General features: G+C 46.7%; 1 protein-coding gene across 1 annotated transcript; it reads right to left on the minus strand.

Moving 5' to 3' along the window:
* Positions 1-10,962: 10,962 nt before the first annotated feature.
* UBTD2 (ubiquitin domain containing 2) lies at positions 10,963-54,320 on the minus strand. The gene is made up of 3 exons (XM_058815480.1): positions 54,251-54,320; positions 30,412-30,648; positions 10,963-11,549 (listed from the first exon to the last, which is right to left on the minus strand). Exons 1-3 carry the CDS (start codon positions 54,318-54,320, stop codon positions 11,152-11,154), a joined length of 705 nt encoding a protein of 234 aa, XP_058671463.1. The 3' UTR covers positions 10,963-11,151.
* Between the last annotated feature and the right edge of the window lie 17,570 nt (positions 54,321-71,890).

Consider the following 71,890-nt stretch of genomic DNA (forward strand, 5'->3'; position numbering starts at 1 on the left):
CGCCGTGCCCGAGCAGCAGAGCCGCGACGCTGCTCCCCCTGGCCCGGGATAACAGCCGGACCCGGCGATTCCAGCCGCCGGGAATTGCGGGAACTGCGGGGACCCCGCACCGCGGCTGCTTCGGGGATGGGACCAGGCGGTGTCCGCTGGGACATCGCATCCTCCCCATGGAGGCGGCTCAAAGCCTCTGGAGAGCCGGCTGGAATCCCGAATGGAATGGGAACATAAACCGGCTGGAATCCCGAATGGAATGGGAACATCTACCTCTGGAAAGCCGGCTGGAATCCCGTTGGAATGGGGACATAAACCGGCTGGAATCCCGTTGGAATGGGGACATAAACCGGCTGGAATCCCGAATGGAATGGGGACATGGAAAGCCAGCTGGAATCCCGAATGGAATGGAGACATAAACCGGCTGGAATCCCGAATGGAATGGAGACATAAACCGGCTGGAATCCCGAATGGAATGGAGACATAAACCGGCTGGAATCCCGTTGGAATGGAGACATAAACCGGCTGGAATCCCGAATGGAATGGAGACATAAACCGGCTGGAATCCCGTTGGAATGGGGACACCTAGGGGACCCCCCCGGCGGTGCAGCCGGAGCCATCGCTCTGCCCCGCACGGACCCGAACCACGCGGGTTTTGCCCCAAATCCAGATTCCAGAGCGCAGCCCGGGGCACAGGGACAGGGGGGGTTCCACGCTCCATCCTGAAGGATAATTCCAGCAAAACCCAGCACGGGCTGCCTCGTTCAGAACATCTGATTTTAGCGATGAGTTCCCTGACACATCATTCACTAAAACCTTGGGCTGGTTGTCATCTTTCCCCATCCTTGCTTTAAAAAAAATGTTCCAAAAACCTGGCAGAGTATTTCCAGCTCCCAGATGCTCATTGAAAGAATCATCTTCAAGAAAAGTCCAAGCTGTCCCAGAGCTTCCAGCCACAATCACACCTGGGGCCTTTTTGGGGCTCCCTGGCCCTGGCAGGCTCAGGTGTTTGTGCCTCTCTGCCCTTCAAGAAAAAATGCTCCTAAAAAACGAGATTGGCATTAAAACCATCAAATGCTCTGTGTGATGTTTTGGGAAGGGACACACAGGCCTCTGCATCACCTGGGATTTAAAACCAGGCATCAGTGACACTACAAACATTGCACTTCGGATGTCCCAACAACAGCAGCACTCTGTAATATTAATTAGCCAGCAGCTTGGTTAATTCAGGGCTTGGCAATTCCCCAGAAAGGTTTCAGACACACCTCTGTGCCCTCTGGGAGGTGACAATGGCCTGGCTGCTCCCTGGGGCTCAGGGGAGGGGGCAGAGCCACCCAGATCCACCCCAGCTCTGCCTGAAGATCCTCCTTGTCCTGTGTGTGGGACAGACAGAGCTCCAGCCCTGCCTGCACCGATGCCATCCCTGTCCCCTGTGTCCCTGCAGGGTGTGAAACCCCCAGGCCAGGCTGTCCAAACACCATAACCAGGTCCTGGCACAGGGAACACAAAATCCATGTGAGAAAACCCCAGCCAGCAGTGCAGGAATCCTTCCAGCTGTGCCAGATGTCAGGGGCACAGGGGAAGAGGGCATTTCTGAGCTCATTCCTGGGTGCAGCACATGTAATCCTTTCCCAAACCCAGCCATGCTCATGTTGAGAAGCATTTTTTTGGTTTCTTGCCAAAAGTCCTGCACATGAGACTTTTTGCAAGCCCTCACCCACTGGTTTAGCGCTTCCCCACCTGATGCTGCAGTTCTTCAATATATTTGAAGATATTTTCAAGGTGTTTTTGGTGTTCCAGCCCAAATGATCCCTCTTCCCACAGGTTTCTCCCACTGGCAGAGATTTAAGGGTGGCAGAATCAGCCCAAGCTGCAGATTTGTTTTTTTAGCATGGGCAGTTTGTCCTCTGTGTTCACATTTGGGGGAGTTTGACTGAAATTCTGGAGCTGATTTGGTTCTTCCTCTGCGCTGCCCTGAGGACTGAAAGGAGTTGTTAAAAGTGACACTTTCAAAAGAAAAATGTGGGGTTTTCTGAGTGTTTCTGGTTGGTTGGAAAAGTATTTTTTCCCCTCCAGTTGTGGGGTGGGAGAAGAAGACAGGAAGAGAGGACAGGCAGACAGCACCGAACACCTGCACATTTTCTCTGGGCAGAAATCACACTCATAAATCATCTTATTAATGCTGGCCATGAATTCTGAGCAGCATCTCGTGTCTGTTCCGGGCTGTTAATTGCCTGTGCAGCCTGGCTGGGAGCACTGGGCATTTCAAATGAAATAAATCCTGCTAATTATTATTGCTCTCAGCTTCGTGCAGGAGATGCTGAGAGCTCCCTGCTCTGCTCAGGGGAAGGTTTATTGCTTTCTCCAGGATGGGACCAACCTGAATCAGGATCAGATCCTGCTGCTCCTCCACCCACTGAGCTGGAATGGAAAAGCAGTGGGGAGGGAGAGGGGTGGTAAAGCCAGGATTACCCCTAAAGCTCAGCTTTGGTGTTGGGGATGAGCTGCAGCTCTGCTCTGGAGCAGGAGCCTGGCCCAGGATCAGCATTGGGGGTGTCTGGCCCAGGATCAACATTTGGGGTGTCCCCTGTGGGATTTGGGGAGGGGGGAAGAAGCCCACCATGGATATGGGAGGGATGGGAAAGGAACTGTCAAAGGAGAGTTCCAGGATGAGCAGAGGGCTGGAGCAGCTCTGCTGGGAGAGCTGGGGTTGTTCACCTGGACAGGAGAAACTTTGGGATGACAATTGTGACCTTCCTGAGAGAGCTGCAGGAAGGATGGAGAGAGAGGATTTACAAGGAGGATTTACAAGGGATGGAGGGACAGGATACTGGGAATGGCTTCCCACTGCCAGGAAGGAGATTTAGATGGGATATTGGGAAGGAATTCTCCCCTGTGATGGTGGGCAGGCCCTGGCACAGCTGTGGCTGCCCCTGGATCCCTGGCAGTGCCCAAGGCCAGGCTGGAGCAGCCTGGCACAGTGCAAGGTGTCCCTGCCATGGCTGGGGTGCAGTGAGAAGAGCTTTAAGGTCCTTTCCAGCCCAAACCCCTGCATGAGTCCCTGGCAGCAGCTCTGGAGCCTGGCTGGTGTCAGTGGCTCTCCAGCCCATCCCAAAGCCAGCAGCAGCAGCAGCAGCTGAGGCTCCATGGCAGGAAGCAGCAGCATTCTGGCATTTCCTGGCGCTGGGGGAAGCAGGAGGTCCCGTTTATTGTCTGGATGTGAGCAGGGCTCCGTGTTCCACGTGCTCCTCCCAGGCAGGAAATCAGGATTATGGTCTGTCCTGAACACAGCATCTCCACCTGCTCCAGGAACCGGGGGACATCACCTCACCTGCTCCTCCTTTCTGCTGCCAGGTCCCTGGGTCACTGTTTTTAATAAAAATACAATTAATAATAAGGTAATTCTCCTCTTTGCCCAGAGTCTCCTCTGCAGTTATTTGCTGGAGGTGGCTGTACCTCAGCCCCGGCAGGTACCAAACCCCTCCTCATCCTCTGGGCAGCTCTGAGCCCTCCCAGCATCTCCTGAAACGAGGAAATGCAAAAATCACCAATTCCTGTTGGTGCCGCCTGGTTCAAAGGCTGTGGAGGCTCCTCCAGCACTGCCCAATCCAGATGTTGTGCATCACCCCAACATCTGCAGCTCATCTCCAGGGCACAGCAGCAGCCAGGGAGGCGCTCGGGGAGCTGGGAGTGCTTGGGATGAGCCCCAGGCCATCAGCTGGAACTGATTCCTCCTGAATCCAAGAGGCTCTTTAAGGTGCCCTCCAACCCACAGCATCCTGTGATTTTATAGAAAGGGTGCATAATTTATAGTTATCTTTAATTTATCCATATTCCCCCCTTTTTAGGGAATATGGCTAAATTAAAGTAAATTATAAATTATTTCTATTTTATAAGTATATAGAATAATTATTATATAATAATTTATAATTATATATAATTATAATTATTTATTATTGAAAATTAAATTTATTTTTCTTTATTTTAATATATTAAATTAAATTTATATTAATTAAATTAAATATAAATTTAAATTAAATTTATATAAATTATATTAAATTAAATTTTAATTTACCCATATTCCCTTAAAAAAGGAATATGGATAAATCAAAAAAAAATATAAATTTTCTTTACAAGAAAATTGTAAAGGTGCAAAGCCTTTGCACCTTGTGTTTTATAAATATCTATTAGAAAAAGCAATGTTGATAAATTAAAGACACTATATGAACAAACTCCCATATAAAAGGAATAAAAATTATGTATTTTTACATCTGTAAAGGGAAAATTTCCAGGAAAATCTCACCCTTGTTTGTTTGAAACTCAGATCCCAAATTCTACAGTGAAATTAGCTTTATTTCTTGAATTTTACTTAAAAAATGGAAATATTTAGCTGTGCCCTACAAAGAATGATTCCTACTCCTCTGACACCTCTGGTAGTTAATCAAGACTATAAAAGTGCTGACCTGAATTAAGACAAAGTGTCAGGCAATGTAATTACAGCACAATTACCCAGATCCATTATTTTTGTTCAGCAAGGAGCAGATCCCCAGAGCCAGGCACATCTCCAGGCTCTGCATTCTCCACGGATTTCACACCTTGTCTGCGAGATAAAACATTGTCACACACCCAAATTCAGATTAAAACCTCTCCCTTAGGGCTACCAGAGATAATGGAGAAATTGGAGAATTGCAGCTCCCAGCCAAAAGCCCCACTGAGAAAATTTCAGGAGGAAAAAGAACACTGAGTGTATTTCTTAAGGTGTGGCATGGCCAGAATTATTCTTATTTTTTAAATGCAGGGGGAAAAATATTTTGTTTTGGTTTTGTTAAAAATACAGGAAATTTGCACAGTGTTTCCATTGGAAATTCAGGGTGGTTTGCTCTCAGCAGTAAAAGATCTTGCCTAGGATAAGATATAATTTATCAGCCTGGAGACAACCTGTGAGGTGTTAATAAAGTACCAGATCAAAACCCACAAAGCACTTTGGAAGTTACCTGGTGCTCAAAGCAGGATAAAATTGGAATTCTGGAATTCTTCCCTGAGCAGTGCGGAGGAAAATATTAAAAAATGTGTTTGACACCAATATTTGATTCTAAAAATGTTCCTGGAAGTTAGAGGGGAAAGGAAGAGCCCCATCCCTGGAATCCTGGTGCGTCCTGGGGCAATCCCAAGGCAGCAGCAGATCCCAGGAACAGCAACTCCAACCCCTGTCACAGACACATTTTATGAAAAATCCTTTTTTTAGGATTTTTTCTCCTGAGAGGCCTCAGGAACAAAATGCAAACATTGATTATCTGCTGCTGTGGAATGCAACAGGTGCATCTGGGATTGGTCTCATGGGGTTGTTTCTAATTAATGGCCAATCACAGTCAGCTGTCTCTGGTCAGTCACAAGATTTTATTATCATTCACTCCTTTCTATTCCTTCTGATGAAATCCTTTCTTCTATTCTTTAGTGTAGTTTTAATATATAATTTTCTTTTAATATAATATATATAATAAAACAATAAACCAGCCTTCTGAGACATGGAGTCAATTCTCATCTCTCCCCTCATCCTGAAACCCCTGTGAACAGCACCCCGAACCCCACACACAAACACACTGCAGGGCTCTTACCATAAAAATGAAGGTATTTATTCAAGAAGTACAAATTTGATGGTACCAGCCATCTTTGAAAGCCATTCCCATGAGGCAGAGAGGACACAGAGCCCAGTCCTTGCTCAGAGCACACGGGAGCAAAGTGTCACCAAGTGCCACCAGGTGTCACCAAGTGCCACCAGCGCAGTCCCGGCCGCCGTTGCTCAAATCCACCTCTTTTGAAACATTCCCTGGACTTGAGAGGCACAAATAGGGGTTTTAAGCCAAGACCAGTTTGTTGTTTTCATAAAGCCACCAGCTCCAGTTCCTTTTGTTTTCCATTGCCTTGAGTTGTCCCCAGCCTTTGGAGCGGGTTCCGATTTCCCGACGGAAACAAAAAGGGACCTGGGAGTGAGCAGGTGCAGGAATTTCTGGAGCTCAGGATGAACGAGAGGTTTTAAGGCAGGAGTCAGGATCTGAAGTTGTCTCTTTGCCCCATGGCTCTGGCTGAGTGGTCTTCATGTGGAAAATGTACAAATCCAGAGTTCCCCTGGACCCACCCCCTGCTCCGAGGGTCGGGACAAATTTTCCATGGAAAATCCAGCAGACACGTTGGGTTAAAGTCTCAAAGTCCGCTTTAAGGAGCCTTTTGGTTAAAATAATCTCATTTTCCAGCTGCCTGCCTGCTGTAGGCTCAGTGAAGGAGAGCTCCAAGTCCATCCCCACGGGTGGGAGAGGAGAGGCACCCACAGCAATCCCAAACAACTCCTGGGAAGGGAAATCCTGGAGCAGATTTGTGCATCCAAACCACCACAAGTGTTCGTGGCTGCAGAGGGAACAGCAGGACATTCATCATCTGGGGAGGAAACGCAAATGTGGATGCTGGGAATTCCATCCCCGAGGCTTCCCAGGGAATCTGCAAGGCAGCCTCACATCCAGGGGGTTTGGAGCAGGGTTTGCTGCTTTCCAAAGCTCATCGCCACAGCCAAGGCAGGGTTTGTTAAAAACACCTTTCTCAAGCACCTCTAATCCCACTCCAGAAAAGTCCAAGCTGTCCCAGAGCTTCCAGCCACAATCCAGGCGGGATTTGATTACAGGGAAGGGCAAAAAAAAAAATTAAAAATTAAAAAAAGCCCCTTTTTCTAACAGAGACTACTTTCATTTCAAAGTAACAGGATCTGAGCAGCACAGGGAAAAAGCCAAAAAAAAGAAAAATTCCTTTTTTTTTTTTTTAAATGTAAACATTCTCTGCATAAGGTGCAGGGTCTCAGATGTCTGTACAGGAACATGGAAAAGTTTGGAAAAGAGAGAGCTCCAGAGCCAGAAATGCCCCTTCCATTTCTGAAGCATCACAGACATGGAGAAACGTTCAGCATTCACTTTGTCAACACCTACACAGCAAAAATGCTTCCAGAACTCCATGGCTAAAAGCATCCCACCATTGTAACAAAGAGTATTTTTGTAGTTTTAATACTTTCCAAAAAAAAAAAAAAAAAAGATTTTACATTATTTACTAGCAATGGATATATATGCAGAAGCACATCACACTACAGCAATATTTCATCAAGTTATCATTGACCTTCACCAAACATTATGCACATTGCTCCAAAGATTCCCTCTTTCCTTCCCAAACTTTCTGTGGAAGGCAAAGAAAAGCTGGGCTTGGTTTGGTTGCTCCTGGGCTGAGGTTTTTTGGTGTTGTTACACCCCAAATTTAAGGTGTCTATTAAAAACCCAACTCACCACACCACCAATTCATTTTCCAAACTCCTCCCCAGCTCCTCCCCAGCAAAACTTTCAGAAAATGGATCCCAAGCTGTGCTTTGTGTGGGGAACCCCAAAAACACATTTGGGGGGCTCTGAAGGAGCAGCTGTCACTGGGGTGGGGAAGAAGCCCCTGAGCATCCTCCCGCAGTGCCCCAAATGGAGCTGCAGCACACCTGGGCCTTTTTGGGGCTCCCTGGCCTGGCAGGCTCAGGGGTTTGTGCCTCTCTGCCCTTCAAGCTCGTCAGGAGTGTGACTTTCACTGGGTCCTCACTTCTGGCTCGGGCAGAAGTGACAAGAAAGAGTAGAAAAATCTGAGCTGTGTCAAACAGAGCTGTCACTGACAGGGTGAAAAAGGCTCTCCTGGCATCAGCTCCCAGCCAGAGCTGAGCAGGAATGGCACAGAGGGCTGAGAGGGGGAATTTAAAAATCCCAAACTGACTCCTCCTCGCTTGTGTCGTGTGCGTTAAAATCCTGTCCCAGCATTTACACCCCAGGGCCTGAGTGGGGACAGCACCCAGGGGCCAAACCCAGCCAGGACACGCTGCCAGCACCCTCCTGCTGCAACCCAGGGGCTCTCCATCGTTTCCTGGGGCTCTCCATCCCCTCCTGGGATTTTCCATCCTCTCCTGGAGTTCTCCATCCCCTCCTGGGATTCTCCATCCCCTCCTGGAGTTCTCCATCCTCTCCTGGGGTTCTCAATCCTCTCCAGGGGCTCTCCATCCCCTCCTGGGATTCTCCATCCCCTCCTGGGGTTCTCAATCCTCCCCCGGAGTTCTCCATCCTCCCCTTGGGTTCTCCACCTTCTCCAGGGGCTCTCCATCCTCTCCAGGGGCTCTCCACCCTCTCCAGGGGCTCTCCATCCCCTCCTGGGATTCTCCATCCCCTCCTGGAGTTCTCCATCCTCTCCTGGGGTTCTCAATCCTCTCCAGGGGCTCTCCATCGTCCCCCGGGGCTCTCCACCCTCTCCAGGGGCTCTCCATCCCCTCCTGGGATTCTCCATCCCCTCCTGGGGTTCTCAATCCTCCCCCGGAGTTCTCCATCCTCCCCTTGGGTTCTCCACCTTCTCCAGGAGTTCTCCATCCTCTCCGGGGATTCTCCATCCTCTCCCCAGCAGCCCCCACAGCAGAGCCCCTGCTCAGTGCCACTTCAGCCACTCCAATAAATTTCCCCCTCTGCCCCAAAACTCACCCCACACTCTCAGCCTTCTCCCCTGTACTGGAATCCGCACCAAAGCCCAACTTTTAGGGCAAACTCAAACATTTGAGACACAAATGTTCTCTGTTGTGTCACAATTTCCAGTTCTATCGGTGGCCCTGTCAGCCATGTGCCTTTAGAGCTTGTTGCTGATATTTTTAACAAATATTTTGAGATTTTAAAGTTCTTTCCTAATAGAAATCCTGTAAAATTGTGTTTCTGCAGGGTGTGTGCTCAGTAGTGCTGCCACTTTATACAGAGAGGGTCAAACTGTTCACTGTCGCCTCTAAAAGCATTTCACCATTGAATTCTTTCAGGTTTTGATATGTGATTAAGGAGGGGGAGGCTGTTAAAGAGAATTTTCATGAACAAAATCTCTGTTCTACTCAGAACCCACTCACAACACGGCCTTCAGAGCATCACCTTTCCTCCCTGTCATAAAAGCAATGAATATAAACCATGATCCTGTGGAACAGCGACACAAACTGAGCCTTTTCCAGCTCACAGGGGGCAAGGAAGGAGCAATCCCAGCCCCAACAGCTCAAAACCAGCCCCTGGTGACAAACTGCCTGAATGAAAATAGAAAAAATAATATTAAAAAAAGGATTTTAGAAAAAATAATTAAAAAAAAAGTGGTGTTTTAGTGTTCACAGCTCCAGGTTTGCTCCTCCTTAATCCATCAGAATTTTCCCCCCTTTCCAGGAGGGACTGCAGGGAAATGACACCACAAAGCGCATTTATCCAGACATATAAATTATGCCTTATAAGACAAGTAGTGTCTTCCTGGCATGAGCCCATCCTTTGCCCAGAGAAAACCCAAGAGAGATTTTTTTTTACTTGTTTATGTAGCAAATATTTCCCCTTCCCCTGGAATGCAAAAGATTTGGCTGCAAAAAACCTCAAGTACAGTAAAGCAAATCTGCTTTAAAAAAACTCCACAATAGAAAACTTGTTCTAGGTTAGTATTGATAAGCTCACTTTCACCTTTAAAAATAAAGGAAAAAAAAAAGAAGAAAAAAGAGAAAAACAAAGCAAGTCACTTTGGTGATTATGAGAACAGAGAATTTGTTTTCCTTCCTCCAGCTCTGCATTTCAGGCATCCTGGGCCAAGTGGGGCCAGTGGAGCTGTCAGGAACCCTCAGGTTTGGTACAAAATGAGGACCAAGAAAAGCTGTAGTGGGGTGGGATGGGGTGGGAAATGCAAAGAAAATGTGGCTCTGTTTCCCAACCATCAATGAAATTCTGCTTCCATCTGCTGGGATCTCCCTGGTACAAGAACTCCCTTGGAGTTTCTGAGTGCCAGAAATTCGATTTCTATGGAATTACTGAAGGAGCAGAAGTTTAAAATTGTCAAGGGAATCCCCCAGCTTCACTCAATTCACAGAGGGAAGACAGAAACCAGGAAAAAAAATAATCTGCTATTCCCACGTTAAGAGCACATTTGACTTTGGAAGAAGTGATTTCAATGATGGCTTAAACCCCAAGCAAACAGAAAAATGATGATTAAAAGAGCAGGGCCTTGATGTCCAGCAAAGGCAGGGGTGCAGAGCAGCTCCAGTGGGCACAAACTGCACCCCATGAGCCCAGTGTGGTCTGGAGACTACAGAGGGGTTTGTCACCTGCTGCAGGGCCCCTGGTACATTCTGCAGGGCCAGCACTGCCTGGGGACACTCCCTGTGCTGCTGAGGCCACCAGGCTGTCCTGGAGAGCCCCCCAGCTCCAGGGCTGGCTCCCAGGGACACCCCAAGAGCCGGGAGCTGTGCGCTGCTGCTGCTTCCTCAGCATCTGCAAGCCTGGAGGCTTCCAGGGGAGCTGCAAGCCAGGGACAGCAGGGTCACCTGGCCCAGGTGTGCTGTGGGACACAGGGAATGGGTCACAGAGCAGCACTCACCCAGCACAGCCTCTGGCACCCGAGGACAGGAGTTCAGCAGGCACAGACTCGGGTGCCCACGAGGCAGGAGCTGGGGCTGAGCCAGTGCTGGAGCAGGTGAGTTACAGTACGGAGCAGCCAGGGTGTTATTGCCTGGGGCAGTGGCACGGGGCTGCACTGCCACCTTGGAATGTAAAATTGCTGCCTCTGAGCATCACCAGGAGCTGCCAGAGAGCAAAGCCCAGCCCAGCTGCACTGCCCAGGGCTGGCTGTGCCTCATCAGAGCCCGGGCACACCCCAGGGATCCCCGTGAGCTCCTTCCTGCAGGAACTGTGTGTGTGCTGCTGATATGAACTGGAAACATTGATTCTGTCTCAAGTTGGGTTTTTAAATAAAAGTGCTCTCTGTTGCTCCAGCCTCGTGGGTCAGGACACCACTGACAGTTCCAGGACCATGACATATCTGCATGAATGAAGAACAATCTCTTCCCTCCCTCTTCTCCCTCCCCTTTCTTTGCCCTGCCCCGTTGCTGTCGTGTTCAATACGAGATCAGGCAAACCCCAGAGGCCAGGTCAGGTCATATTTGTACATTTTTGCAGATCTCCATCACAGATGGAATTTTTTTTTTTTTTGCTGGTCATTCCTTGCAACCCATCCACGAGCAGCACAACCCCAAAAAAAAAGAAGAGAGGGCAGACAAAACCAAACCCCAGAGCAGAGACGCAGCAGAGAAAAACCAAACGAGAGCAGCGCTCAGTTCTCCACCGGGGTGGGGTTTGCTAAGGGCTGGCTCACAATGACTTGCACCACGTAATCCTTTGGGATTTTCAGCTCCTCCAGTTTCATTTTGTCTGCCAGGGGTCTCCCAGAGAAGAACCAGCGCTGGCTGCCCGGCTCCACTCCCTCCACGGCGTGCAGCCGCCGCTTCATGTGGTACACGGTGTCCATGCTGCGCACCAGCAGCCGCAGGTCCTTGCCCGTGGACAGGCGCAGGCGCAGCTGGCACTCGTGCCCCGAGTTGGGAGGGGGCTCGGGGATGTCCAGAGTCTCCAGGTCACCCTTCTCCTCGATCATGTTGATGGGAGGGGCGAGGCAGTAGACGGGCAGCTGGTAGCGGTTGCCCAGTTCATCGTAACACTCGGTAAGAGCACCTTGGGGAGAGAAAGGGGAGAGTGAGCGGGGATTGCTGGCACATGTCACTCTGCAGGGGCCAGGGACACTGCAGGGGTCACTCTGGGAGTTGCTGGCACATCTCACACTGCACTGGTCACTCTGGGAATGAGTGGGAATTCCACACTGCACATTTCACACTGCACTGGTCACTCTGGGAATGAGTGGGAATTCCACATTGCACATTTCACACTGCACTGGTCACTCTGGGAATTCCTGGCATGTTTCACACTGCACTGGTCACTCTGAGAGTTGCTGGTACATCTCACACTGCACTGGTCACTCTGGGAATGAGTGGGAATTCCACACTGCACATTTCACACTGCAGGGGTCACTCTGGGAATGAGCAGGAATTCCTGGCACATCTCACACTGCACTGGTCACTCTGGGCATTCCTGGCCCATCTCACAGTGCAGGGGTCACTCTGGGAATGAGTAGGAATTCCACACTGCACATTTCACACTGCAGTGTCACTCTGGGAATTCCTGGCATGTTTCACACTGCACTGGTCACTCTGGGAGTTGCTGGCACATCTCACACTGCACTGGTCACTCTGGGAATGAGTGGGAATTCCACACTGCACATTTCACACTGCAGGGGTCACTCTGGGAATGAGCAGGAATTCCTGGCACATCTCACACTGCACTGGTCACTCTGGGCATTCCTGGCCCATCTCACAGTGCAGGGGTCACTCTGGGAATGAGTGGGAATTCCACATTGCACATTTCACACTGCACTGGTCACTCTGGGAATTCCTGGCATGTTTCACACTGCACTGGTCACTCTGAGAGTTGCTGGTACATCTCACACTGCACTGGTCACTCTGGGAATGAGTGGGAATTCCACACTGCACATTTCACACTGCAGGGGTCACTCTGGGAATGAGCAGGAATTCCTGGCACATCTCACACTGCACTGGTCACTCTGGGCATTCCTGGCCCATCTCACAGTGCAGGGGTCACTCTGGGAATGAGTAGGAATTCCACACTGCACATTTCACACTGCAGTGTCACTCTGGGAATTCCTGGCATGTTTCACACTGCACTGGTCACTCTGGGAGTTGCTGGCACATCTCACACTGCACTGGTCACTCTGGGAATGAGTGGGAATTCCACACTGCACATTTCACACTGCAGGGGTCACTCTGGGAATGAGCAGGAATTCCTGGCACATCTCACACTGCACTGGTCACTCTGGGCATTCCTGGCCCATCTCACAGTGCAGGGGTCACTCTGTCACTCTGGGAATGAGTGGGAATTCCACACTGCACATTTCACACTGCAATGGTCACTCTGGGAATTCCTGGCATGTTTCACACTACACTGGTCACTCTGGGAGTTGCTGGTACATCTCACACTGTAATGGTCACTCTGGGAATGAGTGGGAATTCCACACTGCACATCTCACTGGCAGATCTCACTGCAGTGGGAATTCCTGCCATGTTTCACACTGCAGTGGTCACGCTGGGAATGAGTGAGAATTCCTCACTGCACATCTCACACTGCAGTGGTCACTGGGCATTCCTGGCACATCTCACACTGCAGTGGTCACTCTGTCCCTCTGGGAATGAGTGGGAATTCCACACTGCACATTTCACACTGCAGTGGTCACTCTGTCACTCTGGGTAAGAGTGAGAATTCCTCACTGCACATTTCACACTGCAGTGGTCATTCTGGGAATGAATGGGAATTGCTGGCGCATCTCACACTGCACTGGTCACTCTGGGAAGTTTTACCCTGCTCTTCAACCACCCAAGAGGTGAGGTTGGAATTCAGGCTTTAAAGGACCAGACAAAAATCATCAATGCCTGACTTTGTTTGCATGAAGACAAAAATCATCAGTGCCCCACCTTGTTTGAAACTTGGGGCATTGAGATAAAAGCAAGCACCCCCTAAAAGCCAAACACCCCAGCTAAACCAGGATAAAGTCCCCAGGCATGCAGGAGGGATGAGGATGTGCCCCCATGTCTCATTTCAGCAGCAGGGCCAAGGTTCAGGACACAAAAATCCACTTGGAGCAATTCCAGCAGGCTGAGCCCGAGCTGTGAAAATGCAGGAGGGCCCCGTGAAAGGAGCATTTTGTAACCTCTCAAACATCCCCAAATTGCTGGGATGGTTCTTGCAGGCCTGGTGTTTTAGTGAGCACTGCCAGGACAAACAAACACGGCCACCCAAGTCTGTGGCTCCATCAGCACCACAGAACAACACCCAGCACAGATTTTGGGTTTCCACAGCACCTCTGAGCCCACATTCAAACCCTGGTGTGATTTTTATTTCCCTAAACTCCCTTGGGGTCATCTGGACAACCTGGGTGCTCAGGAATTCTATCACATGCTGAATTACAAAATACAGGCTGAGTTTTTCACAGTGTAACTTCATAAAATAAAGATTTTACTTTTTAAAATAGATTTCCAGTGCCACTCTAGAAAAGCACCAGCACATTTTAACAAATCAAGGCAGAGAATGCTGAAAGCAGAGCCTGGGAAACTGAGGAAGCTGCATCCCAAAAGCAGGAATCCCTTCTCACTGTGGTTAAAGCCTGGTCTGAATTCACCTGTAGAACCAATTTCCACATTTCTGTCCATAGAGGGGCACAGTCGCTTGCCAAATTCCCCATCCTTGTGGAGCTGGGAATGCTCGAAGAGGAGCCAAGTCCTTGAGCTACAGATTATTAAAAACCTCTTTGACTCTGTTCTGCACACAAGAGCCAAGTGCTTCCTTAGAAATTAAAGGGGTTTTTATTTGGAGTTTTTTTTCATGCGGACACTGAGTTGTCTTAAACTTTGCTGTTTGATCAGCAAAATGACCCCAATATAAAATTCTAACTCAGGGATATATGTGGTGTCACCCAGCCCAGTGTAACAGCAGCATCTTCTTCTGGAAGGCTTTTGGATAGAAATCCTCTTTTTTAAAGGATAATTTGTGTTTGCAAAAACGCACAGAGGAAATCATTCAAAAGATCAATGGTTTAAGCTTTCTGTTTGTACAGGCATCTGTGCCCTGAGATTTATCAGAGAACAAAACCAAAGGAAATAAAATGATCTAATTACATCAACTCATTACAGTGTTTTACCACTAATGAATTTCAGAGCAAACCAACGTTTATCAAAGCTGTGTTGGACCCAAACCCTTTTATGGTTCTCTGCCATTTACAGACCCAAGCCTGGAGTTCCCACACCTCAGTTTTGTTTTTCAACGCTCATTTCACTCCTCATCTATTTGCTGAATATCACAGGACTAAATTCCAGACATAGAAACAAATTTGCTGCTCAAAACAAGCCAAAATCCAAACCTCAACAGCCTTTCAATGTAGCTAAAATTTCCTCAAAATCCATTTCTTTTAAAAGAATTCATCAGCTTTAGAAGAGCTCCTCAAAGAGTTAATTTTAAATAACATGGGGAGCTTGCTGAGGAATTCCTTCATCATTTATCTGGCTGCCCAGCTGAACTAACATGGGTCAAAGCTGGTGCTATAAACACTGGATTCCTTAATCATCATCAGATAAGCAATATTAAAACAAATCCTCTCAAACAGCAGCTAACTTGGAGGTCTGCAGCTATAAAAATAAATAAATAGAAAGAGACACAGCAGAGGAAAACTCTTGCCAATAAAACCCCACAGGCCCATCCCAGACTGAGAAATGGTTTTTACCAAACTGTTAATGTAAGAACAGGTTATTAATGTAAGAACAGGTTATAAACCTCACCAGTAATCCCAGTCTCCCATTCATCCTGGTGGAAATGTCCCCTGTCCCAATCCCCAAACATTCCAACATGGCTTTTTTAACTGAAAATCACAGGAAATAAAATACACCAAGTAGAGAACATGTCCTAAAATTGATGTTCTAACTGAAAATCACAAAAAAAAAATCAAATATCCCAACTAGAGAACACATCATTGCTGTTATAACTGAAAATCACAGGAAATCAAATATCCCAACTAGAAAGCACATCCTAACATTGCTATTGTAACTGAAAATCACAAGAAATCAAATACCCCAACTAGAGGACACATCCTAGCATTGCTGTTCTAACTGAAAATCATAACAAATCAAATATCCCAACCAGTGAACACATCCTAACATTGCTGTTCTAACTGAAAATCATAGGAAATCAAATATTCTAACTGGGCTTTTCTAACTGAAAATCAAATTTCTGATCCTTCCTGCAGGTTACAGCAGCTTGGGCTACGTTTAGCTGGAAGGGGCACTAAAAGACCATAAAGTTTTCATGAGAAACTGGAAAACGAGAGAGAAATAAATATTTTTTAGGTTTTTCTGTCCCTTAGGCAGCAGGGTCCTTCCAGCACAGCGATGCTCAGAGCTGCAGGGAAAAACAACCCCACATCCCAGCTGAGCCTCATTTCCCTTCCCTTCCCCAAACCAGAGAGGTTCAGATGCCAAAGCCTCGAGGATTGGAGTTTTCACTGCTGGACCATCCCAAGAAAGCTCTGGAAGGGGCAGGATCTGGGAGGAAGGCAGCAGGAAGGAAGGAAGGGTGGCAGACAATGCAAAAAAACAACAGCAGATGGGATTATTTTAATATTTCAGAGCTAACGGGGGCTTGGAGGGTGAGGGATTCTGGAAGGATCCAAGGCAGAGCTTCTTGTTGGTTGTTGTCCAGGTAGGAGACAGCTTGAGAATTTCAGAGGGGAAAAAATAAGCAGATGTGATCATCAAGCATAAGGGAACGGGAACATTTTGAAATTAATTGCTTTGCTAGCTACCAAAACTTTGTTTTATGAAGATTATGATGATATTGCACTGGATTTGGAAGGGAAAACACTAAAAAAGACTGGTTAAAATGCTGCTTCCACCCCTAGGCAGTTCAGAGTTTGGATTCACTTATCCTCCTGCAGGACCAACAATTCAAGAGCTCTCAATGACAGGAAGGGCAACTTTTGCAGGAGTTATTAAATCAAGCAAATATGGTCACACACTCACCTGAAAATATGAAAAGTTTTAATGCATTTGAAATGGCATTTTGGCAGTTCCTTAAGCTGCACACCATTCTCTTCAGAAAAAGCAGGAAAATTCTTGTTTTCTCTTCTAAAGTGCTTTCTACTTTAGGTTTTAGAGCAATTTTGAAGAGCATTGCTCAGAAACACCCAAAACTTAAGAACTGAGCAGATTTCCATTTTATTTTCCCCCTTCTCTCAGCCAGATTTGCTGCAATGAAGAGAAATTAAGACAACACAACCCAAAATGTAGCTGTAGCAGTGCAATGAGACTCAGCTAATTTAAGGAGACTGTCTGTTTATAACACATTAGCCCAAGAAACAGCTGGTTCAGTTGTTTCCGTGACTGAAAATCTCCATTCCAAAGCCAAGCTGAGCCTGGATTGCTGAATAAATTGGGGAAAGCAGAGCTCTCACCTGTGGAGTATTGATTTGGACCCAATATAAATCACTGATGCCTGAAATTCAGAAGGAAAACAAAGAAGTCTCTGGGTCTTACAGCAGAGCAGTGATGAGGCAGAAAAGCTGAATTATCTCTTCATCGTTATTAGCTGCTGATTCTAGGTCTGAGCTGGGAAAGATTTTATAAGGAAAATAATCCCAGTGCTGGCATCAGGAGGACATGGGAGAGGTGGAGCAGGGCTGGGACAGCAGCACACACACAGTGCTGTGCTCCACTCACCTGCAGGCAGCCCAAACTGGGAGGAATCCACACCACAAAGCTCCTCCTGACTTAATCCCAACAGAAACTGCTCAGCTCATCCCTGGAAGTGTCCAAAGCTGCTGGTACCAGAGTGGCTTTCCCCTTTTCCAGAGGGAAATTTGTGGGAATGCTTGTGCAAGTCAGTGCCTTGCATGGTGTGGAGAAAACAATAAAGAATTAATGGTGATGGCGAAACACTTGATAATAAACCACCCATATAAATCCCCTCCTGTGCTCCTTCCACATTCAACTTCTGCAGATTTGAACTGGCAGAAAGCTCCAGGGCAAAGGTGCAGTTTGGATCCTGAGGCAGGGCACAAGTGCTCTGTTCCCATCCCCATCCTGCCTCTGAAGCTCCTGCAGGAATGGCTTTGCACATAATGAGTGTTAAGCATTTAATAATTCTCATTTCAAATCCACTGAAAAGCAGCTCTTCCATTATGGGAACATTATTGGTCTGGCTCCATTCCATGCTGGAGAAGAATTCCCAGAGGCAGCAGGAGATCCCAGGGCTCCAGGAGCTGCTTGGAGAGCAGGAGCAGCTCATTCCCACTCATTCCCACTGTGACACACCGGAATCGTAATTGAAAAGAAGGGAAAATAAGAGACTCTGACACCCTTCCCAACCTCGAGGATCCTACCCAGCTGCTTTTCCTGCAGTCACAGAATGGTTGGGGTTAGAGGGGATCTCTGGAGATCACCCAGCCCATCCCTGGAGCAGGTGACACAGGGACACGTCCAGGTGGGTCTGGGATGTCCCCAGAGAGGGAATTCCACAACCCCCCAGGGCAGCTGCTCCAGGGCTCTGCCACTCTCCACAGAATGAAGCTTTCCTCATGCTGTAATATCAAAATAATCCTTTTAAAGAGCAATTCCCAGTTGGAGAATGCAACCAAAGATCCCTCAGGTGTATCCACGCCTTCCTGCCCCAAACTAAGCACAGGGCAGGCTCCTCACTGAACAGCTTGTCCTGAGAAATTGTGGCTGCCCCATCCCTGGAAGTGTCCAGGGCCAGGTTGGAAAAACCCAGGACAATGAGGGTGTCCCTGCTATGGCAGGGGGTGGCACTGGATGAGCTTGAAGGTCCCCACAAACCCCAATTTTGGGCAAAGCCGGCTGCACGTGTGCCACGTGCATCGCTGGGCTTGCTGATCCTCTCACAGCACAGCACCAGCATCACTTCACTCATTAGCACTAATTAACCAGGCTGAAGGTGAAAGATAATTAACAGAATCTTCTGAAGCAGAGGAATTTCTGCCCTAGCTAAATGAGGCACTTTTGTTCAGGTTTCAGCCCCAGCTGTGCCTCCCTCACCGTGCCTGATGTGCTGGAGAGGGGAGAGCAGAGGGACAGGGATGGAAAGGGTGCTCAGGGAACCAAATCCCCCAAAATTCCTCTTGGAAATCCACACTAATGCCAACAGCAGCAGTGTAATCCTGCAGAGGAGCTGGGATCTGTCACCTCACCTCCCTCACCTGATGGAGACCAGGGAAGAAGGGACCTACACCAGAAAGCTCCACATTTCCCAGCAGTGCAACTTCCACAAACAACCTCATCCTTCCCTAAAACTGCTCTACCAGAGCTCACATTCCTCCAGGCTGTGCACTTCACTGGCTTTGATAAATAAAGTAATTATGCACTAATGCTCAGTACTTGTCATGTTAACAACACCATATGTACTGCTACTTCCATATCCCTGTAAAACTTGGATCTAACATTGCATGGAAGGAACAGCTTCCAAGAGATATTCCATCAGGGTTCAAAGATGACAAGTCATTTTACTAATGAAGTATTCATCTACTACTCTGCTTTGCATGTCATGAAAATAAATGCCTGTCTAGACAGGCTTCTTAGATAAAAATTTAAAAATAAAATGGTTGGTAAAAGAGCTTCTCTGTGTACCCTCTTCATTTACATTTGCTGTTCTGCATTATCCAGCTTCTTCAAGGGGCTGGAGGCTTTTGGAGGAGAAGAATAAAGCAGAATATCCTCACCACCTGTGGCTGCACTGCTGCCCTGGCAGTGTTTGAAGTCCCCAGGTCACCTGCTCAGGGTGAGGCTGAACTCAGATTTACACAAGTTGTCACTGCCTTGGTTACCACTGATTTTTTCAGTCTGCTGTTCCTGTAAATCCAGAGTGAACAGCTGGCACTCAGCATCCCAAATCCCAGAACTGCTATGGTTCAAATGGAAACCAAATGGGAGGCTCACATTATTCACATGGCAAAAAGTTCCTTTTTCTTGCCAGCCACTGACACTGACAGATTGTGTCCCTGGAAGTCTACAAAGGGCCACAACCAGGAATTCCTTGGGCGCTCCAGGGATGGGGATCCAACCCTCCCTGGGCAGTTCCAGTGCCTGAGCCCCCTTTCCATGGGGAAATTCCTGCTGTGCCCACCCTGAGCCTGCCCTGAGCCCCCTTTCCATGGGGAAATTCCTGCTGTGCCCACCCTGAGCCTGCCCTGAGCCTCCTTTCCACGGGGAAATTCCTGCTGTGCCCACCCTGAGCTCCCCTGGCCCAGCCTGAGCTGTTCCCTCTCCTCCTGTCCCTGTTCCCTGGGGCAGAAACCAAACTCCCCCAGCTCCAACCTCATTGCAGGGAATTGCAGAGAGGAGGAGGCACAGACTGACCAGGACTTGTTGGGATGTTCAATCAGCAACTGCTCAGCACAGCACTGGAGCTGCTCCACCTCCTGTGCACTCCAGGCAGGGAGTTCAGCCTCTAAACAATCCCCTGCTCAAAATGAGATTTCAGAGAGTTTAATCTGAGCTCCAAATGGATTTGGAGGGAAATTCAGGCTGACAGAGCACTTGTTAAAGCTCCAGGTAAAGCAGCAGCAGTGACAACCCCTCAGATTGAACACCCAACAAATGTTGGCTCTGATGGAGTGTGGGATGGTCTCCCAGAGGTGGAAAACTCCTCAAACTGAAAAACTCTTCCCCACCTGTGTGCAACAGGGAGAGAAGGCAAATGATGTCTTCAGTTTGAGCTTTCATATTTCCAGACTCGGTACTGTGTTAGTTTATAACTCTGAATTTCATAAAAAGTGTCAGCAAGTTCTGCTCCCAGCTCAGTCCCACAGAACAATCCTTTCCCAGCCCCACAACCAAGGACACCGCTGCAGCTTCAGCCCCAAAAGTGCAAACAACAGGGAATGGAGGGGAGCAACCTGGGAGGGTGGGACTGCATCACCTGGAGCTGGGATTGGACACCCCAGCATGGAAATGGACCCAAACTTATCAAAGTGTGAGAACTCGTGGCCAGGATCCATCTGGGGTGGAGCCACGGCCGGGCTCTGGCACTGCCCAAGGTGTGTCCTGTGAAGGGCTTCTAATAAAAACCTATTTATTCATTTAACTCTGCCCAGCCTCTGCTCCAAGGAGCCTCTGAAGGCAGCACAGGCATTTCTGAAAAGTGCTGCACAGTCATCCTCCCCACACCAGCAAAGACAAACTGAAACCAAAGGCAGGAAACAGAGAGGCGAGGGCTGCAGGGGAAGAGACTCCAGAAGAGCCCAAGAATTCTGTTGACAAAGCTCCTCAAAAAACTTTTCAAAACACAAGAGCAGAAGTTGAAGATATTTAAGGAAAACAACTGTAGGATGGAGCCATAAGGTGAATCCTTTAATAAGGGTGTCACAATAACCCTTTACTCCTCTAACACCGCCCAGCCTCTGAAGGCAGCACGAGCCCAGAACGACCCAGACAAGGACCAAGGTTTGCTCTGCACCTCTGCTCCTCCTGCTCCCACCCCCTGCAGGCCCTGCAGGCCCTGCCCTGAGCCTGGCACTCCCCCATTTCCACGCTCAGTCTCCGCGGATCAGCAGCAAAACTGTGCAAGGCTCCAGGGAGCTCATGCAGCCTGACAGGATCCCACAGCCGAAAATAAAACTCCAGCACAAGGCTGGCTCGGGCTGCGGGGGTGGAGGGGATTAAAGGAGGTTACAGAAGATCTGAGAGTTCTTTATTTGCTCCTCACCTCCATGGTGCTGTTCTTTCAGAGCAGAGGCCCTCCTTTAAAACAAAATCAAATAAATAAAAAAATAAATTTAAATAAAATTTTAAAAATAAAATAAAAATTGAAAATAAATTAAATTAAAATGAATAAAAATTTAAAGAAAGTGAAACTAAAAAATAAAATAAATAAAATTAAAATTAAAAATAACATAAAATAACACATAAAATAAAATAATAAAAATAAATTAAATAAAATAAAAATAAAATAAAATTACATTAAAATAAAATTTAAACAAAATTTTAAAAATATAAATATAAATATAAAAGTAAAATAAAAATAAAATAAATAAAAATAACATAACATAATATAAAATAAAATTCAAAATAAAATAAAAATAAATTGAAATAAAATAAATAAAACCAAATAAAAATAAAAAAAATAAAATTACATTAAAATAAAATTTAAACAAAATTTAAAAAATATAAATATAATAAAAGTAAAATAAAAACAAAATAAATAAAAATAACATTAAAAATAACATAACAATATAAAATAAAATTCAAAATAAAATAAAAATAAATTGAAATAAAATAAATAAAATAAAAATAAAATAAAATTACATTAAAATAAAATTTAAACAAAATTTTAAAAATATAAATATAAATATAATAAAAGTAAAATAAAAATAAAATAAATAAAAATAACATTAAAAATAACATAACATAACATAATATAAAATAAAATTCAAAATAAAATAAAAATAAATTGAAATAAAATAAATAAAAATAAAAATAACACAAAATAACAAATAAAATAAAATTAGTGTCCCTTATTTAAAATAAAAAACAAGAGAAAATGATTGATTAAGCACAAAGGTGGAAGAGTGAATGTTGGTGCTGCCTCATGCCCTGGATGTGCCCCGAGCAGAGGCTGCACAGATGGTGAGAGCCCAAAAAGGTTAAAAATCCAAGGCCTTGCTGTACCTGTGACCTTCCATAAAAACCTTCCTGGATCACTCAGGAATTATTAAAAGCACCTCAGAGGTTTCTTTGTTCCTGTGCAGCTTCAAGGGTTCTAAACACAGGTGGGAACTCAGAGTTCATTTTGCTGCAGGTTTTCTTTGCAAAAGAGCTACAAACCAAGCATTGCTTGCTCTGGGCTGGGCTCAGCAAAAAAAATGAAAGTTTTTTTCTCAGTGATGACTTTCTCAATGTTAACTGTCAGCAAAAAGCAGCTCCCAGCTCTAGGTGCATAAAATCCTTTGAAATTCAGATTTTTCCAGAGGTCAAGCTGTTTGTAACAAACCCAGTGAATGACTCCAAGTTATCAGCTGAGTATTTATTGAAGGAGGTTGTGGAATATTTAAAAATACTGAAAAACCTCATGAGTGCTGCCCATGTTCCCTGCGACACCTCAGGCAGGATTTCCTCACCATTACCTGCCCCTAAAAGGTTCAAGGGAGAAACTTTCTGGGGCTCACACACTTCTGCCTTGGTTTTGGAGAAGAGTCAAATAATAAGAGAAAAGAAAAATAATAACAATAACAATTATTATAACTATTTTATGTTTTTATTTATTTATTTAAATTCCTGAAGCCAAAGCAGCAGAAGATGCCAAAAGTTTTGGCCACAATCAAGTGGAGCTGATGGAGGAGGAGTGGGATGAGCCAGAAGCCAGAAGCAGGTGGGACACCCAAGAAATTGATATTTTAGCAATGTGCCAAACACCTTCTTGCAGGGTTTGATGCCATAAATTGAGTGTTTTCCCCTCAAGTGCCGCTCATCTGTGCTGAATGCACAATCCAGCGCTGCCAAAACAGCTCATTCATGGGGGCTCGTCAAATTCATTACAGAAATAATATCCCCCTCGCTGCTCCTGCCTCCAAATCTTCACTTGTTGAGATAATTATGTTTTTACCAGGCTTTGGTATGGTCAAACAGACTCAGAGCCTCACAGAGAGGAACTTTCTCACATTAAAGACAATTTTTGAGGGCTGCAGGCTGATGTGAGGGAGGCACCACAGTGAGAGGTAACCTGGATTTTATTCCACCTTCCCCATGTATAAATTGAGTTTTCCTAGCAATTAAAGTATCAAAATAAGTTACTAAAATATCAAAATAAAATACCCTTAGGTCTGGCTGAGCCCCCCATTTACCAACCTGAGGGCACCAATCCCTCCAGGAACACCAAATCCACTGCAAACCACAATTCTAGAAGGCAGCAGAGATCACCAGGGAAGGCTCTCACTGCAATCTTCAGGGGAAAAACCCATTTCAAACTTCATTTCCCACTCATATTTTAAACAGTTCATCTTTCTTTTTCTCATTCCCCAAGCAGACAGCAAGGCAGATGAAGCTGATCCTCAGCCCCTCCACTGCAAGCAGCCAATAACGGAGGAAATGTCCACACCTGGGGAATATTTAATAAAGCACCATGTCCTGAATATTATTGGGGAATATTTAATAAAGCAGGCATCATGTCCTGAGCACCATCAGATAGCACAGAACTGTTTTTCACCTGCAGCAGACACTCCTGTGTGGAACATCTGCAGCACCATGACCAACAAGCAGTTTCCCCCATGAGGAATTGGAGACCTTCTTTTGGCACAAATCTGGGTTTATTTTGAGCATCTTGTGGCCAATTTGGGTTTGTTGTTTGTTGTTTAGGGGTTTTTTTGGTGGTTTTTTTTGGTTTTTTTTTTTTTTTTTTGTGTTTGGTTTGGTTTTTTTGTGGTGTTTTTTGTTTTTGTTTTTGTTTTTGTTTTTCCTTAAAGGAATTAGCTGCAATTTTCTGGTCACACATTAATGGTTAAAAAAACCCCTAAAACATAATTTCTGAAAAGTGCTGCACAGTCATCCTCCCCACAGCAGAAAGACAAACTGAAACCAAAGGCAGGAAACAGAGAGGCGAGGGCTGCAGAGGAAGAGACTCAGAAGAGCCCAAGAATTCTGTTGACAAAGCTGCTCAAAAAACCTTTCAAAACACAACAGCAGAAGTTAAAGATATTTAAGGAAATTTAAGGATATTTAAGGAAAACAACTGTAGGATGGAGCCCTAAGTGGGGTTTTTATTTGAAGAGTTTTGAGAGTTTCTAACCTGCACTTAGATATATAAATAAATATTCCAGCCAGCCACAATTGCTTTACATCCTGAGGGTTTGATTCATTTTCCTTCCACTTGAAGAAAACATTGGGAATTCAGCATCCCTCAGAAAGGATGTTGTGATCTATTTTAGAAATATTAATCACTGCAGAAATGATGGAAAGCAGCATCTTCATTGGAGGAGGCTGTGAGGAAAGTGATTCATTTTCAAGGTCGGGAGGAATTTGGAGACACAACAACAAAGCACATCCTTCACTAGGAACCACGGCCATTCCCAAGGGGAAAATGCCATTTTCCCAGGTGTGATGGACACAGAAAATGCCAAAAATCACCAAAATAAGGGGCAGCAGAGGAGGAGGAGCTGCCACTGTGCCCTGAGCAGGCTGAGGGAGGCTGGAGCAGGGAAATCCCAAACCCAGCACTCAGCCTGCAGCTGAGCATCCCTCCTGTGGATGGAAAATCAACTCCTGCGCCTGGGCACTGAAAGAGGCAGAGATTGGGGGATTGCTCCTCAAAGGAGGCAATTTGTGAGCAGCCAGAGCTGCTCCAGGAAAGGGGTTTGGGGATGAGCTGGGATCCCACACTCCAAAAAAATGGGTTTTTGGGATGAGCTGGTCTCCCCAACTCTGAGAAATGGATTTTGGGATGAGCTGGGAACTGGGATTTTGGAATGAGCTGGGAATTGGATTTTGGAATGAGCTGGGAATTGGATTTTGGGACAAGCTGGGAATTGGATTTTGGGACAAGCTGGGAATTGGATTTTGGGACGAGCTGGGATCCTCTACTCTGAGAAATGGATTTTGGGATGAGCTGCAGTCTGGATTTTGAGATTAGCTGGGTTCCCCGAGTCTGGGAATTGGATTTTGGGATGAGCTGGGCTCCTACACCCCAAAAAAATGGGATTTGAGGATGAGCTGGGCTCCCCAACTCTGGGAATTGGATTTTGGGATGAGCTGGGCTGCTCCACTCTGGAAATGGATTTTAGGATGAGCTGGGAATTGGATTTTGGGGTGATCTGGGCTCCCCAACTCTGGGAAATGGATTTTGGGATAAGTTGGGCTGCCCCACTCTGGGAATTGGATTTTGGGGTGATCTGGCTCACCCCTGTCCCTGCCCTGTGCTGCTGACAGGGCTGGAACCCCCAAAATTGGGATGCAGCTCCCAGCCCTTCCCAGAGGATGGCTGGGTGCTGGGAGGCAGGAGGGATTCAAGACTTATGAAATTCCCAAAGCATTCACTCCCCATTTCAGCCTCCCAGCCTACAGAGGGGACCTGACGTCAAGAACCCTTAAAAATAGACGTGCATGTGTAGAAGGAAAAGCAAAATAAAATCACTCTCCTAATGCACACACAGCCTCAGTGCCAGCAGCAGCTTGTCTGCTTCCTCACAAGACAGCAGCAATTTTGGGTTTTAATCCCTTGCCTTTTGGGGTTTTTTTTAAACTGAAGTAAAAACAAACCAGGAAAAGCTTCCCTGGAACTAATAACTGCTGTCTCCTGGGCAGAGTTTAGTCAAAAAAAACCCCAAAGCAACAAACCAGGAGGCTCAGCTGTGAATTTTATGATGTTCACTACAGATTTTAGAGTTTGCTTAACTTTCATGGGCTGCATTTTCCTCTCAGTGCTACTGCTGATCATATTGACAGACAGGCTTTGATAGTCAGACCTCCCAAAGCTTTCATAACTCTGCTGGAATCTAAAATTAGACAGCCTCAGTCACCAAAATATCATTTTAAAGGGGCATTAGAGAAACCTGAGCGAGTATTTGGTATCCTCACAGAAAAAACACATTGTCCAGCAATGTTTGACATGTTTGGAGAGAATATAATCCATCAAAAATGTGATTTTGAATGATAATTAAAAAGCCTCTTCAGACAAGCAAGCAATTCCTGCAGCTTTGATTGCCAGCAATGGATAGAGAAATTTTCAAGGACAAGAGGAAGAAAAACCACAAGGAGCTGGTGGTTTTAAGGGCAGCAGTTCACAGGGGATTCAATTTAAATGCTAAAGGTTCCGCAGCAAAATTCACTGTACAGATTGACTCCATCACAAATTCATCAGTACAGAGGTAACTCCAACATTGCCACCACACAAAAAGCTCTGCAGAAGGACAGAGTTCCACTTCTGAGCTCTTCAATTTACAGGAACCATCCATGGGATGGACAGTGTTAAAAGCCCCCTACACTTTAGAGCATTTTGTGGCAGATATTTCTGAGTTGCTGTGCACATTTCAATCCCAATGCTTGGCTTGCTGGGCTGTGAGCGCACACTGACAGCTCAGCTTGCCATCACCATAAAATAAAATAATTGGACTCAATAAATGGAGGTTTTCTTCAACATCAATAAAAAAGGGAGTTTTCAACATAGCAAAGGGCAATTTTTTACATTGACTACAAGTGATAAATGTTAAAAACACCCACAACCCAAAGCTGCTGGTGGAGTGGCTTTAAGGGAAAAATTTATTTCATTGTATTTTTTCTGGTAATTTTTTATTGTATTTTTTGGTAAATTTTATGTATTTATACTATATTATATTATACTATATTACAGTATAGTATATTATAGTATAGTATATTATAGTATAGTATATTAGTAAATTTTATGTGTTTATATTATTTATAAAATGTAGGTTACCTATTAAAGGTAACCTGCATTTCACTACAACTTCCCCCTGTATAAATTGAGTGAGTTTTTCTGCCATCTCCAATTTATATTTTAGCAACCAAGCAAAACAATGCAAGGGCTGCTAAGATGCAATTTCTTAAATATCCCCAATATCCTGGGAACTCTGCTGCAGCTCATGAAGTGTCCAGCCTGGGATTTAAAAACTCCACTTAACCCCTGCCAGATTACAATTAATATTAATGACTTGCAGGCCAAGTTCAGCCCAACATTAAGATTATTTTAAAACACTACACACTCCAAGATTTCCTGTTTGATAGCTGAGAAGTAGGGAAAACTCTTCTGCATGAAACTGAAATGGACTCATTAATAAAATATGGAGGATGTGCTACTTTAAGACAGGAGGAGGAGAAAAAAGAAGTAGAAATTGGTGATAACGTTATTTCTATTTTTAAACCCATCCCACAGAGTCACCCAAGATAGATGAGAAGTGCTAAGCCCATCCCACAAGCTTATTTATTTATTTAATACTTCTTACACGCTATTTTTAACAGCAGAAGCCAGGAAAGGCATCCATTAGAAAAATTACACTGAGAGTCTTCCTCACAGCAGAGGAGTGACACATCTGCCTGAAAACAGCCTCACAAGAGGTTTTTTATTTTTATTTCCCCTCCCTTTCCTGTAGGATCAGAATCCTGTAGGATCAGAATCCTGTAGGATTCTGGCATAAAAAAGCAATTTTATTTTTGCAGCATCGGCTCAGGCCGAGTCTCTGGGTGCAAAATCTGGATTTTCAGTCCTTCCTCACTGCCCAGCCCCCTCCTCTCCCTCCTCCCCTTCCTGCAAGGTTTCATTTTCTCAGGAACCCCTGGTTTGAACACAAGGACAGTCAGATGTAGATGTGGGGCTTGCCTTGAGCTTTGTTTTTTTTTTTTTTTAATCCTTTTGTTGTACACACAGATAATAAATGAAACCCCACAGCCCCTGGCATTGCAGCATTTTACAAGAAAAAAATAGTGAGAAATCTTTCTCTTTTTTTCCCATAGATTTAAATTAATTTATCCAACAAATGTTGGGTTTTCTTGGGGAAATATTTAGATTTATACCAGGAATACAGACGGGCATCTCCAGGGATGGGGATCCAAACCTCCCTGGGCAGTGCCAGTGCCTGAGCCCCCTTTCCATGGGGAAATTCCTGCTGTGCCCACCCTGAGCCTGCCCTGGCCCAGCCTGAAGCTTAATTTTCATCCAAACTTTTTTATAGAAGACAGAGCCTGGGCAGGTAAAGAGATCTAGAAGAAAAAACCCCAAAACAAAAAAAAAATACCCCCAAACAAACAAAATAAAACAAAAAACAACAACAAAACCAACTAACAAAAAACTACAAAAAACCAACTAAAAACCCTAAAAATCCCAACCCCAAAACAAAACAAAAAATCTCAACAAACAAAAAAAAAACCCACAACAAAAACACCCCAAAACAAAACAAAGAACAACCTAAAAAAAACCCCCAAAAACAACAACAAAAAAAAAAACCACAAAAAAAACTCCACCAAAACAAAAACAAAACCCCCCCCCAAAAAAAAAAAAACCCAAAAAAACCAAAACACCCACACCCAAAGAAAATCCAAAAAAGGGGCTAAAAGATGAATTTCAGCAGTGCCAGTGGTGCCCTGCAGAGCCCAGCAGCTCCATGGGGAATGTGAGGATGTGAGGGGGAACCTCCACAGGATCCTGCTGCAGACATCACAGCTGGATTTCTTCGCAGATATTTCCCCAATTCCCCAATTTTGCCCAAAATAATGAGAGGATTTGATCCATAATCTCCTCAGCCATGGCACTGCCAATGGAATATTTGGATTTCTAGAAGCAGCAGCTTTCTCTGGACTGGGGAGGTCACATCTTGCCAACAGCTGATGCCCAAACGTGAGAAAGCTGAATAAAAATAAATAATGCAATTCTGTGGGTAGAAAAGTCCCCAGTAAGCTCCACATCCTGGATAAAAATTCTGAATATTCTCTGTGTTTGGAATTCAGCCTCAAGCTAGGCCTGCCTTGGGCAGCAGAGCCCCTGGTACAGCTTTGATTTCTGCGTTATTTCTCTGATACTCTGAATATTCTGCATGTGAGCCTTAAAAAGCAGATTAGCAGTGGGCAGGACTCAAAGCAAACTGCTGGAAAAACAGATTTAAGAGCTCACATCCATTTGTTTTCCAAATCTGGGAGCCTTGTACGGCCCATGAGCCGTCCCCTGTTTTCCTGAGCCACACCAGGCACTGCCCTGTGCCCCCAAAGCCACACTGAGCCTTCCAGGCAGGATTAAACCGCTTCAACTTTGGCTTTCTCCAGCACAGCCCCGTGTGCCAAACACCTTCTTGCAGGGTTTGATGCCATAAATTGAGTGTTTTCCCCTCAAGTGCCGCTCATCTGTGCTGAATGCACAACCCAGCGCTGCCAAAACAGCTCATTCATGGGGGCTCGTCAAATTCATTACAGAAATAATATCCCCCTCGCTGCTCCTGCCTCCAAACTTTCATTTGTTGAGATAATTATGTTTTTACCAGGCTTTGGTATGGTCAAACAGACTCAGAGCCTCACAGAGAGGAACTTTCTCACATTAAAGAATTTTTGAGGGCTGCAGGCTGATGTGAGGGACACACCACAGTGAGAGGTAACCTGGATTTTATTATTCCACCTTCCCCATGTATAAATTAAATTTTCCTGGCACCGACAATTGTTATTTTAGCAACTAAAACAATGCAGCAACTCCCTTAGGTCTGCAAAAATGCAATTTCCGAGTTATTATTTCCATTTATCCGAATGGCGACTTGATCAGGAACTTCTTGCCTGCCCCTCTCACTGTATTTCTGTTAGGAATACAGGCAAGTGATTTATTCCAGAATTGTGGAGTAAGGGAAATATTACTTGGAAAAAAAAATCCCACCCAGCAAGATTCAGAATAACAAAACAAAGTGGAAAGTACCCAAAATAAGACCTTGCAGTTTATCTCACACAGGATCTAACAGCAGATTGCCAGCCCCAAATTTTGGGGAAGTTTTTTCAGGCTCTTCAGAAGAGAAAGTTTAAAAAAACCCCATCAGTTCAAGTGCCAAAGAAACTCATAAAATCAGGAGGGAAAAATAATCTACTTCCTTACAAAGAGAAGCTGGGGAAAAAGTTATGAAAATGGTGCCTTGGAGCATCCAGGTGTTCCAAGAGATTACAGAAAGTCCCAAGTGCTGCCTGGAAAGACCAGACCCAAGCTGAGTATTCCCATGGACCACATCACCCATTCCACTGCAGCAACTACCAAAAAAAACAGATTTTTTTTTTTGGTCCTTCTATATATTAACACCATTTTGCTTGGAAACTGTGAACAGGAGCATACTCACAATAAAACCCAGATATTTTAAACCATTCCACCACTGATTTTTGGGGTAAAACCATCAGGATTTTTAACCTGTCACCCTCCGGAGAAGCCACATCCTGTGAGCTGCACCTACCATGGGGTAGTGTTATGTTTGCACCATCAATGATTGCTTGTGCCAGTTCGTGGTCGTTGCTCTCAAAGGCGTGGGCAGCAGCCTTGAGGGCATCCCAAATCTCCTTCCTGCCCTCAAAGGCCGGGGCTGTGTCCCAAAATTCATCCCTCTTACTGCGCAGCTGCCCGTCCGTCATGGGGTAATCGCTCTTCCATTTGGGCTTCTCCTTCTTCAGGGGCTGGTTACGACCAAGAGCCACTGTGGGGACAAAGGAAAAAGGAAATCATCAAAATAACACCACAAAATTCCCTTTGGTTGCTTTGTTTAGGGTTTTAACTTTTCTATTTTTCACATTCTGTGCTGCTTTAGTGTGTGGGCCTGGGTTCACATCAGGGGATGCTGAGCTCTGTGCACAGAGCAGGGACACAAAACAATTCCTGCTCCAGCTGGGCACCAAGGACAAATGACCCAAATCTCAGCCCAGGAGCACAAACCCCGTGGGCTGCAGAGAGAAAAACAAGCAGGGTGGGACTGCCTGGGCTAAAGCTGCAATGGGACAATGAACTGCAAGGTGCAAATGGAGCAGAACTGATCCCAGGGACAGAGCCCGTGCCCGGCCGTGCATTTTGGGGCCCTTTTGGTTCATCTTGGGTTCATTTTTTGACCATTTTGGTTCATCTTGGGTGCAGCCCTGGCTGGGCTCTGGTGCTGCCCAAGGTGCATCCATGGAGGAGATCCTTTGAATGAATCCCTGCTTTATTCTTTAGCTCTGTCTGGTCTCTGTTCCAGCTCAGCCTTCCCAAGGCATCCCCAGAGCTGAATTTTCAAGCCTGGTCATTTTTGTTCATCACCTCCCAGGTGATGCAGTGAGAGGGGTGTTAATTATATCCTGCTCATGGTTCAGATCTTCATTTCTTGAGATATTTATGTTTTTACCAGTCTTGCATGGTAAAAACCAGACTCAGAGTCTCCTCAATTTCCCCAAGAGGTCAAAGGACTGTGGAGCTCAGGAGAAGGGAGGTGATATGGATGTGGGCCATGCAATTGTTATTTGCTACTTTTAATTAGGAGCTGACTTTGTTTCTGTGCAAATGCATCCTCCTGCTTGCTGATTTCCCCTGGAAATCCAGGAATCCATCAAGGTTTAAAGAGCATTTCACTCCTTCTCAATAAACACAACCCCATTTGCTTCCCTTGAACTACAGCTATTTTGGTGTGATAGCCACTTTGAGGTTATCACACAGGTATAAATTTGACAGATTAAAACTCCCTGCTCTCATCTCCATCAGTGCCTGTTGCTGCAGCAGGAGATTCCAAGTTCACAGAGGTTTTAAGGAGACCAAAACCCCCAACAGGAGGTTAAGCCTTTATTCAATCTGACCCCATAAGAGCAAAGAATGATCAGCTTCCTTTGCTGGCTCAGGCTGACAGACACGTCCATGAACCTGAAGTGTAAATCATGGAAAAGAGGAGTTTGAAAAGGATTCCTGCTGGTGAGCTGACAGTGCCAGCTATGCAGAGGAATGAGCTTTCTGTGGATTAAAAACATGGGAGAATGGGCTGGGTTGGAAGGAACCCTAAAGATCATTTAATTCCACCCCCTGCCATGGCAGGGACACTTGCCACCACCCCAGGGTGCTCCAACCCTGCCCAAACTGCCCTTGGACACTGCCAGGGATGGGGCCACAGCCAAGAATTTCTTCCCAATATCCACCTAAACCTACTCCCTGTCAGTCTGAAGCCATTCCCAGTGTCCTGTCTCTCCATCCCTTGGAAATCCTCTCTCTCCATCTTTTCCTTTGTCTGCATCTGCAGCTCCCTCAGACAATTGTGTCACCCCAAAGCCTCTCCTCTGCAGCTGAACAATCCCAGCAGAGCTGCTCCATCCCTCCCACCCTGCTGGCCTCCTACATTTGCACAGAAACAAAGTCAGCTCCTAATTAAAAGTAGCAAATGACAATTGCATGGCCCACATCCACCGACTCCAGCCGCTCCTCGTGTCCCACGCACAACACAACAATAATAAACTCTTAAATCCTTTCAAGTGACCACAAGCATTTATTGCTTTTTGTTTCCAGGGGATTGCTTCCATGGGACTGCTTCCATTTGCTTTTCAAAGCAGCGCTGACCATTTAGCAGACTGCAGAGCTGCAAGCCCCAGTGTTTACAAAACACCGAGTTTCCTGGCACAGCCCAGCCTTTCCCAGTCCAAGGCTCAGCTGAGCAAGCCTGGAAGATGATGCTGGGGCAGCCTCAAGCAATGGGGCTGTGCATTAAACCCTGTACATGCTAAAATTCTAAAAACATGTGGGAAAACACTCCAACGAGGAACTGTTTCCCTATTAAGGATTAGCAGCCAGAGCATGACATTTTCAGCCAGACAGAACAGGACACACTCCAAGAAATTTGGGTCAGTGGATATTTTTTTTTTCCGTTCCACTTTAGCTCACATCTGTTTGCATCCGCTCAATGGATGCTGATTTGTCCCACAGGGCCCTCTCCTTGTCCCCAACCATCAATTATGGAAGCAGGTTAAAGGCACTTCCCTCAGCCCACTGCAAATCCAGCAGCCCACTCCTCTCCCTGCTTCCCACTCTGCCCCAGACTGCACCCAGATTTATTAAAAATTGATTTATCCTCACTCCAGCCGAGGCTCAGATCCTCACAGCCTCCAATAACTCCTCCCTGGAGATCCCATCCTTCCCACACAGACAGCAGTGATCATAAACCCAGTGATAAATTCTTTTTTTTTCTGAGTTGGAAGGAAGGGTGGTGGAAGAAAGGGACTCTCCAAATGGCTCCAAAGCCAAATACACTCTAGCAAGCCATCCATCCCAGGACTGAGCCTTTAAACACAATCTGGCTTCAGCACAAGCCAGTATTTAAAAAGACCTTTGGTGTGTTTATCATTTAATAGAAGTGCTTCAAGGATCCCCAAAAAGCTTTATGCCTTCCCTGAAGAAATATTCATTATTTAGCTCTGTGGATAGATGGGGCAGAATGGATGAGAGAAACTTATGCCATGTAAAAAAATAATGTGCAAAAATGCCCAAATATTTCCCTTTCCAGCCCATGTTTTAGTCACTAAAGCAAAACATGTGAATTTCCACAACCAAACTTTCGGACCACATCAAAGCACTTTCCCTTTTCTGTTAACAAGGCTGATAAAGAAACAAACATCAACAGTCTGAACCACTTAAAAGTATTTACAGTGTCAGTTTTCTGTTCCTCACTTTGGAAGGAAATTAGAGCTCAGAAGGAAACCCTGACTTCATTTCAGACCATACCCATCACAGGCACCAGCAGCTTGCAGCATCCAGAAAAGAAAGCAGCATCCACATTAATTTTTCATCTTACATCACTTCAACACGAGTAAGAAATTATTAATACCCTGCTGGAAAGCAGGAATTGTTTTCCAAATGCCAAGAAGAAGGCACGTTCTCTCTGAAGCAAAGCTCCAGGTCACCCTCTCAGCAGAGGCCAATGGCTGATATTTTTGGCAAGGGATTTATTTAGAATGGAATATGGAAATCAGCACTGGTCTACTTTTCAAAAAGTGAAATATCAGCAGCCACACTCCAAAATGAGCTAGGCTGTTGTTCCAACAGCTCAGGTGTGCAGGTGGGGCTGTGCATCTCAAAGAGGGTAAGAAATGCACAGAGTTTAGGGTGGAAAAGCCCTCCCAGCCCGTTGAGTCCCCACCTTGTCCCCAGCCCAGAGCTCCAAGTGCCACCTCCAGGAATTCCCTGGGGCTGGGGATCCAAACCTCCCTTCAGATCTGCTTGGAAAGGTGGTGATGGATCAAAGACTGGACACAAACTCTTGGAAAGGTGGTGATGGATCAAAGACTGGACACAAACTCTTCTGAACATTCTTTTCCAATCCTAATAATTCTGTTTAATGCCTCAAAGTGCCCCAAACCAGTGGCACACATGGGCTGTTCCTGCAGGATTTAGCAGCATTCCCTATTTGCCCTTGCTACCCTGGATCAGGATTGCTCCTGTCAGCCCCACTGAACTCCTACAAAGTCTTATTTTTCAGAAAGAAAAAATGTATTTCTCCAATCCTCGCAGACTGTTTTATCACCTGAATTGTAAATTTATTTCCCTTCCCTGCAGCTTCCCATCAAAGCAATGAATCTGGAAGGTTATCTCTGCTCCTTATGCAGATAAACCCAGATATTTAAATCAGTTTCTTAACAGGATGTCAAGAAACGTCTCTGTGGCAGTTCTTTGGAGCAGCTGGTGTGTTTGTTATGTTGCTATCACTGTGGATATCACTGTGGGTATCACTGGTGCCTCTTCTGAGGGGGACCAGATGAGCAGGAGCAGCTGCTACCACAGGATTCATGTATTAAAAGCCAATATCCAGCTACACAATCCATAATTCCTAATTTATACCACCCGAATTACAGCACTCCACCATCAAACTGGGAATATTTCAGCCCCAGAGGGTTTTGTGTCAAATCAAACATGGCCAGGCTGAGCCAGGGACAGCTCAGAGCTCTGGGGAAGGGCAGAACTTCTCTCAAATCTCTCTCTGCTTTAGGTGGGACCTGGATCTTCCTCCTCCCCACTCTCTGACCTGCCAGGTAACTCTGGATAAGGTTACCTGAAACAGCCCTGAAGCAGCTGAGCTCAAATCTTAATTATCTGAGCAAACACCTCTGCTGCCATCAGCATTATGTGAGTTTTCCCTCCCACCCCATCCTTCAAACATCTTGCACCTATTTCTAAAACTAAAAGTAGGACCAAATTTGGCTGTTCTATCCCTGCAAGTGCTCCACAGAGAATTTCCTCCCTTCCCTTGGAAACACAAGCATATGTTGCTTGCAGCATTAGTCTTTTACAGCTTTTGTAAAAAGCAGAGGAAAACTGGCCCAGTCTGGTGGTGGAAAAGTTTCCAGCACACAGAACCCACCAGGGCATGGAAACCCAGGAGGAGCCACCTGGATTGGGTGTGTTCCACTTCAGGGGATCTCCAGGTTCATCAGCAGCTGGAGTCACAGGAACAGGGCCTGGCTGTGCTCCCCCAAACCCCTGCAGATCTGGGGGAGGGTGGACACACAGCCAGAAAGCACCAGGGAGGGACAGCCCAACAGTGGGACACGAGTTAAGAGCAGATGTAGGCAAACATTCCCAGATCAAAATGGTGAAATGTTGCAATAGGAGAATCTGGCAAGATTTATTTTATATATAAAATACAATAATAAATATATTATTTATATCATCATTTATTTTATAGCATTTATTTTATAATATTTATATTATCATAATATTTTTATATATAATGAATATGTTATTTATAATATTGTTTATTATTATGTCTTATATATAAAATAAATCTGGTAAGATTTTACATATAAAATATAATAATCAATGTATTATTTATAATATTGTTTATTATTATTACATTTTATATATAACCTAAATCTGGCAAGATTTATTTTATATATAAAATATAATAATCAATATATTATTTATAATATTGTTTGTTTTGTATTACTTATTTTATATTATTTATATAATGACATTTTATATACAAAATGAATATATTATTTATAATATTGTTTATTTTATATTATTATTTATTTTATATTATTTATTATAATAAATAATAAATAAAAGAAAATGTAGTCTTTCCTTTTGCCTTGATTAAGAAAATATCCAAGAGATGAAGCCAACTGCTTAAGTGGTGAGAGACGACAAAGGTTTCCCCAGCCCCAGCAGGACAGGGGATGTCTCCCCAGGAGAAACCTCGATAGTGACCTGAAGACAGCCAGGAGAAGCTGAGGAAATGTTTTACAACTTGAACCAATGATCAAAACTATTTTCTTTACCAGATTGCTTCCCTGTTAAGGCTCAGCTGCTAACAAAGTATTTTTCTATCAGGAATGAAATGCAAATAACAGTTTGCTACCCAGAAAGTTTCTGTCAGGAATAGTCCCAAGGGCTCCTCTCCCCACAATCACCCTGCACTTCTCTACTTAATCAAATGAGTCCCATTTGAAACCCATTTTGCTCCAATTTCCTCATGAGGTACCTTGTAATTTGGTATCACTACCACACAGTTCATCCTAAACATTTTGTTTGTGTTGTTCTCCAGTGTAATCCTGAATTACAACGGTGCTGGAAGAGCCAGGACAAAGGAAAAGTGCAAAAACCCAGGGAAAACAGAGAGGGAGAAAGGGAAAATTCATTGCACTTAAGCAGCAGACAATTTGAATTACATTAAGCAACACAGGCTTACACAATTTAAATTACATTAAATAGCACAGGCGTGCCCAACAACAGCAAAATGGCAGAATTTTATCTGTTTATTGCTGATTTTCAGCAATTTTCTTTTTAAGGTGGTCACATTCTTCCAAGGCAAGAAGAGGATTTTGGAACAGAAGCGGCACTGGACAGTGGCAAAGACTTAGAAGTGAAATATTAGGACAATTAAGCTTCCTAACAAGGAAAGGAATTAATATTTTCAGGGAGCCTGTGTGAACTTTCCAAATAAATACAGATAGATGGAAAGATAATGCCTGAAACTAAGTCAAGTTTTATGGTTTTTTAGGAGGGTAAAATGAACGCTACTTCCCTGGTAGAAATTCAGGTTGTATCTTGAAATAGTTGTGTACTAAAACACCGGGCTGCAGACTCAAAGCAATATTACAAAAGTGTAGGCACAGGTATTAATTCAAAGATATTAATTCTGAGCCAAGTAACAAACTGTGAAGCTTTTCAGGGCAGCAAACCCAGCAGAGACACATCAGCACACAGAAATAAACCCTCCAGCCAAGCCCTCAGCAATTTCCCCTTTCCCCCACCTGAAAGGAGGTGAAGGAAGAAAATAAACGCAAAATAATCAGATGGAGAAGGGAAGGAGCAGCAGCAGTAAAGGCAGACACCATGTGCTGCTGCTCAGTGATGGATGTGCTGCCTCTGGGGACAAGGGGGACAATCCATCACTGGTGCCACTCAGTGCCCCCAGCCTGGCACACACTGCTGGGCAGGGAATCCTTCCCTGCTGCTCCTCAGTTCTTACTCAACACCAAAAATTGCCCAGAAGAGGCTGCAGGGAACAAAATGCAAGTTCCTCTGGTAATTCCAGGCAGCTCTGGACAGCTTATCCCTGCCTTTGTCTGCACACTAAACCTTCCCCGAGTCAATCCAGAGGCTTCTCAGCATGAGAGGATGAGGGTGTATGGATGAGCTGGACAAAGAGAAAAACTGACTCTAATTAGCAGCTATTCCACTGCATTTTCCATTTTTCCCATCATTTTCAGCAGAAACTGCAGAAGAAATCAGGAGATTTCCAGGCAGCTCATCACCCCTCAAAGGAGCCAGCAGTGTTGCAGCAAGAAATAAAAGCTTCAGCTTTGGAAAACTGAATCTTTGCTTGCTCTGTGGTATTGCAGAGATCCCAGCTCATCCCAGCCCAGGCAGGACCTGCTCAGGTGGCCACAGCCCTGGGATGTCCTGAACAGAACTAAAACCAGGGCAGTGCATTTTATCTGACCTGAGGGGCATCCTCAGCCCAGAGCCAGCTGGCAAGGGGGAATTTAGACTGGATATTGGGAATAAATGTTTCCCTGGGAAGGTGCTGGGGCTGCCCCTGGATCCCTGGCAGTGCCCAAGGCCAGGCTGGATGGGCCTGGAGCACCCTGGGACAGTGGAAGGTGTCCCTGCCCTGAACAAGATGATTTTTAAGGTCCCTTCCAACCCAAACCATCCTTTGCTTCCATGATTATTATTTCCAAAAGCTCTGTGGGCACTCCTGAGTCCTGCCTGCCCACCCAGCCTCCTGCTGGGTGCACAAACAGAGGATTCTCAATCACCTTGGGTCTCAATTCTCAATCAACTTGATTCTCAATTCTCAATCTCATTCTCAATCATCTTGATTCTCAATTCTCAATCACCTTGATTCTCAATTCTCAATCAATCAATCATCTTGATTCTCAATTCTCAATCAATCAATCATCTTGATTCTCAATTCTCAATCTCATTCTCAATCATCTTGATTAAGCTCATGGCACAGCAGCTCCTGTGGACAGAGACAAATGTCTGAGGGAGAGAACACCTTTGTGGAGTCCCCACATGCTCAGGGGCTGAGCAGGGTGAGGAAGGCAGGCTGCCAGGCAGGGCACAGCCCAGGGGATGCCCATCTGCCTCTGGAGCCCCAAACCCAGCTTGCCTGAACTCAGGTCCAACAGCAGGAGCTGTAAAACCCGGCTGAGAGTCAGCCCCAGCCCGGCAGGGAAGTTCAGTGAGGTGAAACAGCTCCAGGGGACAGACATTATCAACACAATTACCTGTCAGCACTGTTTACTCTGGAATTTAAACCGCTCCTATCTCTGGCAGATGAATGTTTTCAGCTGGATACAGCAGAGGATAAAGATTTCCCCATCCCCAACCCACAGAGTGCAACACCAGGAGCTTCAATCTGCACCATCTACAGTGCACAACTGGGCCACCGTTTTTAAAGCTGTGACAAGAACCATTAAGGAAGCTGTCAGCAACGTGAAAAATATTCTGTGTGAGGCAGGCTGCACAGGGCACACGTTTGTTGTGACTTCAGCAGCGTGTGGCTTAAACTGCAGCTCAACTGCAGCTGAGCTTGGCACCAGGGCAGCCCCACACCCAAAACAGGAGCAGCTCTGGGAATGCACTGGGAAGCTGCACAGAAGTTATCTGCAAAAAAAAAAAAAACAAACCAAAAAAAAAAAAACAAAAAAAAAACAAAAAAAAAAAAAAAAAAAAAAAAAAAAAAAAAAAAAAACAAAACCCACCCTAGAGCTTAAATGTATCTCAGCATGAGGAAGAATGCAACTCAGCAACTTCACCTTTAAAGCACTAAAAGCCTTTTGTGTCTCCTGTCCCTTCAGTTCCCAGGGAAACTTTAGACACATCAGATAAAAGTGCAAATTCCTGCCTGGACAACCTGTGCTGGTGCCTGCTGGGACAGGGCACTGCCCACTGCTCCAGGCTCATGGGCAGCATGGACTGAACACCAGGGAATGTCCAGTTCTGCAAAGGAACAGCTCAGGCTCACAAATTCCCTCCCTCCTTCAGACTGTTCTCCCTCTGACCTCTGCACAACAAGCATGAAGTGCTAGAAGAGTGATTTAAAGTTCACTGGGGCTGACACCACAGAACCACTGAGGTTGGAAAAGCTCTCCAAGATCACCAGGCTGTGCCCAATGCCCACCTTGTCACCAGCCCAGAGCCCTGAGTGCCACCTCCAGGGAAAAGGAGCAGCATCAAAACTCTCCCAGTGCCAAGTGCCTCCCCACACACTGACAGTGGCACGGTGACTGCCCTTTTTATACTAAAAACAGTATGTACTTTATTTACAATAATTCTCCAATACCTATCACCTATGTTAGAAAGTCTGTCTCTACTCTAAACCAATCCAGAAGTGTCACCATCACAGCAGAAGATGGAGGGGAAGAAGGAGAAGAAAAAGGAGGAGAAGAAGACGATGACAACATGGCCAGATTCCTCCATCTTGCCTCCCGAACCCCCATTCTAAATCCCCAAAATTCTACTTTTTCACCCTGACAAATCCACTGTCCTTCTACTCAAGCTCTCGTGGCTTGTAACTCTTCTCCCAGCTGAGTTCTGGGTGCTTGGAGCAAGGCCAAGGCGGGGTTTGGCTCAGCAGGTTTAAACCAAAGCCTGGCTTTTCTCAGGGCTGAGCCAGGGGAGTGGTGTGGCCAGTGCTGGCCTCTGTCACACAGCCACAGCCCGGCCACACGAGGCCACCAGGAATTCTGAGCTGGGCAAGTGACACAGGACCATCTGCTGGACATCTGGGCTGTGTTTAACACACCACCAGTGCTTCCAACATCAGCAAAATTTTCAAGGGGAAAAAAAATAACTACCAAAGGCAGCCTTATCTTTCACCCTGCCAGAATGACAAAAAATATTTGGCTGAGGATTTCTTCAAACTCTGAGGTGTGATGGTGCTGGAAGCAGCCAGGACACCCTGCTCAGCAGGACCTTGTACAGAGGGTGTTTAAATGTGGGGGATGAACCTTCTGGAGACCCTCTGGATGGTGCCACCAGTGAATTGCATTTACTACAAGTAAACCCAAAGTTCATTAAGTCATTGGATGGTTTGGGTTTGAAGGGATCTCATCCAGTGCCAGCCTTTGCCATGGGCAAGGAGAGTATCTACCACCCCAGACTGCCCCAAGCCCCAACCTGGGCATTTCCAGGGATGGGGGGCAGCCACAGCTTCTCTGGGAAAGCCATTCCAGGGCCTCCTCACCCTCAGAGGGAAGAATTCCTCCCCAATATCCATCTCTGTCAGTGTGAACCCATTCCCCTTGTCCTGTCACTCCGGGCTGTTGCAGAATTCCCTCTCCATCTTTCTCAGGTTTTTCCCTCAGGTAAAACTGCTCAGACCCCATCTCAGCACAGCCAAAATTTGGCTTTGCTGCATGAAACCCTCCCAGCACACCCTGAAATCTGGGTAATTCAAGGTATAATGCTCAGGACAGATGGCCAACTCCATTTCCCAAGGATTTTTTGGCTGAACATGCCATGCTTGCCATGTCACTGCTGCCAGCACAAATTCCAGCAGGGAATGACCAAAAAAAAGCCTCCAAGTTGGTGGCTGTTTTTACAATGACCAATGATTAAATTAGCTTAGTTAAAGGATCTAACACCATGTCTTGAATTTATTCCAGTGTCACAGTTATTGGCAGGGATAAAGTTTCACATGAGCCAATTAACTAAATGCACTATTACTGTATCTCAGCTGCTTAAGCTCATCAGTTAATTAAGAGCTCAGTGTAAGCTGAAAATAGGAATCTTACCTGACACACATCCCAAACATACTTTATCTTAATGATTTCATTTTACACTCCCATGTAATGTTCCTCAGGTGCCTGAGGAAAACTGAAAGGTGATTGCTTGGTTTCAAGAAAAGTGAAAGTGAAAGTCACACAAACATTGACAGATTTCATCTAAGAAATTGGATTTCTCAGAACAATACTTGCTGCTTTATTCAGCCCTATTTTAGAGGGTACTTTTCCATAGTAAAGTTAATATTTCACATTCAATTTTGAAACTCAACTCCTCTCTGTTCTCCTGGGCAGTCACCCCCCAGGAAACTCCAGCACCCATGCTGGATAGAGCTCAGAATTTAGTGTAGAACACGTGAGCAACCTCATAAGGAATTCCTACCCTCCAACTACACATCTTGTTAAGAAATCCACATTTATCCCCGAGTTAGAGGCAAGTAATAACAGATAAGGACATCAGTGGATTGCTCAGATAATTAGAAAGCAATCTAAGCTAAAATGAAAAACGTGCAAGCCTTTGTTGCAACTTGTATAAATACCTGGATGTCTTGTACATCCAGGGGGGGAAAAAAAACCCCAAACCAACCCAAACCTGTAAATGGGAGTGTAAAAATTAAAACTCCCTCCATTCAAGGCCTTTTTATCCCCCTGTAAAGGGAAAAACCAGCCCTGTTAGAGCCTCAAGGATTATTGATGCAATCAGAGAATGGTTTGGGCTGGAAGGGACCTTGAGGGACATCCCCTGCCATGGGCAAGGACACTGCCACTGTCCCAGGTGCTTCATCCAGCCTGGCCTTGGGCACTGCCAGGGACCCAGGGGCAGCCACAGCTGCTCTGGGCACCCTGTGCCAGTCACTTCAATCCTAAGTATTTAAAATCCCCCAAAATTAGAAACTTGATCAAGGCCTCCTCCTCCTCACAGCAATGCACAGAGAGCACCTTGTGAGCTGGAAGGACCTTGGAGGAGGCACAGGAACCTGCCCTCTTCACTTCAATTGCTGAAATGAAGTGAGATTAAAGCAGCCAGAGCCTTTCCACCTTTAGCAAATTAATCTGATCTCTTTCAGAAGTCCCTGAGCACACCAGGCTTTAGCTCTATTAATGGCCTGAGTGGTGCTTGCTCAGTGTTTCCTACGGACACACAGCCCTTGAGGAACTTCCTTTCAAAGGCAGGGATCACAGAATTTGATTGAAAATGAATTTAATTCTCCACAGCTCAGGGCAGGCTCCACACTGGCAGCCCAGGGATGGTGCTGGCAATGCTCTCAGTTGTTCCAGAGCCAGCAAAAGCTGAAGCAGGGCTCGGCCATGGGCTGTGCTTGTCTTTTCTAAAAAGCTCCTCACCATAGTGCTCCAGGAGCTCATTTCTCCTGTGGCATCACTGCAAAGCAAGAGCAGAGCTCTTTGTCAGGACAGATGCACTTTTCCTACTTTTCCCCATTATTTAAGGCATAATTGATGTAATAACAGGTTAAATAAGTGAAGATGCTGGACCCTAAAGTGACTGCAAGAAAAATTCCGAGTTCAAGCAGAACTCTCCATTATTACACAGATCCTCTTCTCATCCCTGCTGCCCTTTCTGCAAGGGAAAACAGCTTCAAATTAAGGATGAGAAGTTTGAGTGGCAATGAGAATGCATTATTAAAAAGAGATTCTTATTTCAGGCATCTGAAAACAGGAGCCCACCTCTCCCACAGCTCCTCAAGGCAGGTGGGATAATTTGGTTTAGGGAAAGGAACTCCTGAAAGCATTGCAGAAATCAAACCCCAATACCCAAAGCTGATTTCACTGCAGTAGTGCAAAGGATTCCTAAGAATGGCTGCATGCAAGTCCATGACAAACTCACTAATTACTGTGCTCTAACGAGCAAGCCATGCCCAGGAAGTGCTGATTCCACAGCTCTGAACAAAGGCATCTCAAAGCCCAGAGCAGCAGAACTGGGGCCACTTTCAGACCTGAGGATGAGCAGGGGAAAAATGCATTAAAACCTGAGCAGCATCCACACAGCTCCCTGTTATTAGCATCAAAACTGCCTTTAACAAACATCAATCCCTGAAATATCTTGGTAGAAAAATGCTCTGTGAGAAAAAGGGCTCCTAATTTATTAACCTTCAACAGAAACCAGCGAAAGTTGGAAAGTTTCAAAACACAAGAAAAGAAATGGTGCAGATCCCTGAAGCTGAATTGCATGGCAAGAGTCCCCTCAGCTGGAAAAAATGCCCTGATTAATTCATAATAACCAAAGCAGACGTGTGAAAGAAGGAAGGGTGAAGGCAGTGAGCAGAGAGAAATGCACTTTATCAATGGCAGATGAACCCAGCCTGGAAATTTGGCAGGCAGAGCAATCAGATAGCGACAGAATCCTTGAGCAGGCAAACCTGGAAAGGGTTTCAAGGCAAGATTAGATCAGTTGGTAGAATTTCTAAGGCAGAATATTCTGTTTGACACAGCACTGAAGCAGAGATACAGAAGCCTTTGCCATCTTGGACTTTGCACAACTTTAAGCTGAATTGTCACTACTTAACACTTAATAAAATGGATTTTTTAGTTAATAGAATGGATTTTGAACAGGCTCAATGATCAGATCAGCAGCTCAGCATCCCTCTGGACAGAGCTGCCAAGAGATGTTAAAGCAGGACACTGGCAGTAACCAAAACACTTCCTCCCCCACCTCAAAAATATCTGCAATATTTTCCTAACTAATGTGAGCTCAATGCAAATTATTAACTCTTGGTAATAAGTTTCCCAGCACAATAAGATAAAATGCTAATGTGGTTCCTGCAGCACACCAATCATCAGGAAAAACGTGATCAGAGTCTGAAAGAACAGCAGGGGCATTCCTAAGATAAAACACTTTATTTGGGATGGATAAAGCAAGAAAAAAAAATTATAAAGGAACCTGTTGATTTCCCAAAGCGATATTGTGAAGAGGCTGTGGTAAGCATCAATTCCAATAAGTTTAAATTAAAAATTCTGGGGGAAATTTGCTCCCTGAGAACTGATCATGACTGATCCTGGGATGGAGGAAGGCTGGGAATGGGGAGTGTTTGGAGCCATCCCACTCCTATCATGCTGATGATAAAAAAGAGAATTTTGGGTTCCTGTTTAAGGGGGTGATTGTGTTTTCCCCACTGCTGAGCACTCCAACACTCCAAAACCCAGCAGATTATTTCAATTTTCAAGCTAAAATTTCAATTTTCAAGCTGCCAGAGTGATAATTTAATCAAAAGCCACGACTTCTCCTCCTCAACTTTAACCTAATTCCTACAACACCAATATTCAGGAGAACTGGAAAGGGCACAAAATGACAGCAATATTTAGGAGAAAGGGCACAAATATTTAGAAAGGGCACAAAACTTCCCAGGGAGGCAGAGCACACACAGCCCTTGAGATTCACCTCCAACAACAGCTGAGAAGAACCTGTGATGGTTTCTAAAGGTTTGTGTTATTTAGGAGAATAAAACCCCCAAATCCAAGTGTTTCCAGAGGTTTACAGAAAATAATCTCTGTCCACACTCAATTAGAAAGTCTCCATTCTGAGGCAGAGCTCAAGAACTGAAAGCTTATTTGCAACTAAGGGATTTTCATTCTGGTACTGCCTTGTAACACCAAACCACAACAATCTGACAATGCTGCTGCTCCTTTTTTATTCCCAGCTGCCAGACTAAAATCTTGTATTCCCTGCTCTATTTTCCAGGAGTTTCAGATAAAGCCAAACCCATGCCTGGAGGATTTTTGGAGCTATTTTAGTGCTGTATTAAAAGGAGAGCCCTGGATACACACAAGGAATGTGATTTGTTGGGATGCACGAAGGCAGCAAAAAATGGGATTTTGCTGTAACATCCACGTGGGGCCATCCCATCTGTGAGTGACTGGAAGTGTGTGACTTCAGTCAAGCAATAATCATGTGGTTTTCTGTTGAAACTCGAGCTTTTTTGGCACTAGAACTACTTTTAGATCTGGATAAACACACAATGGAGAACTGTGGATGTGAAAAACACACAAAAGAGTGAGAACTCATCTCAAATGAGCATTTCAACCTGTCTCAGGATAATATCCAATATTGATCAGCACTTCACAGAAGGTATTTTTGTTCTAAAAGCGCTCATATTTACAGCAACCCATGTGCTTTTAACGAACTTATGTGGGCACAGAGCAGAAAAAAATCACAAAAAAAAAATCAGTCTGCTACGTGCTTCACCGAGCCAAGTCATCAACATGCAACTCATGAGTGAAATCTAACCCTCAAAAAAATAAAGTTTAAATAGCTCTGTGACAGCTTTCCTCTCCTTCAGCCCTCCCAGTGCTCCTGCTCAGCTGGGAGCTGTGACTTCCCAGTTTCCAGAGCAGGTTTGGTCATTCCAGGCACGGGGAGGATGGGAATGCCCAGGGAAAGGGGCATTTTGGCTCAGCCTCAGCCATGGGGCAGTGGCAAATCTGGGAATGCTGCTCCTTGAAGTGGGAAGCACTGGAGTGCTCAGCTGAGCTTGTTTGACTCTGAAAAACAGAAAAGCTCAAACCTGAGGCAGCAGCAGCAGATTCTGCTCTGCTTTAGTGTGTGGGTCTGGGCTCACATCAGGGGATGCTGAGCTCTGTGCACAGAGCAGGGACACAAAACAATTCCTGCTCCAGCTGGGCACCAAGGACAAATGATCCAAATCTCAGCCCAAGAGCACAAACAAGAGAAAAAGAAGAAGGATGGGGCTTCATCCAGCTGGAATTGGACAATTAACCCCGATAGGCAAATGGAGCAGAACTGATCCCAGGGACAGAGCCCGTGCCCGGCCGTGCATTTTGGGGCCATTTTGGTTCATCTTGGGTGCAGCCCTGGCTGGGCTCTGGTGCTGCCCAAGGTGGATCCACGGAGATCCTTTGAATAAATCCCTGCTTTATTCTTTAGCTCTGTCTGCTCTCTGTTCTAGCTCAGCCTTCTCAAGGCATCACTGCCACCAAATTTATCCCACCTGGGAATTCACCCACCCAATCTTTGGGTGACCATTATGCTTCCCAAAACACTTCCCAACTGCTCCTTCCCCTGTCTTCGCACCCTGGGGAGGGGTAACAAGCTGGCAGCAGCCACAGCCATGCTAGGTAGGAATGGGATTTATACCTGCACTAAAAAAACATCTAAAATACATTTGTACGTTCCAAGATTTGGGCGTCCCCTTCATACTCAGGGCTTGTCTCCTCTGAGGGTCAGGGAGGCAGTGCAATGCATCAGGAGCATTTAAAAGCTCAATATTCTGCATCAAAGACACTCTTTTGACACAGCCAGCCTCTGCGTGCACCTGAGAGGGAGAAAAACACAGCCAAACCCACTGTGAAGGCACAAATCCAGCACGTGTGACACAGGCAGGGCTCGGTGACAGCTTCTCCACGAAATGCTTTGTGCAGCCAGTGCAGGGGAATTAACAATTTTCCCTTAAATTCTCCAGCCAGCCATTATCCTGTGCTTGCTGATGCTCTGCTGCAGGCTCAGGTGCTCCCAAAAAAAAACCCCAAAACAATTGGCAGAGAGGAGAAAATGGCATTTGGCAGCTGCAGGTAGCCTGTGCTGTTCTGTAGGTGCTCTTTTACAGAGTCTGTATTTACCCAGGCAGGCAGGAATCACAGGAGATGAGAGCTCTGTGGCAGGGAAATAAAGCAACAAAGTAAATGCCACGGAGAGATTCTTCTGCTGAATCCACAGTGCCCTTCATCACAGCATGGGAGCAGAGCTGCAGCTCCATGACTGGATTTTAAAAATAGAAAGGTAACAAGCTTCCAATCCCAAAGTGCTGTGCTCTGCTTCCGATGCCATTTCAGGCCTGGGAGTGCTCTCAAAGAGCACACAGCTCCTCTGGGAACAGGTGAAAAATGCCTCCCTCCAGAATCTGTTGTCTGAACTAAGGGAATTATTTATAGTTGCTACATTTATTATACATTATTATAAACGGAAAGCTGTTACGAGCTATAAAATGTTTATCATTTCAGGGCATGAAAAGTAATTTATTTCTAGAAAAGTGGTGGTAATGCTAGACTGAATATATATGTTTTAAGAGTAAACTTTCCCTGTTAAACATGTGCAGAGCCACCATGCTCTGTGTGACACATTTTCCCATTTTAGCCTCTAATCTTTTCCCCCTGGGCACTACCTGTTCTTGCTGCAAACTACTGAAGCATTTTCCACTCCCGTCTGTGAAGTGCCTCTGCTTTCATGGTTGAGAATGTGGGGGGAAAAAAAACACATGACAGATCATGCAGAAACTCCCCAAATCCCCTCCCTTCCACCTCAGCAGCAGCACAAGGATGTCTTCATACACACACACAGATAGACAGGCACACAGAAAATCCTCCAGCACATCTGAGATCCTCCAGAAGCAAAAAAAAAAAAAATTCAGTGCTTCAGAGCTGTGCCCATCTCCTCCCACAAATGGCTTTCAAGCAGGGCTTTGAATTTTCCTTTTAAAATCCTCTCCACTGAGGAGAGGGGGAGATGGGCAGGGAAAAGGACACTGAGAAAAGGCTGGAGGGAGGAGCTGCTAAAACTGCCCTAATCCACATCCCCAGCAGCGTTTCTGCTTTGGGAAGGACAATTTCCAAATGTTTTCCATCAGGCCTGAGAGGTCAAGTGGCTGTGGAGCAGCTCCTGCAAATTGATAGCATCCAATAATTGCTCCTGCATTTATTACGTGCAGAACCTGCAGTGCCCTTGCATTTCCCAGGGCTGGGGAGCCTCAGGATGAGACTGATGGTATTTTAAATATTTAAGGTAGTCTAAGAAAGCCTCATTCAGCATTTGAGACAGTTTTTAATCTAATCCTACAACGGGGATCAGAACAAAACCACTTCCTGCAGTTTGCTGTGCCCCATCTTTTGTCCAGCTCTCATTGCATTAAATCTGAGTGTGCCAGGGCCAGCACAAGGCAGCAAATGCAAAATCCAGGTTCCAGCTGAACCTTAAATAAACCACAAGAGACGTTTTCCCTGCACACAGGTCCAACAGGGCAGTATCAGCTGCCATCCTGTGCTGGAGGTGTTTCCCACACTCAGTGCCACCAGCATTCCTGCTGCTTTGGGATGCAGGAGGCTTTGGATCCATCACCTTTTCTGCTGTGGATAACTCAGTCTGAAACACTGAATTACACTGCAGACACGGCCCCCACGTGAGGGGAAAGCTTTTTGTTTTCTTAAAAAACAAGAAAACAAACCAAATCTAAAAAAATCCCCAACAAAACTGACAAGTTCATTTACTTCCTAAGTAGTTGCACATTTCTGTTTTGTCAACTCTAAAATGCCAGACAACACAGAAGCAGCAGATGAAACTAACTAAAAACCTCAGAGTGCAAGAAAAGTGTTTTATTCTACAGTCAGGTACTGATCCCAGCTTCGTTATTCCTCCACAGACAGCACAATTTATTTAAAAACGCATCAGACATTTATACACAATGTCTGTATAGAAAAGAAGACGAAGATTGTTACATCACACTCTAAATTATAAGGAGGAGTTATATTCCCTTCTCAATCATGGTCATTTGCTCATGAATTTCCAAATCTTTATATTCTTTCTTTTTTAAAGGCAATCAAAGCAATTAAGGCCAACTTGACCCTTCCTTGTACCTGCAAGAAGACTCACAGGAATTTGCAACTTAACCACGAGGCAAATCTGTATTTCAGGCTTCAACTGTATTATAATTTGTGACTCATAAATTATATTATTCAACATTCACATGAAAAATAATAGCTATCACATTACTTGCTGCAATGAGAGTGCATGGCTGCTTTGTAGAGTTTATTCAAACTGGCAACTAATAATATTTTCCATTTATCAAAAGTCTCCAAAGCACAATGACTGTTCAATTTATTGTATTTAACATTCAGTGAAGGAGGATGTTGTCGTTTTCAACACTGCAATCCAAAACAGAGAAATTAAAATAAATCACTTCATCCAGAAGCCAAACAAACAATTACATGGAGGAACCAGCCAAAAAGGAAACCAAACAGCTTCGTTTGCCAGCCCTTATTAACAGCAAAAATAACACTTTATTTGGGTTTCTGAGAGCTCCCTGTTATCACCTGGAAAACAAAACCGAGTCCTGTATTTGACAAATGAAAGGTGTCACAGCAGTAGAGTGGCAGCCAGGAGAGGAACACCTGGGACTGAATTATCAGGGGGTGGCAGCACCCATTCCCAGACCACAATCACCTCCAGGAGGCTGTGGGTGCCCAGCCCTCGGGAAATAAGGCTTATAATAGATATTGCAGATAATATAATAGGTAGATAATATAATAAAAGGCTAGTTTTATTCCAAAGCCATGATAAAACCCCTTGTGGAAATCAGAGACTCCTTTAGGTTGGAAAAGACCTTTAGGATCATCATTAACCCATCACTGCCACCTCTAAACCACATCCCCAAGTGCTCCATCTACACATCCTTTAAATACACCCAGGCATGGAGCAGGAAGGATTTGGAGCAAATTTCAGTGTCATGCTAAGCTTTTTTGGTTATTCCATTAAAAAAAAATCCAAAATGAAAACAAACCATACAAAACACCCCCCCATTAGGACCTAACAGCAAAAGCCAGCTCTGATTTCTGAATGTTTTTGCCAGCTCTGTATTCCAGACCAGCAGGAACTACCTGAAATCCAGAGGTGCCTCTTTCAGATGGCAGTGAAAAACCATCCCAGCCTGCACCCAACAGCTCCAACCCACTGAAAAATCCCTCTGGGAGACTCTTTGTGTGCTCCAGCACAAAAGGGAGGCACCAAATGCTCTTAAGTGCTCAGTCATGAGCTGCTTGTTTAACCCCCGTGCCAGCCAAGCAGAGCCCGGCTGTATCAGTGCAATTGTGAGCCACAAATCTCACTGCTTAATATGCAAATTCCCCTGGTCAGTCTTGCAGAGAAGCACCATGAAAGCACTTATTGTGACTTCCAATTAGCCATGTGATACGCAGCCCTGCACAACACTCAAGGAAAATATTTAAGAAACTGTTGTCCAGTTGCTGAGAGCAGAGGTGGAGCACAATATTTGCCTTTCTCTGAGTTAATGAAGCTCCAGCACTGCATCAAACTCCACGGGAGGAATTGAGAGTTGGAATAATCTCCCATTCTTGCAGCCTTATTTCCACTTGGCCCTGTTCTCACTGCTGGGTGATGGGGGCAGCAGGAAAGAAGACAAATTTCAAACAGAATCAGCATCTTTGCTCCCGAGGAAGGGTGACAAGAACTGCAGCAGGCAGGAGAGCATCGTGTCAAGGAGAGCTCAGCAGCAATCAGACAGCTGCAGCCAAAATCCCTAATCTGGAATGACTCCTGCTCCCGGCCACTGGATTCCCTGCTTTTCCCTCACCCCACACGAGTCACTGTCTCACTGAATTCACCACGTCAGACAAAATAACATGCAGCTTCTGAGAGGGGTGAGAGCTGCCACAAGAGAATGAACAGGTTCCTCCTTTTGCTTCTCAAAAAGAAATTGAGGAGCCCTCCAGAAGGACTGGCCTGTGGGGTGGGAGCTGGCACAGCTCTGCTGGTTTTGCTCAACTGAACATACCTGATGTACAGGCACAAGGGCAGAGTTTGCCAGCAGTTCATTCCAAGCCCAAAGCAATGCCAGAAGCACAAGTGAAGAGGTCACACAGCTGGGGAGTGGCTGCAGAACAGTTATTCCTCCCTGTTGCCACCATCCTGCAGGAACTCGGGCACCTCTGGCAGGGCACAGCTGGAAGGGATGCAGCGCTCAGCTCCTGAAACCTTGGGCTGTTGGGTGGGAGACAGCTGAGCTAAAGGGATGAAAACCTGTGTCTATAACCCAATTAATGATGTCCTTTAATGACTCCCCAATTAATCCACCCAGGACACCCACGACAGTTTGGTGCTGCTGGGTTTTAACACACCGAGCATCGAGGCAGGAACTTTTCCTGCCTATGCCAAACAATGTCCTGGTGAAATGAGAACTTGCTAAAAAGAGCAGTGCTAATGAAACAGCTGGTACCAATCTGCAAAGCCCATTTTATTTCCAGCCCGATGGGCAGAGCAGCATCTGTTAAATTCTTGTTGAGGAACAGCCTCCTCCTGCTCCGGTCACTGCAAACAGAGCTGTGCAATAAGCTGGGCTTTTGATTAGCTCCATCTCACACATGCAGGCACACCTGAGGATCCACACCAGCTCTCCTGACACACACAGGCACATCCTGACCTTGAAAAATGCCCACAGGAAGAGACAAAAGCAGCACACGTGGCCAGGACATGCCGTCAGCTCTGCCAAGCTGCACACGAGCAACGGGAAGCGCTGGCCATGGACAAAAACACTGAGGAGAATACAGGGATGTGACAAATCCTCCTCTCAACTCCAGTAACACAATTGAGCACGATTTTACCACTCCCCACTGCCCTGGAATAAATTGAAACTGGGATGAATCAGACTCGAGAGCTGGCTCTGCTCTCGCCCAGCATCGCACACAGCCGCTGCTGGCTGATCCAGCTCTTGGGCGCCTGCAATTCTCCAGGAAACGTTTCCATTCTGGGGAAAAGACAAAGCCTCTCCAAAACAAGTCCATCACTGGCAAGCTACAATCATCATGTTCCAAAACACCTTCCCAGGATTTCAAAACGTTCTGGCCCCGCTCACCGACAGCGATCTGAAAGCAAATGTAGCGGGCGAGGTCACAACCCCCGAGCCGGAGGAAATGAGCCTCACTGGGGAACAGGAAAAAGTCATCTCTCTGCACAGGTCTGAACTCCAAACCATGCTCACTTCTGCTTCAGCTGCTTCACTGGCTGATGCCTCCAGACAGAAGCTCCCTGGAGAGAGCAAGCCAGGTTTGAGGCTTGGCAGAATTTGTAAAGCTCGGAATCAGCACGGGCTGGACTTTGGCACCTGGGGAGTCACATTTAGGGGAGATACTCAGAGCTTCCCCCAGCTTAACCCACCCCCCCTTTCCTCCTTGTGCTGAGGCAGGAACAGATCTGTAGCATTACAAAACAGGCTATTGCACACTGGAGCTGATTGTTTAAGACAGTCCTAAGAAGCTCATAATTCAAGTGAAATTTCAGCGCTTCTCACTTTGGCGAGACAACCTTAAGGAACATTATCCTGAGAGCATGAATCAACACGAGCCAGCTGACACGAATTTCACATCTCTTACATCTTGAAAGCCCAGCTGCTGTTGTAATGCAGCAGGCACAATGGGTTATTTAACCCCAGAGCAGCAGAGTGCCATGCCCTGGGAGCACCAGGCAGGGACACAGAGCCTGCATGGATGGAGCCTGCCCACCTCACACGCTGCTCTGGGGCGTGGAATCTGTTTTACAATATCACCCAAAGCCTGACCGTGTTCTTCTCCTATCTCATTCATTCGATATCACAGGTGAGATAAGAGCAAGGAAATGAAACCCAGCCTATTTCTGTGACATGATCTCACCTCATAACACCAAAGCACATCTCAGGACAAGCACCAGTGGAGCTTTTAATGCTATTTTTTGGTCAAGATTTTGGGCTATGTGATGATTCCTGCTGTTCTGTTCCTTTGACTGGTCCAATCTGCTCAGCACACCTGCAGGTTTTTACTGGTTGGTAAATGTGCTCAGTACAGATGCATCTTAGGTAACACACTCCTTCTCTTTTTACTAATAGAGTAAGGCTCACACTACTCAAAGCTATAAAATTCCTTTCAATGACACTGATGTGATTAAATCCACAGGAGGTTGTGGAGCCTCCCTCTCTGCAGACATTCCAAACCCACCTGGATGTGTCCCTGTGTCACCTGCTCCAGATGACCCTGCCTCAGTAGGGGGGTTGGACTGGATGATCTCCAGAGGTCACTCCCCAACTATTGGAGTCCTCAACCCCAATTATTCTTGAATTCTGTGAAATCCCACACAGCTCCTAGCAGCTGGAATTCTGGTGTTTCCATGAACTCTGTATCTGGCATGAACCAGCAGATGGTTGGTTCAGATACAACTCCAAGTGCTGCATATTTTTACATTAAAGAATGACAGTAAAGGCACTGATGGAAAGAACACCCATCAGCTGGGACATCCGAAATAAAAACCAGACTGATAGATAACATTCTGTAAAACACAAGGAAAAACACAGACCTAGATCAGCAATTCTCCTCCTGAAATCTGCGGACCCTGCATGCACGAGGACTACCTATAAGTCAAGTGTCCTGTTGGTAGGCTGACTTTAAATGACTATAAAACACACACAGCTCAGGTGGAGAACCTCAGGGGTCCACAAACCTGAGAGGGTTGAAAAAGCAATCATTCAGGCATTTAGCTGGAGAGAAACCCGCCGGTGAAAGGCTGCTGACACTGCAGCAGCGTTTTCACGCTGGCTTTGCTGCCCAGGTCGGGCTGCGCTCGCAGAGACCACGCTGCTCCGTCCATACATCCATCCATGCATCCATCCATGCATCCATCCATCCACGCAGCATCTCCAGCCGCTCCGGTCGCACGGGCGGCTGGGGCTGGAGCCAGGCACCTCTCCCGGCTGGAAAATAACCCCGGGCCCCGCAGCACTGCCAGGATCTCAGCGAGCCGGGGAATCATTGCCCGCACACCGCAAGGAGGGGAGCCCGAGGAAAACAAACTTCGGGAGCCCCGGGCAGGGCCTTTCCCCAGCCGGGCTTTATTTCGGCAGGGGCCGCGTCCCTGAGCCCCCCGGCACTGCCCGCCGAGACAGCCCCGACACCGCTCCGGTATGGCCCGGCCCCGGAGCCCCCGGCACAGCCCCCGGTGGACACAGCCCGGTATAGCCCCGCTATAACCCCGGTACAGCCCCCGCTGCGGCCACGGTGGGCACAGCCCAGGCCATCCCCCGGTACAGCCCCGGTACAGCCCCGCACGCCGGGGCCGCGGAGCGGGGCGGGGGCTGAGCCCCGGGGCAGCGCCCGCCGAGCGCCGCCGGCCCCGCCGGCCCGGCAAACTTCGGGCGAACGAGGCAGAGAAGCCGGGGGATGGCCCGGGGCACGATCCGGGCCGGGGCCGGACGCGGCTCCCTCGCCCGCCGCAGGCCCCGGCCCGCAGCGCCCGCCCCGGGGTCCCCCCGCGGGCCCCCCGGGCCGGCCCGCAGCGCTCACCTCCGGTGCCGTCCGAGTTCTCGTTGAGGCTGCCCGAGGAGTCGTGGTGGGAGCCCACACACCCGCCCATGGGGCCCGCAGACCCGCCGCCGAGCCGCCCCCCGCCCCCCTCCCCTGCACCGAGCTCCGCCGCCGGCCGGGCAGGCGCGATGGCTCCGGAGCCGCCTCCCCGCTCCGCAACGCCGCCCCCGGGGCGCGGCCTGCGCCCGGCCCTGGCACCGCCCCGGCACCGGGACCGCCCCGGCACCCGCACCGGGACTGGGACCGGGACTGGGGCCGGCACCGGGACTGCGACTGGGACCGCGACCGGCACCGAGACCGGCACCGGCACGGCCTCCGGCCCGCGGGACCGCCCTGGCACCGCACCGGCACCGGCACCGGGACCTCACCGGCACCGCCTCTGGCCCACGGGACCGCCCCAATACCGGCACAGGGACCGGCACCGTGACTGGGATCGCCCCGACATCGATGCCGACACCAGGACCGCCCCGGCACCGACACCGGGACCTTTTCTGGCCCGTGGGACTGCCCCGGCACCGGCACCAACACCGACCCTGGCACCAGGATCGGGACCGCCCCGACACCGACATCGGGACCGCCCCAATACCGCCCTTGGGACCAGCCCGGCACCGGCACCGGGATGCGGGGCCAGCCCCGAGCCCCCAGCCCGGGCGGGTCCCGCGGCCCTGGGTACCAGGCCGTGTTTATTCCCTTTTCCCTGTGTTTATTCCCTGATCACTGGGTTTATTCCCTGATCACTGGGTTTATTCCCTGATCACTGTTTATTCCCCTCTCACTGTACAGCCCGCGGCTCCCCGTGCCCTGCTGTGCTCTGCCCCATCGCCGAGGTGTTCAAGGATGGAGCTCTGAGCATCTCACTCTACTGAAAGGTGTCTCTGCCCAGGGAACAAGAGGATCCATAAGGTCCCTCTCAACCCAAACCGTTCTGTGATTTTTCTCTGCACATGAAGAGAAAGGCCACACTCAGATAAATCCCTGCCCCACTATGCAGCCACCCACTCCTGTGTTATCACACTGCCAGTTTGAAATAAGCAAACTCAGTGCTGTTGGTCAGTCTGACTAAGCAGGCTTCAGTTCTCTGAGAAGAAAAGTTCAACACTTGTGCTCTCAATGCCTGGCTGGGTTATCTCATTTCAGCAGCCATCCCAGCCTGGGATTGAGGAGTTACAGTTCCTGCACTATCAGATGCACTGGAGCGCCTTGGAGTAATCAGCAATAAGTCAGAGCACTGAAAAAATGGGAGCAGACAGTGCAAAAAATAAAGCCTGCTAACAGACTGTGCTCTGGGTTCCCCACATGTTCTGCAAACACGGCAGCTCCATGTTCTTGTACACAGAGCAGCACAAAACAAAACTCAAGCTGAGCATATTTTTCCTCCATAGAGATGACATTGCAAATGTGTTTTTTGGAATTAAAATAGCATAGCTGTTTGTAGAGTTTCTAGTCTCCAGAGTGAAAAGAACTGATGGACAAAGGCGTTTTTCTGCCATTAATTTCCCTACATAATCTTCATGCCCAAAGCCCAGCCAGCCTTTGGGAAGGCTCTTGTGTTGATAATTAAAATCCCAAATGGATGAGATAAGCTGAGTGCCAAATGCCGAGCACTTTGTCATCTGAGAACAAAAAGGCACAGAGCTCATCTGCTTTATTGGGTCCAAATGGGAAGGTCAGGCCTGCTAAGAAAGCCTAAAGAACAATGATTAGAGTCTGAGCACATGCCCACTAATTACAACAAAAGCAAAAACTCCTTGTCTGTGCAGACATTTAAACCAGATCAAGGAGCCCCACAGAGCTCAGTTGTTTTGCTTTCAGATTTCATCTGAGGGCCACGAAGGAGTTTGCCCATATATCCACTGTATGATCAAAGATATTGCAGAATCACAAAATCAGTTAGGTTGGAAAAGAGCTCCAAGACCTCAGAGTGCCACCTGTGCCCAATGCCCACCTTGTCCCCAGCCCAGAGCACTGAGTGCCACCTCCAGGTGACACCTCCAGGGGTGGGCACTCCAAACCTCCCTGAGCATCCCATTCCTGAGATATGTCAGGCTGAGGGGGAGGGATTCAATATTATTTATTCAAAACTGTAGGAAATTTGGAAGGCAGTTGCAAATTTTCCTAGAAGTAGGTGTTGCTGTGAGTATTTTACCATCAGGGCACATAACTCTGCAGGGAATCATGGACTGTGGGGATATCTGGTACCCAGTGAGACCCCAAAGCTGGTGGAACCCAACGTGACTCTGTTCCAGAGCAGGGTGGCTGCAGGGCTGTGGGCTGGCGTGAGAAAGTCTGCTGGTGGAGCCTTGGAAAAACACAGCAGAGCTTGTTATTCTGCCTGTCTGGGGCTGAATTCTCTCGCTGGACACCTCGTTGTTCTCTCCCACAGGGTATGGAGCACATATATATCATACGCACATTTTTGTGTGCATACAAACCCTCAGGATGGGCCAAAGCGAATATTTACACCCTGACCCCACGGATCAAGATGTACTAACAAAGTACTGAATTAAAAACAAACATTTTTTTTCTAAATGTTTGTTTATTTTGAAGGTTATTCCTCCTCAAAATCAATTTCCCTGAGCTTTGCAATCAATTTCTGCACCTCAATCTCAGCTCTGCTCCAGCACCCACTGGGGTTTGGACAAGTCAGTAACCTTGGCTGCTGTGTTTCTGTCAGTAGCTCAGTGTTGTCTGCACATCTCTTGGGGATATGGCCAGGATTAATTAATTAATTCTTGCTCTTTATGACTTGCTAACTGCCTCCAGTGTGTGGGATGGAAAACTTTGAACATCAAAAGTGACTTTTCACAATTAAAGGCTGTCACGGATGCACTGTGCCATGGAGGTACCGCTGCCTGGTGTGGTTGGGATTATTTGGGGGGTCACAAACCCTACAGTGCCAACAGCTGGAGGATTTTATTGTGGCACAAACCCTGCTGGGCTGTGCTGTCCTGGGAGCACCAGAAGGAAGGGATTTGTGTAAAAGTCCCTGAGGAGATCCACGTGCACTGTGTTGGAGCAGAGGGATGGAGCTGGGATTGCACACCTGGACAGGAGAAGCTTTGGGGTGACACAATTGTGGCCTCACAGTGCCTGAAGGGGATGCAGGAAAGATGGAGAGAGACAATTTCCAAGGGATGGAGTGCCAGGACAAGGGGGAATGGTTTCACATTAACAGAGGGCAGGGATGGACGGGATATTGGGCAGAAATTGTGAGGGTGGGGATGCCCTGGCACAGGTGCCCAGAGCAGCTGTGGCTGCCCCTGGATCCCTGGCAGTGCCCAAGGCCAGGCTGGACAGGGCTGGGAGCACCTGGGACAGTGGAAAGTGTCCCTGCCATGGCAAAGGGATTGGAACTAGATGATCTTTAAAGCCCCTTCCAACCCAAGCCATTCCATGGCTCTGTGATTGTCAAGTTATTCCCTCTATAACCCTCTATAACCCTCTATAATCCTATATAATGAAATATCTTCTGCACTTGGCCAGTTTTTCTCCCCAGCTGGGCTCTCTCTGTTTGCTCTCAGTGGTGGTGGTGGTGGTGGTGGTGGTGGGCTCTGCCATCACATGATGATCCAGAGTGACAAATCTCTGTTCTCTGATGATTCAGCTCTGTGTGGGAACAAGGATGAGATGCTGACAAATTGCATCAGCACCGAAACTTCTCTCTCAGGCATCCACTGTTTGATTTTTAGCAGTGCTGCTCAGGACAGCACTATCAAAGTCTCCACATTGGAAGTCTTCCCAGATTTCTGCTTTTGACAGATGGGAAGGGAGACAGGGCTGATGAGGTTATCAAGCAAAGGTCCCACAGGAAACAGAAGTAGGAAAGAACCTTGGGGTCCAACTGCTCATTTTCCTCCTCAGAGGCTCTGAAGAGATTCAGCAATTTGCTATTTTCAGATTCATTTCCCCATGGCTCTTCCTGGAAGCTGCTGAGGCTGTAGCCTCATTTCCACAGGCTGGAGGTTTCCCTGCACAGCATTTCTGTTCAGATGTAGGTTTTAGGAATGCTGGCTCCCGTTCCAAACTTTCCACCAGCAGCTTTTAGGCTGATTCCAATCCCATCTGATCCATCCCTTCCCAAAGTGGCTGGTAGCAATCTCCAGCACCCAGAGGCAGCAAAGCTGTGTCAAAACGATGTGAAAGCAGGCAGGGTTTGTTCTCCTGGGATGGCCAAGGAGAGAACACTGCCCTGAGGAATTCCTGTGGCTGAGGAGCCCCAGCAGACACCAGAACACCTCAAGCTGGCCGGGAATGAGCAGAGTGAGGGCTCTGTGTGTGCTCCAGGAGCACAAACCCCACTCCTGGAGCCCGGGCACACACCTCTGCTGCAGGGATGCCAGCATGGGAATCTAGAGCCTCTGAAGGAATTTCCACCCTTGGATTATCGCTGGGAAGAGCAATGTTGAGTTTCTCTCCTGATCTCTGCAAAGCCCCACACCCACTGCTGGGGACTGCTTGGGTTCTTTATCTCTCTGTCAATAACAAGGAAAAGTCATGATTCCACTTGCTTTAAATGTTTCTGCAAAGCTCTGAGGTTTTGATTGCAATGGCTGGAGAAAAGGGGTCACTGAAAAGGCTAAAAATCCCTTTTAATGAGCAGCAACAGCACTGGTGGTAGGAATCTCTGGAAGGGGTGGATTCCACTGCAAGAACCAAGCTGGATGGGGCTTGGAGCAACCTGGGCTGGTGGAAGGTGTCCCTGCCCATGGCAGGGGTGGAATGAAGTGATCTTTAAGGCCCTTTCCAACCCAAACCATCCCATGACTCTATGATCTATTGCTTTGTCACATCAGGCAGGTTCTGCTAATCAAAATATACATTAAAACAGAAAAAAAACCCCAAAACCTTGGCTGCTAAAGCAACAAAAGTGAAACGCTGCTTCCCTCCTGTGGTGACCTCCTTGATTGCACAGCGAGACACCGCAAGAAACGGCACTTTTAACCTGATTTTTAAAAATTATTATCATTATTCTGCTGCAATGGCATCCAGGCAGTCGCTGACACCCCGCTGTCACTGTCACAGCCCTGGGCTGGCATTTCCAGAGCGCAGCATCAATCCCAGCTCCTGCCCTGAGAGCTGCTCCCCTCCTGAGCTGCTCTCTGTGGCCAGCTTCTCTCTGCCCTTCCAGCTGCCTCCGAGGGGGTTCTGTGCGTGCCTGGCTGCAGGAGTGTTCTGTGTCACTAAATAATGGAGGGCCGGGTGGCAGAAAGGGAGCACACCAGGATGCTCTGTGCACATTCCCAGAGCAGCAGGAGCTGCTGCAGAGCTGGGTCACTGAGCCAGCACAGGGCACGGCCACACCTGGCCTGTGCTGGTGCCATTTCTGCCTTTCCTGCTGTTATGGTATTCATTTTGTGTTGTATAAATATTTTATTAATGTCTGGAGGCTCATTTGGGAGCTCACATCACCTGGAGCTGGGTCACGGAGCCAGCAGAGGGCACAGCCCCACCTGGCCTGTGCTGGTGCCATTTCTGCCTTTCCTTCTATTATTGTGTTCATTCTGTGTCATATAAATATTTTATCAATGTCTGGAGGCTCATTTGGAAGCTCACATCTCCACTGAAGTGCCCAAGGCCAGGCTGGATGGAGCTCTGAGCAAGCTGGGGTAGTGGAAGGTGTCCCTGCCCATGTCAGGGGTTGGAGTTGGATGATCTTTAAGGTCCTTTCCAACCCAAACCATTCTCTTTTTCTATGATACTGAAGTTTATGTTTAGTTCATGGTTTGCTGTAGGAAAGGAACACAGCAAGGACATCATAAAAATATCTGTGGTCATGAAAAGGGGAGAAGAAATAAGGCATAAAAATTTGGCATTCCTTTTTTTCCCCCTTATGAAAGGATGCACAATCAGTGGTAACAGGATAAGTCAGGGATGATTAAAGTACAATATTTTTTATTCTCTGAGACAACCAACAACAGAAGGAGAGAGAACAGCCTCAGGCTGGGCCAGGGCAGGCTCAGGGTGGGCACAGCAGGAATTTCCCCATGGAAAGGGGGCTCAGGGCAGGCTCAGGGTGGGCACAGCAGGAATTTCCCCATGGAAAGGGGGCTCAGGGCAGGCTCAGGGTGGGCACAGCAGGAATTTCCCCATGGAAAGGGGGCTCAGGGCAGGCTCAGGGTGGGCACAGCAGGAATTTCCCCATGGAAAGGGGCTCAGGGCAGGCTCAGGGTGGGCACAGCAGGAATTTCCCCATGGAAAGGGGGCTCAGGGCAGGCTCAGGGTGGGCACAGCAGGAATTTCCCCATGGAAAGGGGCTCAGGGCAGGCTCAGGGTGGGCACAGCAGGAATTTCCCCATGGAAAGGGGGCTCAGGCACTGGCACTGCCCAGGGAGGGTTGCATCCCCATCCCTGGAGGTGGCACTCGGTGCTCTGGGCTGGGACAAGGTGGGGATCAGGGTGGACTCCATGACCTGGGAGGGCTTTTCCAACTGAATAATTCAGGGATTCTGAGCAGAGAGTGGAAGAAATGTGCAACACCCAAGCCACGCTTCTATTTCAGCTTTGAGCTCATGAATACCCAAAATTTCTCTGGGAGAGAAGTTTGTGAGTTGCCTTGTTCCTGGATTTTTAGCTCAGCTTCCCAAAAGTGAAGTGTTTGAAATCAAAGAGCTATTCCTAGACAGAGTATCCAGACAGCCTTCTCACTCAGGACTGGAAATTGAGTTCATCTGAGGAGAAATCAGCCAGGTTTTGGCGGGAGGAGAAGGAAGGGTGGAAAAGGAAACATTCTCCCTCCTGTCATAATGCTTTTGATAAAATTAAAGCTGCAGCAGATGGTGATGGTACAGGCTAATGTTCCCATATGGCAGGATCAATCAGGCAAGGAATATGCTGCTTTAAGAGACGTGTGAAACTGATAGATGTTAATATTCCAAATATTTTAGCTTTGGATCTTGAGCATTCTCCCAGGCTGGGGAGCTGGAAGAAGATTCCTGTGCTCAGGAAGGGTTTGCCTGGTCTGGATGCTGTGCTTTGGTGGGATATTCATTCCTCCCCTCTGTCCTCAGCTGGCTGAGCTCCTGCTCTGCTCCCTGCCTGGAGCTGAGGGCAGGGGCTCAGCCAGAGGGGAAATGGAGATGGGAAAAGGAGCAGAGACAGAAATGGAGCCAGGGAAAGGAGCAGGAATGGAAATGGAGACAGGGAAAGGAGCAGGAATGGAAATGGAGATGGGAAAATGAGCAGGAATGGAAATGGAGATGGGAAAAGGAGCAGAAAGGGAAATGGAGCTAGGGAAAGGAGCAGAGAGTGAAACTGAGATGGGAAAAGGAGCAGGAACAGAAATAGAGAGAGGGAAAGGAGCAGGAAGAAAAATGGAGCCAAGGAAAGGAACAGGAATGGAAATGGAGACAGGGAAATGAGCAGAACAGAAATGGAGATGGGAAAAGGAGCAGGAACAAAAATGGAGACAAGGAAAGGAGCAGGAATGGAAATGGAGACAGGGAAAGGAAAAAGGACAGAAATGGAGATGGGAAAAAGAGCAGGAATGGAAATAGAGACAGGGAAAGGAGCAAGGTCTGGCTGCAGGGCAGGGCAGGGCCACTGTCACTGCCAGGTGCTCCCTGCTCCATGGTTTTGGGGACACCCAAGGAGAGGCATGGACCAAGACCTGCCACACTGTCCCTGCAGCAGTTCCTTTCCTCCTAGAGAAAACCAGAATCCTTCCCAGCTCTTAGCTCCTAACCCTGACAGGCAGTGTTCAGAGCCAAATTATTTTGTGAATGATTCACTGAGCTTTGCATGGAAATCCCAACCTGAGCAACCCCCAGCATGGCAGGACACATTCACACAAGCTGTTAGATGATTTCACCTGGCTGGACGTCAAAATCTTATCTCTTCTTATCACCGTTGTCTCTGAGGAGTTCATTTCACATGTGCTGTGCCTCTAATGAGTGGTGGAATTGCATCAGGGATGCTAAACCTGGATCAAAATCTGTTTGGAACTTTGGATTGTGATATTAAACATCAAAACCAATAATGGCAAGGAGAGCTCCTGGCTGTGAGCGGCGTTGTTTGTCCCTCGGGCTGTGGGATAGGATCTTATTGTTGTGTTCCCAATAAACAAAGGGGCAGATTCTCCTCGTGCCTGATTAGATGGGCTTTGTGTGAGTGGAGGAAAATAAAATCTGTGTGAGACAGAGCTGGGTGTGAGGGATCCTCCTGGGCCAGCCCTGCTGGGGACGTGACCTCCAGGGCGTGTGAGGGGACAGAGCCAAGTCTGGGAATCCACGGATTCACAGGGATAAACATCACTTTAATTTCAATTTAACACTCTGCAAAATACTCTCAGCAATTTAAACTGAAGGGATGCAGGGACTGGAGTGACTCTGGGAACCTCAAAGGGAGATAGCTCAGAAGGAGGTGGTGCTAAGGAGTGATCTCCAGTCCTCCTGCAGGAAAATTCCTCTGGAAGAAAGCCTGGATTTGGCTTTGGAACAGCTCCCATCCCACCTGCAACGTGCTGGTCAGAGAAACCCATGACAGGAAACACCTGAAGAGATGGGAAAAATGGTTAAATATTGGCATTTATAACATGAGGGCATCCTATTCCTGCCTGTGGAAAAATGAAAGACTTCTTAAATCAGCGCTTCAGCCTTGCTGCTGGCTCTAAAACACCCAAAGTTTTGGGGATGGGAGCTCTGAGTGGCCATTTTTGAGGTGTCCTTTGTCCTTTGGTGCCACCAGGGTTCCATGCCAGGTCCTGGGCCTGGCTGGTGCCACAGGATCCCAGAGAAAAGCTGGTAAAGCCCTCCCAGGACATGGAGTCCACCCTGATCCCCACCCTGTCCCCAGCACCGAGTGCCACCTCCAGGGATGGGGGTGCAACCCTCCCTGGGCAGTGCCAGTGCCTGAGCCCCCTTTCCATGGGGAAATTCCTGCTGTGCCCACCCTGAGCCTGCCCTGAGCCCCCTTTCCATGGGGAAATTCCTGCTGTGCCCACCCTGAGCCTGCCCTGAGCCCCCTTTCCATGGGGAAATTCCTGCTGTGCCCACCCTGAGCCTGCCCTGGCCCAGCCTGAGGCCGTTCCCTCTCATCCTGGATGCCCACCTGGCTGTCCCCTCCTGTCAGGAGCTGTGCAGAGCCACAAGGGCCCCCCTGAGCCTCCTTTTCTCCAGTCTGAGCCCCTCTCGAGCTCCCTCAGGGATTCTCCAGCCCCTTCCCAGCTCCTTTCCCTTCCATGGACATGCTCCAGCCCCTCCATGCCCATCTTGCCCTGAACTGGACACAGCACTCAAGGTGTGACCTCATCACTCCAGCTCTCCCCTAAAACATTACTTTTTAATCCATAAACCCTGGAAAAATACGTGTTCTTTGTCAAAAATAATAATAGGAAGAAATAATCTCAGAACTTCCACCATCTGTCAATGTCAAAAGCATCTGCACACGTTGAAATCAGAAAAGAAACCCTCTGAGCTCAGGCAGAAGAGATGAAATCGTTTGTGTCCCCATCCTCCCAGCGAGGCTTTGTCCCTTATCTCATTTTGCATCTGTACATTTGATTTTTGCTGCCTGAGCCTGGGATTCTGCCTTTGTCCTCGGCCCACGGATCTCATCCCATTATCCAGATCAATCTGAATTCCGGAGCTGCTCTCTGTGTTGTTCCAACACCTCCCAGCTCATAAAGCTGCATTATCTCTGCTATCAGACAAATCACCTATTAATGGGCATGAACAGAACAAGCAGCTCTGGCCCCACCTGAATTGGGAGCTGCATTTTCTCCTGTCGAGGCACTGAAATTACAGAGCTTTTTTCATGTTTCTATTTTGCTCCCATGGCCCTGATTTGCTCATGAGGCTGCCATGCAATCCTGAGTACACAGATTTTACATCCAGGATATATCACATCTGCTTCTCCCTGTCCATCAGGCTGTTCCTCTGTCAGGGGAGGAAATCAGATTGATTTGATGTGATTTGCTCCTGACAAATCCATGCTGGTTATTTTATTTTTATTTCCCCTGTAATTTTACCTTCTAGGTGTTTGTACTGATTATTTCATCACTTGTCCCAGGATCTTTCCAAGAGATGGAGTTGCCAGGCTGAGGGATCACTCCTGGGGCTTCTTTTCCTCCTTTTTCAAAGCCAGGGCACTGTTTATTCCTCCTTCCACCACCTTCTCAGAGATCCTCACTAATGCCTCAGAAATTCCCTTGGATGGTTCACAAGTGCTCTGGGATGAATTCCATAATTTCCATAAATTCCATCATTTCCATAATTTCTGCTGATTTCAGGACACCCACACATTTCCATGGGTGTATTCCCATGGATATACAAGTGGCTTCAGCTCCTTTCTAGCACCAGGTGAGGAAAAAGGATGGAACAAAGCAGATTTTCTCCCAAAAAGAGCCCACACAAGGACAGGAGAGTGCCTGTACAAGGAGCTGGGAAAATCCCACAGATCTGCAGGGAAAATGAGGCTGGGGTTTTGCAGGAATTATCTCTGGGACAGGGATGATTTCCTGATGTTCCCCTGAGCTCCAAACCACCCTTGTCAGGCTGCTGAGGGGGCAGAGGGCTCCAGAAGATCCCTGAGATGTTGGTTATGGACCCAAACTGGTCTGAGGGTGATGCCTCAGGTTTGGCTTTTCTATTTTTCACATTCTGTGCTGCTTTAGTGTTTGGGTCTGGGCTCACATCAGGGGATGCTGAGCTCTGTGCACAGAGCAGGGACACAAAACAATTCCTGCTCCAGCTGGGCACCAAGGACAAATGATCCAAATCTCAGCCCAGGAGCACAAACCCCGTGGGCTGGAGAGAGAAAAACAAGCAGGGTGGGACTGCAGGGCTAAAGCTGCAATGGGACAATGAACTGCAAGGTGCAAATGGAGCAGAGCTGATCCCAGGGACAGAGCCCGTGCCCGGCCGTGCATTTTGGGGCCCTTTTGGTTCATCTTGGGTTCATTTTTTGACCATTTTGGTTCATCTTGGGTGCAGCCCTGGCTGGGCTCTGGTGCTGCCCAAGGTGCATCCATGGAGGAGATCCTTTGAATAAATCCCTGCTTTATTCTGTAGCTCTGTCCAGTCTCTGTTCCAGCTCAGCTTTCCCAAGGCATCAAGGGGATGCCTGGGAGCCACAGGAGGATTTGGAGCTGCAGCCAAGGATTTCTGGCAGCTTGGAACTCACAGGTGGGACTTGGAAAAAGAGCTGGAGAATCCAAGCACAGAGCTGGGCTGGGACCCACTGGTTCAGGGAATGATTCCTGTTCCATGCTACAAGCTCTAAAAAAGACCAGGAATTCTCTGTATCTGTATTGAGGCTCACTTTTGATGGTTTGAACCCAGCAAACCCACACTGAAATGTGAAATGAGAGATGCTGGCTCTGCACCCTGAGCTGAGGCACTCCACATCTTAATTTGGGTGCTTAATCTGGATCACAGGGGGAACTGACTGAAAAAAACAAAGTGTGAATTATCATTGTGCAGGCAGGAGGGGAGAGCCCGGTGTCAGCTTGCAATTTCCAAGTAGTTTATTTCATTTATTAATTATTAACTGCCACCCTGCCAGGAATACATTTACAAGGGCAAGATGAGATCAAGCTCATCCCTTTCTGAACAATTCAGCTTTTTATTAAATTTCCATCCAGGAGGAGACTTTATGCTGATGAAATTATTTGAGGCACTATTAAAAAGATCCATAAAATCCCAGTTCAGCGCAGCAGAAAAAGGAAGGTTTATGAGATTTGTGAGAAAGCATTTATCACCTGGAAGCACACCCCTGGTAGCTCAGTGCAGTTTGCTTTTAATTGAACTGCCCCAAAGTGACTGGATGTCTTTTTGTTCATACTTCAATCACCCAGAGTAATTACAGAGCAGGACTTCTGTAAGGTTTTCGGCTGTTTAGGTGGCCTGGAAAGGCCCAGGGATGGCCTTGAAGAGCCCGGCGCTTCAAAGGACAAGGAGAGACTTCTGATCTTGTCTCGGTCTCGGTGTTTATTAATTGTTTATCTAAAAGATTTTCTTTCAGCCCGACAGCGGTCTGCACAGCAAGTCAGCCATGGGCACACTCTGCAAGCCCCCGGGCGGTCACTTATCTTTATACCCGAAGTTACGTGTACAATATTTATCATTTCTCCCCAATACCTTCTACCCTTATTAACCGGTGCACTTTTAGTAATAACCAATCCCAAAGTGCCACCATCACCACAGAAGATGGAGGCCAAGAAGAAGAAGAAGAAGGACAGGACACGCCCCAATTCCTCCATCTTACTTCTTTAGACCCCCCTGTACCAAAATCCTAAACCCTGTGTTTTACACTTTAACTAACTTATCCCTTCACCATTCACCCAGTGAATTCCTCCCAGTCCTCATACAGGTCTCATCTCCTGTGTAGGATCAAAATCCTGCCACCAGACACTTCTGGCAACATTCCAGGATTCCCGAGCCCCCCAAGGGTGGTCTCGGCCTCTCTGCACCTCCATCCTGAGGTGCTGAGATCCCACAGACTTCCATCTCATTAAGCTTCACACCACTAGAGAGAGCCAGACTAAAGTCAATGCCCGCTTGTGCAGCCTGAAATGGGAACCGCAGCTCAGATCAGGAGATTCAGGGCAAATAAATCAAAATTTGTGTCCAAATCTGTGCTCAGAGCTCCTGCCTGGGGCTCAGGGCTGAGCTGCTCCACCCAACAGGCCAAGGGTGAAATCTGGATCCATCTGTGCCAGATTCTGCAAATGCTTTGGGAATTCTGCCCGTATGAGGTTCCAGCATCACCCAGTTCTTGTCCTGGGGCTCTCAAGGAGCTAAGTTTATATTTATTTATTTATGTTTATAAAGTTTATTTATTTATTTATTTATTTATATTATTACAATATTTTATTTCTTTCTTTTCAATTTCAAGGTGATTTTCTGTAGTTAGAGAGCTCTCCAATACCATATTACCTATGCCAGGGGGGGAAAAACCCAAAAAACAAAAGCACCATAAAAACCCCAAAAAACAAAAGGTGATCAGAGGGCTGGAGCAGCTCTGCTGGCAGAGCTGGGGTTGTTCACCTGGACAGGAGAAGCTTTGGGGTGACACAATTGTGGCCTTGAAGTGCCTGAATGAGCTGCAGGAAACACAGAGAGAGAGGATTTGCAAGGCATGGAGGGACAGGACAAGGGGGAATGGATTCAAACTGGCAGAGAGTGGGTTTAGGAGGGATATTGGGAATAAATTCTCCCCTGGGAGGGTGGGGAGGCCCTGGCACAGGTGCCCAGAGCAGCTGTGGCTGCCCCTGGATCCCTGGCAGTGCCCAAGGCCAGGCTGGGCAGGGCTGGGAGCACCTGGGACAGTGGGAGATGTCCCTGCCATGGCTGGGAGTGGAATGAAATTATTTCCAAAGTCTTTAAAATAAAATGACGTAAAACAATGCCATTTCCTCCTTACTTTTCCATCCTGGTGATCTGCAGGGACTCTCAGAGCAGAAAATCTCGGCGTGTTTGCAGCAGAAAACGTGGCAGAGAGCAGCGGGGCTCCCTTCTTTAAGGAAAAACTTCCTGAAACCGTCTGAAACCAGCCTGGCAAATATTTGTGTGCAGCACCAGCACATAAACAAACAGGGCTCTGGGGCTCACACAGGCATTGAACACTCCCAGATTTCTCCCTCTTTGTGCTCTTCCAAGCCCAGAAAATGATATAAAAATATACTATATGAAATATAATATACAATATACACATACATACACATATACAATGTACTATATATACTTCACAGTATACTATAATACTATATATATACTATACTAAATACTATATTAAAAACAGTTAAAAAGTGGTTATAAACTTAATATTTATATTATTTTAATTTATTCATTTATTATTTATTTTATTATATTTATAGATTTATTATTTATTAGGTTACATTACTTATTATTTATTTATATAAAATTTATTTATTAATTATAATATAGTATTCATATTTTTATAATATTATAATATTTATATAGTATTTTTATTTTATATTCTTTTATATTATTTATATATTATATATTATTTATATTCTTTATATATTATTTTTATTTATATATTTTATATTTTTACCTCATTTATTCATGATATTAATTTTCTACTAATTATTTCTATTATATTAATATTTCTATATTTTATATTACATTAAAATTGTTACGTATTATTAATAATAATTTGCAAAAGCCAGTATATAACAGCAAAACCCAACAGCTACATTGGCATTTCCAGCCCTGTGTAAATTCGTGTTTCCTCTCCCCAGCACCCCTCAAGCTGCTGCATTTCTGCCCTGCTGTGCAGGCCCCAGGCCGCGCTGTTCCCTCTGCTGCAGCTCCTTGCAGTCACGTTGAGGAGCTGCTGTGTCCCTGACAAACACTCTGCTGAAGAATGGTTTTTCCACTTTGCCAGGCAGCGGAAAAAAGGCTCTCCTGCCACTCCTGGAGCCAGGCAGGGCCCGGCACTTAGTGGGCTTGGGGGAACAAAGCATAAATATTTCACAAGGGCGCTTTAATCAGTGTTTGTTTGCTCAGAAGCTGTTGATTCCTTCTTGGGGAGTTGCTATGGTAAAACCACGTTGGTTTAAACAGGAATAATGATTCTCTGCTCATGTCTGGGTCTGTGGGAGCCCTTGCAGATCCCTGTGTCACCAGGAAGGGATGGCTCTGGGAAGAAGGGATGCAAGGAGAGATTTTGTCTGGTTTTCTGAGCTGTTCTGGTGCTGCCTGTACCAGAGAAGAATTGAGGAGGAGGAGAAGGAGCTGCAGGAAAGATGGGGAGAGGCTTGACAAGGGATGGAGTGCCAGGACAAGGGGGAATGGATTCAAACTGAAAGAGTCTCCTTCTTGTGTAGGAGAATTGAGGCATCAAAACTCACCACTGAACACAGGACTTTGCATTCCATCCTCTCAGCACTTGATTCCTGGATTTAGGAACACCCAACCTGCCCAGGTGGCAGAGATGGGGAATGTGTTCTGCTCCAGCATCTTTAGGAAAGGAGCTGGAGTTGATGGACATGATGGGGATACAAGGACAGATTTTTGTCTGATTTTCTGAACATGTTCTGGTCAGATTTGGTCAGATTTTCTGAGTACTTTGGGGCACTGCCTGCTCCAGACTTTGTGGCAGAGAATTGATGCTTCAAAGCTCAAATTGAGGCTTCAAAACTCGCCACTGCCTTCCCTCCTGAGCACAGGACTTTGCATTCCATCCTCTCAGCACGTTATTCCTGGATTTAGGAACACCCAACCTGCCCAGGTGGCAGAGATGGGGAATGTGTTCTGCTCCAGCATCTTTAGGAAAGGAGCTGAGCTGGTGCTGGAGAACTGCTGCCAAAAAGTACAATAGGCACAGACTAAACATGGTACAGCAAAGAGCCAAAAATAGAAGGGCTGCCTTAGATAAGGGACTGACAGGCTGTGCCACCTCAGCTGGGCTTGTTTCACGCTGTCTTTGTGCTTTTGTGTCACAGATTCCAGCCTCTCCCCCTCTTCAGGAGCGCTGCCTGTCCCCAAAACCAACCCCAGGGCTTAGCAAGGCTCTGCTAAAACCTGGCCAGGAGGGGAAATGTCCTTTGTGCTGCTGGGGTTGTTGGCATGGCAATGGGAGCTCATCCCAGGGCATGTCCTCTCTCTGACAGCAGCAGGGAAATTGCAGTGTTCAGCCCCAAATCAGGCTGGAGGATGTGCTCAGTGTGGGGGTGTTCACAGGGCTTCCAGGACGAGGGGAGAGATGACAATCTTGACTCCATGTTTCAGAAGGCTGATTTATTATTTTATTATATAATTTAAAATAAAATCTTATTATTTTATTATATCTTTTTTATTATTTTATGATTATATTAAAAGTAAATGATATATTAAAACAACACTGAAGAACTGACTGTTCTTTCCTCACTGTCAGCACGCAGACCTGGAGAGGTTCATGGGTGTGTGGTGGGGGCTCCCTGCACTCCCTGCCCTGGGATGCTCCATCCCCAGCAAAGCTGAGCTTTTCCCACTCTGGGAGCTGCAGGGTGGAGCTGTGCTCCCTGAGAAACCACGTGGATTCAATGGGTGAAAATAAATTGGGTGACTGGGATGGGACCTACTTTGGGTTCTTCTCTTTCCTCCCCTCAGCCAAACCCTAGGGCAGAAATCTGCTTTTTTTGTTGGTTTTATTTTTTTGGTTTTATTTTTGCAATTGTTTTCCCTGGCCACTAAGCCAGGCAAGGGAAATGCTCTGCAGGCTGACACAAAGTCACTCCCTCCTGCTTTTAAACACAATGTCAGCAGTGAATAAACAGGAAAAAACCTCTCCTGCTCAGCAGAGCCCTTCCCAGGGAACGTCTCCTCTGGAGCTGCTCTTGGGAGCTTGGGAACACTTAAGGTGTAAAAATAGCACCTGCAGAGTCAGCAGCCAGCCCTGCTCCTGCAGGGCTCTATGGCTCTTTTCTGGGCATTGTTTATTTTCCAAAACCTGTTCCAAACTCTCTGGAAGGAAGTGGGGACTCTCCCTGGCCACCTCAGCCTGTGGCGTCCTGAACAAGATTCCACCTGGGCCAGCCCTGCTGCTCAAGAACCCACAAAAATGGATTTCCTGGGGAATTGAGGTCCTGGGATATTTCTAGGGAGAGAAGCTGAGGAAAACCCAATCCTCAGCAGAGCCAAAGCCCCCAAAGCCAGCTCAGTATGTCCCCAATATTCCCCCAATGAAAGAGGAGAACCCAAAGTGGGTCCCATCCCAGTCACCCAATTTATTTTCACCCATTGAATCCACGTGGTTTCCCAGGGAGCAGAGCTCCATCCTGCAGCTGCCAGAGTGGGAAAAGCTCAGTTTTGCTGGGGATCGAGCATCCCAGGGCAGGGAGTGCCCAATATGGGGCAAGACGGAGGTTTGGGGCAATGCTGGTTGTTCTTCTTCACCTTCTTCTTCAGGGGTTTGGGTGGTGTTTTGTAATTGTACAGAATTGTGGGACATGAGTATTAATTATTGGGTTAAAAGTATAAAAAGCTCCTCATCCAAGCTGTGGAGAGTTCAGGGATGATTTCAGCTCCTGCCAAGGAGGGGTCTGTGTTTGTGTCCAGCACCCTGGGGCTCTCAGGCCGGGCTCCATCTCCTGCACGGGCTGGATCTCACACGAGGTGTCCTTGGGGAGCTTGCAAAGCATCAGGGTTGATGGTGGAGCCCTGGATGCTGAGAATTCTCAACTTTGAGAATTTTAACCTTTCTGTGCTGAAAGGCACAAACCCACAGGAGAACATTGCATTTGACCTGAGGCCAAAAAATGAGAGTTTAATGTTTTAGAATATAGCAATAAATATGGGACAAAATGGAGGTTTTAGGGTGGTGCTGGTTGTTCTTCTTCACCTTCTCCTTCATGGGTTTGGGTGGTGTTTTGTAATTGGACAGAATTCTGGGACATGAGTGATTAATTATTGGGTTAAAAGTTAAAAAAAAATAGGTGTCATTTCTTAGTTGGATGCTTTAAAAGACTTTGTAGACAAGATAATTGGGCATTTTGTAGCTTGTTAGTAGAATATTGCAGAACTCATGACTTGTAAAACTGCAGTCTGGATGAGAAATAATAAACATTTGAGCCTGAACACAGAATACCATCAGTGGTGCTTCAATGCTGACCGTGACAGAGGCAGAAAAGAAGCCAAGAACCAGCAGGCTTGGCTGGAGCTCGAGGCACCTGGGCTG

This window comes from Ammospiza caudacuta, chromosome 16 (assembly GCF_027887145.1).
Source record: "Ammospiza caudacuta isolate bAmmCau1 chromosome 16, bAmmCau1.pri, whole genome shotgun sequence".
In the NCBI taxonomy this organism is placed as follows: Eukaryota; Metazoa; Chordata; class Aves; order Passeriformes; family Passerellidae; genus Ammospiza; species Ammospiza caudacuta.

Bases quoted from the DNA above. Each gene is read 5' to 3' on its own strand.
- UBTD2 (XM_058815480.1), bottom strand. From the start codon at position 54,320: ATGGGCGGGTGTGTGGGCTCCCACCACGACTCCTCGGGCAGCCTCAAC. The intron at 30,649-54,250 runs GTGAGCGCTGCG...TTGTCCCCACAG, and splicing joins GAACTCGGACGGCACCGGAG to TGGCTCTTGGTCGTAACCAG. The intron at 11,550-30,411 runs GTAGGTGCAGCT...TCTCTCCCCAAG, and splicing joins AAACATAACACTACCCCATG to GTGCTCTTACCGAGTGTTAC.